General features: G+C 44.4%; 2 protein-coding genes across 10 annotated transcripts in view; both read right to left on the bottom strand.

Annotated features, from left to right (window-relative positions):
- The window catches only part of pym1 (PYM homolog 1, exon junction complex associated factor), an 11,685-nt gene extending 10,774 nt beyond the window's left edge, over positions 1-911 (bottom strand). Inside the window, exon 1 of one of the 3 annotated variants that reach the window (XM_038786494.1) lies at positions 673-911. In XM_038786494.1, coding sequence (XP_038642422.1) covers positions 673-700 — 28 coding nt within the window. In that variant the 5' untranslated portion in view covers positions 701-911. Of the gene's footprint in view, positions 1-279; positions 438-672 lie in introns of those variants that run through there. The other 2 variants (XM_038786495.1, XM_038786496.1) reach the window with 2 other exon arrangements.
- A 17,407-nt stretch (positions 912-18,318) lies between these two features.
- Positions 18,319-68,897, bottom strand: eif4ba (eukaryotic translation initiation factor 4Ba). Of its 7 annotated transcripts, none has more exons than XM_038786477.1 (16): positions 68,826-68,897; positions 47,807-47,944; positions 44,498-44,703; positions 44,192-44,308; positions 42,507-42,561; positions 40,491-40,625; positions 38,401-38,499; positions 34,450-34,635; positions 33,111-33,354; positions 30,665-30,759; positions 28,017-28,046; positions 27,159-27,408; positions 25,479-25,543; positions 24,510-24,633; positions 24,042-24,111; positions 18,319-21,610 (listed from the first exon to the last, which is right to left on the bottom strand). In XM_038786477.1, exons 1-16 carry the CDS (start codon positions 68,836-68,838, stop codon positions 21,539-21,541), a joined length of 1,899 nt encoding a protein of 632 aa, XP_038642405.1. In that variant the 5' UTR covers positions 68,839-68,897; the 3' UTR covers positions 18,319-21,538. The 7 variants fall into 7 exon arrangements, with proteins under 7 accessions (XP_038642405.1, XP_038642407.1, XP_038642411.1 ...); XM_038786479.1 differs by having other exon boundaries at positions 27,159-27,402; XM_038786483.1 differs by lacking the exon at positions 24,042-24,111.
- Positions 68,898-72,089: the final 3,192 nt, after the last annotated feature.

The raw sequence follows: 72,089 nt of genomic DNA, 5'->3' as shown, positions 1-72,089 counted from the left end.
CAATTGAAGATTTGACGAAAATAACTCAAGGTGACGATTGTATTTGGTTTTTGTACTAGGCCGCAAACACAGCCTCGGACTTTCCTGACTCTTTCCGCCGACTGTTGCTCCGGGGAAAGCTCAGACTGGATGCTGCCCGGGATTTTGCCGCTTGATTAGGAGGAGCTAGTGGTGAGCATTTCGGGGCGATTGTCTTCGGGAGGAGGCTGCCGCCTCCGGGGAGGAGGAGGGGGGGATGGTTTCGCTGCATTTGGCGCCCGGGGAAAGAAGCGCACTCACCGCTTTCGCCCCTCACATATTGCCGCCATGATGCACCCGCCGGAAATCGAGCTTCTCTCGCCTACCATGGCGGAGAGTGAATCGCCGCGTCGAGAAAAACCCGAGGACAAAGTGGCTCGAATTTCCTCGAGGTATGGAGTGCTGGAGATGGGGAGGGGGGTGAGGAAGTTGGGAATCCTCCATTTTGTCCCTTCCCTTCACCCGCTTGTCCTGTCCGTCGACTCCTTCCACAGGCCCGGGCCCCCCCCTCCGAGCCTCCCTCAATTTTAAAGCTCAGTCAAAGTGACCTGCTTCACTCCTCCAAATTAAACCCGCTCCCCGCCGTTAAATAACTCTTTTTCTTTTTGTATCACCTTCTTCTACAAAGAATGTGAGGAGAGAGAAAAATCCTACCAGAATCAGTAGCAGACGCAGCCTCCATAACAGCTCTGGAAAAGGACGATTTTAATTGCGCCACTAGGGTGAGACTGGGTGGGGCCCAGTGTCACTAGGACAAGAACCTACATTTAAGTGCTTCCTCAAGAGTCAAACACCTCTAATAAAACACATTAAACTGCAAGGTGCACGAACAGGAAGATATCCTTGCATCAGGATTTTCATTTCAATGCACATTATCAAAGAGCAGGACTGCAAGAGCCAGTCTGCCCAGCATCCAATGCATTTTCTTACAATGTACTGTGCAGCACATGCATATGACACATGGAGGATTCCAGAATGCCAACAGCAGTGCTTCATGGTGAACTCTGCTCCAGTGAGCAAAAATGAGGTGTGCTTCACAAACCAACTGAAAAAACAACCTCTGGGCTGTTGACAGAGACTGCTGCGCAAAACGACCAGAACCACCACCCACAAGCTCCAAACAAATTACAGTCCAACAGATTTGTTTCAAACACGAGCTTTCGGAGCGGTCCTGAGGAAGGAGCAGCGCTCCGAAAGCTCGTGTTTGAAACAAACCTGTTGGACTTTAACCTGGTGTTGTAAGACTTCTTACTGTGCTCGCCCCAGTCCAACGCCGGCATCTCCACATCCAAACAAATTGGCTGCTGAAGGAGGGTGCAGACAACCAGAACCCCTGCAAATCAGGAATTCCTGTGCCCACATGAATGGGTGGGAAATGGAGGGATACAGATCGTTTAGGCAATAGGTAGTAGGTCTAAATAAGGAATACGGATCGGCACAGGCTTGGTAGGCCAAAGGGCCTGTTCCTGTGCTGTAATGTTCTTTGTTCTAAATGCCTGCTAGTCCCACCCAACTGGATTACAGCATTTTGTTGGATGGGGGGCAGCAGGGTAGCAGGGGGCAGCAGGGTAGCATGGTGGTTAGCATAAATGCTTCACAGCTCCAGGGTCCCAGGTTCGATTCCTGGCTGGGTCACTGTCTGTGTGGAGTCTGCACGTCCTCCCCCTGTGTGCGTGGGTTTCCTCCGGGTACTCCGGTTTCCTCCCACAGTCCAAAGATGTGCGGGTTAGGTGGATTGGCCATGCTAAATTGCCCGTAGTGTCCTAATAAAAGTAAGGTTAAGGGGGGGGGGGTTGTTGGGTTACGGGTATAGGGTGGATACGTGGGTGTGAGTAGGGTGATCATGGCTCGGCACAACATTGAGGGCCGAAGGGCCTGTTCTGTGCTGTACTGTTCTATGTTCTATGTCTGGTCAAACAAGTCAAAGGCTGCATACAAGTTGCGAGGACAAGGAGGGATAGTTTATCTTTGTCACAGAGACATAGGATGAGTCAGGACATTTTTTACTTCGATTAAAGCCATATTTCAATACTATGGTAGGGCAGAAACCTGATTGTAGGGATTCCAGGAAAGATGGAATTGGCCTCTTCAGTCACCAACTACCATAGACAAAATTTCCCATGATCTTCACCTGTGAAGAATCTGCCATCATATTATTACATTAGTGGTTAGCACTGTTGCTTCACAGTGCCAGGGTCCCAGGTTTGATTCTCGGCTTGGGTCACTGTCTGTGTGGAGTCTGCACGTTCTCCCCGTGTCTGCGTGGGTTTCCTCCGGGTGCTCCGGTTTCCTCCCAGAAGTCCCGAAAGACGTGGTTGTTAGGTGAATTGGACATTCTGAATTCTCCCTCTGTGTAGCCGAACAGGCGCCGGAATGTGGAAACTAGGGGCTTTTCGCAGTAACTTCATTGCAGTGTTAATGTAAACCTACTTGTGACACTAATAAAGTTTGTTATAATTATTATTATTTAACGCAGCAAAACCTTACAAGGTGCTTCACGTTTTGCTTAAGCAGACTAAAACCTGACATCAAGTTAAAGGAGATAAGATAGGTGACTAATAGTTTGGTTGAAGAAGTAGGTTTCAAGGGTGTCTTAAAGATGGTGGAGAGGTTTATGGGGGGAATTCCAGAGCTTAGGGCCTGGACAGTTGTTTAAGGCACAGTCAGCAATGGTGGGGCGAAGGGAGTGAGGATGAGCAAGAGGCTAGCAAAAGAAAAACACAGATTTTTTGAGGGTTCTTGGGCTAGGGAATTCGCCATCTTCTGAGAGAGAAAAATCTTCCACATTGTCTTAAGTGAGTGACCTCTTATTTTTAAATAGTGTTCCCGTTCTAGATTCTGCCACAAGAGGAAGCACCCCTCAGGATCTTAAAGGGTTCAATCAAGTCGCTGCCTACTCTTAGTGGATACAAACGTAACCTCTCCAACCTTTCCTCATAAGACAACTCACTCATTCCTGACATTAGTCTAGTAAACCTTATCTTAACTGCTCTGACTGCATTTGCATCTTCACAGTAACTTCACTGCAGTGTTAACGTAAGCCTACCTGTGACACTAATAAAGATTATTATTAAATAAGACTAATAGTACACAATATTCCAGATATGATCTCACCAATGCCCTGTACAACTGAAGCATAACCTTGCTACTTTTGTAATTGATTCTCCTCACAATAAACTATAACATTCGATTAACTTTCCTAATCATTTGCTGTATCTGCAAACTAGCCTTTTGTGATTCATGCACTAGGACACCCTGTTAAGTAATGGGTTAAGAGACATTGCAATTAGTTGTCTCATTTATGTTAAGCGTTCAATGATTGTCTCATTTATGTTAAGTGTTCAATGATTGACACTGATATGTAAAGGGGCTTCAGGTGGACTCTGGAGCTGGTGATGATCTGTAGAGTTCTGTGCAGAGTGAGTTTGAACCATTAAAGGTGTGTTGGTGAAAAAGGAGCTGAACTCCTGCCTCTTCATACCACAGCATCTAGTACATGTCAACACACCAAGATCCCTCTGCACCTGAGAATTCTGTAATCTCTCACCATTTGGATAATATGCTTCTTTTATCTTCTTCCTGCCAAGATGGGCCATTTCACAACCCAAAAATGTGCAGAGTAGGTGGATTGGCCATGCTAAATTGCCCCTTAATTGGAAAAAAATAATTGGATAATCTAAATTTATAAAAAAAAAATCTTATCATATTCCTTTTGGAAATCTAAGTAGAGCACATGTGACTTCTTTAAAGAACTCCAATAAATTGGTTGAACATGATTTCCCTTTCACAAAACCATGTTGACTCTGCCTGATTGCTGTGAACTTTTTGAAGTGCCTTGCTATGACGTCTTTAATATTTCTAACATTTTCCCTATCACAGATGGTGGGCCAACTGAATTTGCTATTTTCCAATCTAATGGTACCTTCCCCGAATCTAGGGAATTTGGGAAAATGAAAACCAATGCGTTAACGGTCTCACTAGCCACTTCTTTTTAATATCCTACGATGAAGTCCATCTGGACCAGGGTATTTGTCAGCCCGCAGCTCCAACAATTTATTCAATCCCACTTCCCTGGTGATTGTAATTTTCCTGAGTTCCTCCCTGCCGTCCATTTCCTGATTTACAGCTGTTTCTGGGTGTGGTAATTTGAGACCTCAAAGTAGATAGACAAATGCGTTGTTTAAATGAAGCAACTTTGTTATATTAATACATTTTTTGAAGATAAATTTAGAGTACCCAATTCTTTTTTTTCCCCAATTACGGGGCAATTTAACATGATCAATCCACCTACCCTGCACATCTTTGGGTTGTGGGGGTGAGACCCACGCAGACATGTGAAGAATGTGCAAACTCCACACGGGCAGTGACCCAGAGCCGGGATCGAACCTGGGTCCTCGGCGCAGCGCGGCAGCAGTGCTAACCACTGCGCCACCATGCTGTCCCAGAGTACCCAATTATATTTTTGTTTCCAATTAAAGTGCAACTTAGTGTGGCCAATTTTATATAAATAAATGACATTTACAGTAACAGAGCAGAAAAATAATAACTATGAAAACAGGAGCACTAGTAAAAGTAGGCCTTGCTTCCAGATTGAAAAACCTGCCAAAGCCTCCACATGCTCAGAACGCTCAACAGATGCCAGTAATGCAATTACACAGGAGAAAGGCTTTTAAGAACACTCTGAATTCAAAATGACACTCTGTGATACTTCTCCCCCCCCCCCCCTAAATTGAAATCCCCCATCAGGACAGAAATGCAACTTAAGTAATGTCTTAACTATACAAGTGTCTGTCAGGAGCTTTGCAATTACATTGTGACCTATGCAATACCACTGGTGAATCTTGTAAAAGTTGATCTGGAATCGTAGGTGAAGAGATAGATTGAGAATCTAAACATGAATGTTCTGCTTCCACTCCCCCAGCAGAGTCAATTGGCAAACCTGGAAACACAGGAACCATTTCCTGGTGAATGCCCACATCAGCATTACCTTCTGCCATGTCATCTGTAACGGTTTCTGACTCTGAAACTGCCTGACTCGGAGTGATAACGGAAATAAATATCCTTTGTCAAACCCGATGGGTTTTTCGGACCCACCCACAATTTAATGAGAAAATGCCTCTCCCACAACGTAGGACGAGGCATCGAACCACAGGATAAGTTCCTTGCCTGTACACAAAATGACACTCTGTAACTCTGTAACACTGGGATGTTACTTGTATCCTCTATAGCGAAGACTGATGCAAAATACCTATTCGATTCATCTGCCATCTCTCTACTTTCCATGATCAATTTTCCAGATGCACTTTCTATCGGACCAATGCTCACTTTGTTAATTTTTCTTATTTAACTATCTATAGAAACCCTTATGATCCGTCTTTACATTTCTAGCTAGCTTTCTCTCATACTCTAACATTTCCCTCCTTATTAATCTTTCTGTCATTCTGTGCTGTTCTTTACATTCTGTCCAACTCTAATTTACAACCTGTCTTTGCAAAATTATATGTTTATTCTTTAATTTTGATACCGTCATAATTCTCCATTTGGGAGACTAAATGTTGCGTGCGGTTCAAATTCCCGTTTGGGCCGCTATTTGTGGAGCAATTTAGGACATGCTAATGGGCCAGCATTCTGCTGGTGCGAATTCTGAATCATTCCCGGCCCAGTGGGCGTGCTAACTGTTGGGGCCGGAGTTAGTGATAAAGAGGTGTTTTTAAACGCTCCATTTACCCCACACTCACTGCAGCCACCAAGATGGCTCACAGAAGATCTGCCCCTCCCAAGGTCAGGGGTCCGAGGTGGACCCACAGCTCCAGGCCAGTGAGGAGAGGAGGGACACCATCTTCCCCAGTGTGGGCCGCAGGCTGAAGCGGCCTGAACACGGCCTGGGAGGTTGTGGCAGAGGCAGGCTGTGTGCTTCTAGCCTCACCGCGAGAGGTGGGGATCACTGGTGAGGCCTCGGCCCTGAGAGGGGCAGAGAATCAGGGAGAGCTCCAAAGGCCATGGTGCAGGTGTCCTCTGGTTGGGGTGAGCTCTGCTGATCCCCTGCTTCCTCTGCAATAGGGCAGCAGTCAGCAGTGTGAGCAGCCAGGAGCCTGTCCACAGACTGCAGCAATGGGGTCTGAGCCAGGCCACCCCGATCCCGAGGGGGACACCCAGAGACCATGGACTTGGCACCAAGTTGTTCCCCACTACTCCCCCTGACCCGGGCAGCCATCCCACAGTAAGCCTGAGAGTTTTCAAAGGTTTTTCAGTCTTTATTTAGCTTCCCGCTCCCCCTCCGCAGCCATGGTGCCTTGTCCACATTTATCAATATTTCTAGTAATTCACACCCGAGAAACCTCCGCCTGAGAGGAGCATCACAGAAGGGCGGAGCTTACTGTGTCCAACCCGTTAATCACATTTAAACGCATGCAAATGTTGAGTTTGCATGCTGCCAGCGGGGGGCGTAAACCCAGTTATCGCCACCAGAGAGGGACCGGAGCATGGCACCCAAATTGGCATCAGGCGCGGACTTTGATTTTGGCTGGACGCCTGATTCTCCACCCGATTGAGGTTCACGTTTATGGCATTGTGAGACGGAGAATTTTGCACACTGTCTTTTAACATTTTAGTTCACCACGGATGATGGGCCCTCCCCTTGAAATTGTCTTTCTTATTTGAATTTTGTGCATTCTGAAATAGCCCTTTAAATGTAAAGAAATAGGAGGGGGGAGGTGTAAGCACATATCACTGGGGGACTGTAGAAGTAATGTTAGAGGGGTTGGAAGAGATGGAATTGCAGGAGAACTGCAATGTAGGGGGTCCCATCTTAGAATTCCACCTGCTTGAAAGCAGCTTTGCATCGATGGAGAATAATCCCCATTTGAACGACAGATTACTTGCCTTTGAAGAGGACTCCGCTGCTACCAAACTGCAGGCTCCCACCTCCCAGATATTCAAATGCTTAAAACTGCTCTAAACCCAAGGCACCCACCAGAAGCCTCTCCCATAACCAGGATAACCAATCAAGGACTAGCCAGTTCCAACTAAGATTGATTCCTGTGCGCAGACCACAGTGACTGTGGCCAACAATCCTGGCTACATTCAGCCCTTGCCCTGCCCTGCCCAATTCTGGAGTCTCTGACTCCTGCCCTGCCCAATTCTGGAATCTCTGACTCCTGCTCTGCCCTGCCCAATTTTGGAATCTGACTCAAGCTTGTGGTGCTATGCCTTTGGGCTACGTCATAGTTGGATGGTGTGTGACCTCCAACCAGCAGGTGGTGGTGCAGACACACCATGCAGTCTCCAGACCAAGGTCATGTGGCCATGACCTGTGGCTCAGATATAAGGGGAGACCCATCCGCCCATCTTCAGAAGAAGATTGGGAGGGTAATAAGACATACATGTGATTGGTCAGTGCGAGGTGTACGTTCCAGAGAGTAGTTTTAAAAAAAAAATTTAGATTACCCAATTATTTTTTCCAATTAAGGGGGCAATTTAGTGTGGCCAATCCACCTACCCTGCACATTTTTGGGTTGTGGGGGCGAAACCCACACAGACACAGGGAGAATGTGCAAACTCCTCACAGACAGCGACCCAGAGCCGGGATCGAACCTGGGACCTCAGCGCCGTGAGGCGGTTGTGCTAACCACTAGGCCACCGTGCTGCCCTTCCAGAGAGTAGTTAGCAGACTCCATGATAACATGCTCTGTATCTGATTGCTATCCTACCACACGAGACTCAATATGGTTTAGCTCACTGGGCTAAATCGCTGGCTTTGAAAGCAGACCAAGCAGGCCAGCAGCACGGTTCGATTCCCGTACCAGCCTCCCCGGATAGGCGCCGGAATGTGGCGACTAGGGGCTTTTCACAGTAACTTCATTGAAGCCTACTCGTGACAATAAGCAATTTTCATTTCATTTTCATTTCATATAAGATTCTGGTTTGGACAAGTTGCAGTGTTTGGCGAGTTCCTTCGTAAAGTACAAAGGACCAAACACAACAATGCTCTGCCCTGCCCAATCCTGGAGTCTCTGACTCCTGCTCTGCCCAATTCTGTTTTTTTAAATTTAAAGTACCCAATTCTTTTATTTTTACCAATTAAGGGGCAATGGCTAATTCACCTACCCTGCACATCTTTGGGTTGTGGGGGTGAGACCCACACAGACACGGGGAGAATGTGCAAACTCCACACAGACACGGACCCGGGGCTGGGATAGAACCTGGGACCTCGGCACCGTGAGGCAGCAGTGCTAACCACTGTGCCACCATGCCCTGCCCAATTTTGCACTCTGGCTTCTGTCATGCTGTGCATCCCACACTTTGCCACAGACAAAGCCAATTTTGTAAACTAATTGATTCATCATACAGAACAGAAATTGTATAAATCACACCATTACTATTGTGACTGAATAACTATTCAATGGTATAGTTTTAAAAAATATATTTTTATTGAACTTTTAACATTTTATGCATTTCAAAACAACAGTAACACAGGTGTCAAACATAGAAAAATAGTTCCTACAGACAGGGTGGATAGTCAGAGGTTTTATCCAATAGAAACTCCCTCCGAAAGAAAAAAGAACATAGCACCAACCCCCCCCCCCCCCCCCCCCCCCCCACCCACCGAACAGCTAACAGTGACCAGATCCTTAAAGTGCAATACGAATGGCCAGCATGTACGATAGAACCTGTCGACCCTCCCCCTCACAGTGAACCTGATCTTCTCCAGGTACAAAAACACCATCAAGTCACCGAGTGACGCTGTGGCACTGGGGGTATCGCCTGCCTTCATCTCAGCAGAATCCACCACCGCGGTGGCCGGCAACGAGATGAATGCCAGAGCATCCGCCCCCACACCCATCCTCCGCTTCGGCTGGTCCGCTAGTTACTAATGGACAGGGCTCCAAATCAATGTTCAGGATTGCCGATATGATGTTAGAACAAGGAAAGGTACAGCACAGGAACAGGCCCTTCGGCTCTCCCAGCCTGTGCCGATCATGATGCCCTAACTAAAAAATACCTTCTGCCCTCACTCGGTCCGTATCCCTCTATTTCCTCCCTATTCATGTATCCATCCAGATGCCTCTTAAATATTGCCAATGATCTGCTTCCACCACATCCTCTGGCAGTGCGTTCCAGGCACCCACCACTCTGTGTCTCCCCACATCTCCCTTAAACTTTTCCCCTCTCACCTTGAACCTGTGCCCCTGTGTAATTGACACTTCCACCCTTGGAAAAAGCCTCTGACTATCCACCCTGTCTATGCCTCTCATAATATTGTAGACCTCTTGTTAAAAAAAGACCCCCAATAACCCACCAACTTGGAACAGGACCAGAATATTTCGCTGGAGCAAATGGCAGAGACGCCGTCACCAGCGGCTCCAAACATGACTCCTGGCAAGACCCTGACTCCATCCGTCACCCATGTAACTGCCTGGTCCCCAAACCAACCCAAGACCTTCGCATTGGACGTCCAATAATAAAACATCAAATTCGGCAGCGCCAACCACCCCGCAGCCACTTCTCCCTCTGTAGGACCCCCCTCTGAACCCGAGGGGTTCTCCCCGCCCATATCAAACCCGATTTGAGCCGTTCAAACCCCCGAAAAAACACCTTGGGTAGAAAAACTGGGAGGCTTTGAAAAAAAACATAAATCACAACAAGATATTCATCTTAATAGATTGTATCCGGCCCACCAGCGACAATGGAAGGCTCTCGCATCTCTGTAGATCCGTCCTAATCCGACTCTCCAGGCCAGCGTAATTCAATTTGCAAAGCTGCACCCAATCCCAAGCCACCTGAACCCCCAGAGAGCGGAAACTTGTCTCAGACAGATGGAACGGCAGCCCCCCTAACCCAGCTCTTCGCCTCGAAGGGCCAACCACTAAAATACTCACTCTTCCCAATGTTTAGTTTGTACCCCGAAAAGGAACCGAACCTCTTCAATATCTCCCTAATACCCCCATCACTGGCCTGGATCCCTTACAGACAGGAAAAGAGCATCCATGTACAAAGACACCCTGTGCTCCATTCCACCCCTCAGAATCCCTCTCCACTTGTCCGTGGCCCTCAAGGCAATTGCCAATGGCTCGGTTGCCAACACAAACAACAAAAGGGGCATAGGACAAACCTGCCTCACCCCTGTACATCCTTAACGACCCCAGACTCGTAGTGTTAGTTCGGACATGGGCAGACTGTGCTTCGTATAACAGCCGAACCTACGACACAAGTCCAGGACCTATCATTCAACACTATCGAATACCTTTTTTACATCCAGAAACACAATTATCTCCGGCTCCAGCCCCACCGCTGGTGTAAGAACTACGTTAAGTTGCATGGATTCTCCTGTTTAAACCTTGTTTTCCCTGTGTATTCCCTTTATTTTTCGTTATTTTGGCTTTTATAATTTTTGCACCTGGACAATTAATAGGTCCTGCACCTTTCAGATGGAATTCACCTTTAATTTAAAAAAAGGGGGATCCAGTAGGATATGCTGATATTAGTGATGGCACTTCTTGATGGACTTGGCTGTCAGCCAATGGGCTACTTTAAATGCCCGGCTCTCAACTAACACTCAATTCTGATTGGTGCTGGTTGCTCCAGAATGTTTTGCAAAGGCAGGCTTCTCTGAGGAAGTTCTCTGAGGAAATTTTATTTTGGTCAGAAAAGCAACCAGTGGCTAGAGATTGGATGCATAAATACACAGATATATATATATACACACACACACAACATACACAAAATAATTATAACTGTAAATGGGTCACTGTCTGTGCGGAGCCTGCATGTTCGCCCCGTGTCTGCGTGGGTTTCCTCCGGGTGCTCCGGTTTCCTCCCACAAGTCCTGAAAGACGTGCCGTTAGGTGAATTGGACATTCTGAATTCTCCCTCTGTGACCCGAACAGGCGCCGGAATGTGGCGACTAGGGGGTTTTCACAGTAACTTCATTGCTGTGTTTATGTAAGCATACTTGTGACCCTAATAAAGATTGATTATTAAATGGGCAGCACTACTGCTTCACGGCGCCGAGGTCCCAGGTTCGATCCCAGCCCCGGGTCACTGTCCGTGTGGAGTTTGCACATTCTCCCCATGTCTGCGTGGGTTTCATCCCCACAACCCAAAAGATGTGCAGGTTAGGTGGATTGGCCACACTAAATTGCCCCTTAATTGGAAAAAACGAATTGGGTACACTAAATTTAAAAAGAAACATTTTAAAGGGGAAAAATACATAAAAAGATTAATTTAATATGCAGACAAGCCATTCAAGAGACTAGTAGCAACAGCAAAAATAATGTTTTTGAATCTGCTGGAACAAATTCTCAAACTAGTACCCCATCAAACACCCCTTGTACAACCCCGCCATTCAAGAAAAAAATAAGAGACTCAACACGCTATACTACAATATCTTCATCAAACCCATCCCACCGCTCGCAAAAAAAAAATCACGTTCTTCAGACCAGCCCCAGTCCTTTCTCTTTAATGAAAGCCTCTGCCAGGGCAGCACGGTGGCCTAGTGGTTAGCACAACCGCCTCACGGCGCTGAGGTCCCAGGTTCGATCCCGGCTCTGGGTCACTGTCCGTGTGGAGTTTGCACATTCTCCCCGTGTCTGCGTGGGTTTCGCCCCCACAACCCAAAAAAAATGTGCAGAGTAGGTGGATTGGCCACGCTAAATTGCCCCTTAATTGGAAAAAATAATTGGGCAATCTAAATTTAAAAAAAAATGAAAGCCTCTGCCTTCTCCAACATTTCAAAGTAATGGTCTTTTGAGTCAATTGTGACTCAATCTCACTGGATACACCACCTTGAATCGCACACTCCTTTGTTGTATAAAATCACCTTAGCCTTATTGAAGGCTACCTGCCTCTTTGCCGCACTGTGTGCCTGCCCCAGTCAATATTGTGGCCCACTCCAGGACTCGCTCCTTCCATCTGAAAGCGAATAATCACTGCCCACAGCGGCTCATTTGGACGTGGCTACTGCTGGAGTGCCCGATGAGGCCTATCCAACTCCAAATGGGCGAACGCTTCATTTCTCCCACCCACAGGCGAGAGAACATCTCTGAGAAGTACTCGATTGGCCTCGAGTCCTCCACTGTCTCTGGCAATCCCACTATCCTGAGGTTCAATTGTCTCAGCCTCTTCTCCAAGTCTTCAACTTTTTCCCTCAGGCCCATCTTCTATCTCTGCTTGCAGCAAGGCAAGCTTCCCCTCACCTCGCGGCACACCCACCTCCAGGCCCTTCAACGTCTCGCCTTGCTTCACAACCTTCAAAGTCTTACCCAGCTGCTCTCAGACCGGGCCCAATGCCTCCTCAATGCTGGCTTTAAGACTTCTTCATCTTTTTTCCTTGCCACTCAAACTGCCTGTCCATCTGCTTCCTGAACTTCTCTAGCTCCTGCAGCATCATCACAGTCTACCGTGATGGGCGCGACCGCCTCCGCCATCTTCTCGCCCTCAAATTCCCTCGCCGAGTTACCAGCCTGGGGTTTCATTCTAGTGGGCTTTCACAACGAGACTTTCAACATGGCTCCATTGACTAACCATTACCTAGGTCGGCCAGCTGGGTTTCAACACAAAAAACCCCCCAAAATGGGCAAAAGTGATCGAACAACAAGGATCATGGTGGGAGCCACCTTTCGTGTGACTTGCTCAAACATGTCGTCACTGGAAGTCCCCATCAGTTTTTCTTTTTCTTGCTGTAGCAGTTTGATACAACTGAGTAGTTTGTTAGACAATTTCAAAGGGCAGTTATGAGTTAACCACATTGCTGTGGGTCTGGAGTCACGTGTAGACCAGACCAGGTAAGGATGGCTGATTTCCTTCCCAAAAGGACATTCGTGAATGAAGGGAACTGGCTATTTCTGATAGGTAAAAGTGTAATTGATTTTAATGTAAATACTAAAGTCCAGTTTAAAATCCATTTTAAAATGGATTTCATCGTATAACTTCAAGCATAACTTAGATTACAAATACACACAGCTTGCAGAATTTGCAGTGGCAAAGCACAGAATTTGAAACATCTAAAAAGCGAGTTAAAGTTTATGCAACATTTTACTGAAAAGTCAAATTGATATTATAAACTGTCCATTGTTCTAATGAACAGAATTGCAAAAGTTATGCAGCCATACCACAATCTGATCCTCCAATAGGGGTAGCACGGTAGCATAGTGGTTAGCACAGTTGCTTCACAGCACCAGTGTCCCAGGTTCGATTCCTACTTGGGTCACTGTCTGTGCGGAGTCTGCACGTTCTCCCCGTGTCTGCGTGGGTTTCCTCCGGGTGCTCCGGTTTCCCCCCACAGTCCAAAGATGTGCAGGTTAGGTGGATTGGCCATGATAAATTGCCCTTAGTGCCCAAAATTGCTCTTAGTGTTGGGTGGGGTTGCTGGGTTACAGGGATAGGGTGGAGGTGTGGGCTTGGGTAGGGTGCTCTTTCCAAGATCCGGTGCAGACTCGATGGGCTGAATGGCCTCCTTCTGCACTGTAAATTCTATGATCTATGACCAAGGTCACCATGACTACATGAACCCAGCATTGTTCAGAATACAGATAATAGTGCAGTCAGCAGTGAAACCAGTAAAATCTAGAATTGATTAAAAGTGTAGATCACATTCCAACACGCACAAACATCTAAAAATGCAACATATCCAAATATATGTTGCACATTGATGATTGACAACTAACCATCCAACCAAATGCATTTGAAACCCATCCTACCCAATCAGCACATTGCAGGGGTAGGGACAGATAGAGTCAGACTGATAACATTCTCCTTAAAGATAGAGGTCCGGGCAGACATTTTCCATCCAGGATCACTCACTACCTTTTACTTAACTACTCGCTATCCTTATTTTGTATTTTCATATTTCCACTCTAATTCTTGAAGTTCACCCAAGCTGTTTTGCTTTGAGCAAAGAACTGTTACTGTATTTTGAAAGTTAAATTTGTTGTAAACCATTAAGCCAATTATTTCTCTTAAAGTCTTTTTGCTGGCAAGGGCTTTGTTGAGAACATTTGATTTGTAACCACAAGAAGATCTTAGTCTCTCAATTATAATCAATAGACACAATAAAAGATTTTTATTTCGCATCCGAGAAGTGTAACTTAAATTTTACTGAGTTTTGAAGTGTACACGGAACTACACTTAAACCGCACGGTAGATTCCTACGGTGAATCAGGTGGGTTTTAAGACAATCTGATAGTTTCATGGTCGCCATTACTCATTTAATTCCAGATCTGCTGCCTCACGGCACCAAGGACCCAGTTCGATCCCAAGCCCGGGTCACTGTCCTTGTGGAGTTTGCACATTTTTCCCGTGTCTGCGTGGGTTTCACCCCCACAACCCAAAGATGTGCAGGGTAGGTGGATTGGCCACGTTAAATTGCCCCTTAATTGGAAAAAACAAATTGGGTACACTTAAATTTATTTTTAAAAATTCAGATTTAGTGAACTGAAGTTCCCCAGCTGGCATGGCATGGTGGGACTTGCAGCCAGTAACATAATCACTGTGCTACTGTATATCTCAGGGCACCCAAAGATTTGGGGATGGGGGAGTCTATGTTTTGCACTAAACCGGACAGTGTACAACTGTGCACAAATCTATACAAGAAATCCAGGTAAGACATCCGCAAAGCCATCCAGGATGCCAAGAGAAAATATCAGGCCAAGCTAGAGTCACCGACTAGCGTTACAGACTCTCGGTGGTTGTGGCATGGCCTAAATAATATAACGGGCTACAAAGCGAAGCCGAGCAGTATCTCCGGCAGCAGCCGGATGAGCTCAGTTCGAGCAGGAAACCAACGATCCGCTGTAGAGTGCCCCTGCAGCCCAAAACACACCCATATCCACCATTACAGTTTCCAAAGTCAGATCGGCTTTCCTGAAAGTGAACTCTTGGAGGAAACAGGTCCAGACTGGTTCCCTGGTTGTTCACTCAGAGCCTGCGCGGACCAGCTGGCAGATGTGTTCGTGGACATCTTTAACCTGTCCCTAATGAAATGAAAATCGCTTATTGTCACGAGTAGGCTTCAATTAAGTTACTGTGAAAAGCCCCTAGTCACCACATTCCGGCACCTGTCCGGGGAGGTCGGTACGGGAATTGAACCGTGCTGCTGGCCTGCTTGGTCTGCTTTAAAAGCCAGCGATTTAGCCCAGTGTGCTAAACCAGCCCCATCACTCTGAGGTCCCCACCTGCTTCAAGACGACCATCATCATGCCGGTGCCAAAGAACCAGGCAATATGCCTCAATGACTACCATCCGGTGGTCCTGACATCAATCGTAATGAAGTGCTTCGAGAGGTTGGTCATGAAGCGCATCAACACCATACTCCCAGAATGCCTAGATCCACTGAAATTTGCATACCGCCGCAACCGGTCCACAGCAGATGCCATCTCCCTGGCCCTACACTCATCCCCAGAGCATCTCGACAAGGACTCCTACATCAGACAGTTATTTATTAACTACAGCTCCACCTTCAACACCATAATCCCAGCCAAGTTCATAGCAAAGCTCGAAAACCTAGGACTTGGCTCCTCACTCTGCAACTGGATCCTCTACTTTCTGACCCGCAAACCACAATCAGTAAGAATAAACAACACCTCCTCCACAATAGTCCTCAATACCAGTGCCCCGCAAGGCTGCGTACTTAGCCCCCTACTCTACTCCCTGTACACACACGACTGCGTGGTAAAACTTGGTTCCAACTCCATCTACAAGTTTGCTGACGACACGACCATAGTGGGCCAGATCTCATAGCGAGTCAGAACACAGGAGGGAGATAGAGAACCTAGTGGAGTGGTGCAGCGACAACAATCTATCCCTCAAAACTAAACAGCTGGTCATTGATTTCAGGAAGCAAAGTACTGTACCCACCCCTGTCTGCATCAATGGAGCCGTGGTGGAGATGGTGAACAGCTTCAAATTCCTAGGTAAACATCACCAAAAATCTGTCCTGGTCCACCCACATCGACGTCACCTCCTAAACGACCCTCTTAGGGACTGAACTGATTAATACAACACTCCTGTATGCTTTACCTGATGCCAGAGTCTATGTATTTACATTGTGGGCCTTGTGTTGCCCTTTTATGTATTTTCTTTTTATTTTCTTTTATTTTTATGTACTAAATGATCTGTTTGAGCTGCTCGCAGAAAAATACTTTTCACTGTACCTCGGTACATGTGACAATGAACAAATCCAATACAAATCAAAAAACTAACATATAAATTACACCAGTCTGGCTGGTACCAACTTTAATGCCATAAACTCTGATTCGGCCTTTTTCTGGCTCCGGAGCCCTATTGCTGCCTTCAAGTCACATACTGTTCATCATATGAAATGCAAAGTGTAATCTTGTTACACTGTGCGCACAGTAGCAAGCATTGTTGCTTTGCAGCGTCAGGGTCCCAGGTTCGATTCCCCGCTGGGTCACTGTCTGTGCGGAGTCTGCACGTTCTCACCGTGTCTGTGTAGGTTCCCTCCGGGTGCTCCGGTTTCCTCCCACAAGTCCCGAAAGACATGTTGTTAGGTGAATTGGACATTCTGAATTCTCCCTCTGTGACCCGAACAGGTGCCGGAATGTGGCAACTAGGGGCTTTTCACAGTAACTTCATTGCACTGTTAATGTAAGCCTACTTGTGACAATAATAAAGATTATTACTGGACACTTAAGATACAAGGGCATTTGACTATTAACCCTTAAGAGAAACAGCCTTTCCAGTATAAACAGGGTAGCTTTGAAGTGTCACGAGGAAATCATGACTTGTCTTGTTTTTAAGTGTCTGAGCGTTATAAGGACACAAGAAACAGGAACAGGAGTAGGCCACAAGGCATTGTACTGAAATGGGAGGAGCAGGCTCAATCATGGCTGCTCTTCTACCTTAACTCAATGTGTGGGTTAGGTTGATTGGCCACGCTAAATTGCCCTGTCGTGTCCAAAGTTCAGGTGGGGTTGCGGGGATGTGGACTTGAGTACGGTGCTCTTTCAGGGGCCGGTATAGACTAGATGGGCCGGATATCAATAAAGTTGTCCTGTCTATACACTGCCAAGTGTCTGGTGCTTTCTTGAAATCAGAGAAGGAGGTTAACAGTTGAATGTTAAGTGTTAAGGCAATACATATCAAGATGGCACACACTTGCAACATTGAGTGTTTGTAGCCACCTGGATACTGGTCAGTTAAGCATCAGTTCTATTCTGCACTTAATGCACGTGGGTTGTCTTCTCCACGCTGGCAACATGGCGGAGCCCTACAGGTGCTCGGCCCAGAGGAACATAGGCCCCCCTCCGGGATAAGCCCGCCCGCCAATTGCGGGCCTGACCACCGTGGACCACCCCCCTCCCCACCAGGATGGCCCCCGCAGCATGAACGGCGAGGTTCCGCCGGGTAGGACCACATGCGAACAAAGCCGACAGGACACGGCGGGCTCTCGGCCTGTTGAGCGCGGAGAATCGGCGTGGGGGGGGGGGGGCGGGTCGCACTGAGCGGCCCCCAACCAGCACCATTGCCACTGATTCGCCGGAGAATCGGCAGCCCCGGCATCACCCCCCCCCCCCGGACGATTCTCTGACCCCACGTGGGGGTCAGAGAATCCTGCCCCTGGTCGGTTTCACTGGAGAGAAACACACCAATTTTCAGTCAGAACCTGACACTTTGCCATTTTGTGATAAAATGCCAGCCAGTATGTAGGCCAAGGCAAAAGCACAACTGGTTCGTTTGGCAGCAAGACAAAATAAGTTACAGGCAAATTAGATGAGTAAATTGTATCGGTTTCATGAATGATTGTTATTCTATTTTCACTTTCTATCACTTGCAGTCCACACCCCAAGATGCTATTTCTCCTTTGCATCACCATTTCACATTATGCCAGTGGTTTGAAGATATTTGGCACAAAATTTCCAGATTGCTTTCTTGTTCCAATTTCGTTCCATCTATGGATATAATTCGACATATTTTATCAAGTTTGATAGTTTTACCCATTACCAAAAAAAGTGTCTGGTGTGGCCAACAACAGAGTGTTTGTGGGGGGGGGGGGGGGGGGGGGGGAAGGTAGTATACGGGTGAGTGTGCCACATATCACAGATTGTGGGTGCTACATGGATGTTGTGGTGTTAACAGGTTAATAAAGAACTTATGAAGCAAACTCAAATTGCAACAGTGCTCCACCCTGAAACCTTGCACCATCCAGTACCCGGTTCAAAATTCCAATATGAGTATAAGAGTCACAGAATGCTTGCACCAACCCTTCTTCACACTCACTGTGGGGAATTGAGAGTCACAGTAAACTATATAATATACACCACAGAAATGAAGCAGCAGCAATAGTGAAGGTATTCCAAAGATTAGTTTATTGGAAGGAAAACTGATGGGGCATTATACATGATAATAAAAGCCATCTCCTGGAAAGCAGACGATAGAGTACAAATCTTTTTTAATAGAAGGTATCATACAAATTTTACATAAGTCCTCTGAATTGTGATGTGTAAACTAATTCATTAAATTCTTTTATAATGGTGGGTTTGGGGGGGGGGGGGGCTCATTTATAAGTCTTACCAATAAATACCTGTGTCTAAAACTCAATTTCTTGCCACACAGTCTTTTTCTTTTGGCCTGTATAACCAAGAACTCCAGAGTTCTAAATTTGAGATTTCTTTCAGCCAATTTTAATGTATTATACACAAAGATTTCCAATTTTTTGCCCATCAAAATACTTCAGCCAATATTATGAACTCAGCAAACCTATTCCTACCAGATGAAACTGCTTTAATATCAGTACAAACCACTGCAGCCATAAAATGACACTATGTCTGGTAAAAGAGCAAAACACTGTCTGCTACTGGGGTGGGAGAGGGGGGTCAGATAAGCAGTGGGCGAGACATTAGGGAGGTTTTAATGAGCTTTTAAGAGAGTCCAGTTTGAAGTGATTGTGACCAGTAAGTCAATACTGTACAATAAACAGGATCAAAATGATCTCCAAACAAATTAATACAATATGCGGGTTTTGAATTGTTTTTCTTGCAATTATTTATCATTGTCACATTATGCACTTATCTTCATAGAGTCCCGATCGGAGCCACATACATTTCAATGTGACCGCAGTCATCTCATTGCTCCTTCACCAAACAAACCTTCAAATTAAATAGAATCATGCATTTATTTTTCTACGAGGAAAGCAAAAGACTCAGGACTGATGTTCCCAAATGCTTCCAGATGCAACGTGACCGAAAAAGAACTTGGGATCTAATTGCAGGACTGTGTCTCTTAACATTTTGTCAATTGTCCAAATAATTGATTATGGCCCAAATAAAGTTAGCAAATGGTTCAAGGCAGACAATTATTTCACTACAAATGATTTTTCCAAAACCTGAATTTGATCACCTAAAAATTCAGGAAATAAATGTAATTTTGTCAAAATGCTTGTGTTGCAAAACACACGAGCTGCATTGTAAGCTGTAAAACTTTAAGCCCTTTCAGCTCTGTCTGGATATGTTGTCAAGGACAGACAAAAAAGGTGATTACCTCCATGAATAGCATTGGCTACAAGTCAGATTGAGCTGAGTGGTATAAAATGGAACATCTAATTACATTTGAACTCTCAATGATTTGTAAGGTAAGCAAACTTTTTAAATGCAAGTAAACTAAAACAAAATAAAAAAGATTAACCACATGCTTGTTCTTTTTTGTACTGTGACGGGTTACTGATTTGCAGGAAACAGGTTCCATTCAGTACAGCAGTTTAGACACAGTGTTAAGCTATCCATACAATGTTCAATTTGGAACAGCACTCACAATTGTACCAGCTATTACAAGCCATGAAAAAATGGCTTCAGATGTACTAAAGTTAAGGGTAATGTCCTGTGAACTCAGGCTTGCTGGGAAAATAGTTTGAGATTTCCCCAAATTATTTGTATGAAAAGTGGAATTAGTTCATCAGAATTACTGATGGAGTTATGACTACAGAAACCATACCAGTACAATTAGCAGCCTTTTAGTGTTGGGCATTTGCAAGGCAAAACTATATATATTTTTTTAATAGCAGTCTTGCAAATATCTGACTTCAGCCAGAATGAGGGAATTTTATGCACTTAAAAAGTCCAGCGTGTGGAAACCGGAGAAACAAAATAAAAACTGATTGCAATATGTTCATCTTGTTTTCTTTAAAATTTAGAGTGCCCAATTCATTTTTTTTTTACACAATTAAGGGGAAATTTAGCGTGGCCAATCCACCTACCCTGCACATCTTTGGGTTGTGGGGGGGTGAGACCCACACAGACACGGGGAGAATGTGCAAACTCCACATGGACAGTGACCCAGAGCCAGGATCGAACCCGGGTCCTCAGCGCCATGAGGCAGCAGTGCTAACTACTGCGCCACCGTGCTGCCCTATGTTCATCTTGTTGACATGCGCTTGACTAGTTCACTTTCGTGTATAAAATTTAATTTTGATCAGCACAAAACTATTAGCTTGTACATATATGTGTAGCCAAAACAACGCCACAACGGAGTATGCCTAGAGTTTGCAGTTTTAAAATTTTGAAAGGGTTTCAAAAACTATAAACAGATCAGATCATAAAGAGGCACAGACTAAATATTGTGAAAATTAGGCTGCAAGCGATATCTGGCTTTAGTAACGATGTTATGTCAAGATCACAACCTGTACAAGGACATTTATCATTCTCTTGTGGCAGTGTAACATGCATATTGTTCAGAAGCTTGGAAGTGAGTATTCGTGCTTTCAGAAACAACAGATATCCTGAAACAAAACACCACTATTGGCCACTAATCCCAACGTACATTAGTTTATAGATGGAATCACAAGATGCATATTTGGCCCCAACAATAGTCTCACCTGAAGACACAAATACCAGCAATTTGATGGACAGCAGGGAAAGCATAACCCACCCAAATTTTTGGGAGAAGAGCAAAACAAATTGTCGGGAGGTTAGCAACGCCAACAAACAGTTGTAGAAATCCAAGATTAGTTCCAGTAACGGGTTGTTTAATTTGGAAGTGGTGGCAGAAAGCAGAAAAGAGAAGGAAGTAATAACATTTGGCTGACTGTGACCCAAATCTATTTTTTTTTCTTCAAAATTTTAAATTTTGTTTAAAAACACCACCTGAAGTTTTGGAAGGAGCACCAAAATTGTGAAAACTATTTGCACCAATCGCACTAGCCCATTTTATTTTTATCTTTAAAAAGTGTGCCAAGTTATAATTTCTCTCATTCCATGGCCCACTGCTTCCACTAATAATTTTTTTGCCAAACTCTACCTGCTTAGGTCAAAAAGAAAAGAGGGATATCCAAATGTAAAATACCATTCTAACTACTGCACACAATGTTTTCTCAAAAGCCTGAGGCCGACATGTTTTTAAATGGAAGATGAAATCTCCATATGTTTCATGTTCAATGGCTGCAGCAGCATGCAAGAAAAAGTTCCGGGAGATGTAAGCCATATGGGTTGTTAAACGGTCACATTTTAATTGAAGTTCATTCTTTCAATTCTCTGAAAAAGGGGAAAGTGACGTGTTTTCCTCAAATAGAACTTTAGTCTGTACTGTCGTCGTCTTCATCAGCATCGATCATCAAAGCAGCATATTTGCTGGCTGAGCTGAATTTCTATACAAAAGGCAGAACAAAATACATGAGGCAGGATAAAGAATTTACACAGCTATAACTCCTGATGGTGCCTAGTCTTCCTGGTACTGGGGATTTCTCTCAAGCACCTGCAGCATTTTGATTTACCCAACAGAACATGCTCCATACAAGCCTGGACAGAATTTGGTCACTGTTGTATTGTTCACAGCTATGCCATATCCTTTCCTCACATAGGTGTCCATAAATGAATTTGTAGTTAAGGGTCACCAGGCAATAGGAAGTCTGGCCCAGATATTTAGACAGTCAAATACTTTGGCTTGAATGGTTACTGATTTTGATGAACTGTTCCATATCATTGTTCATAACCACATCCTCTCCTGTGGACCTTCATTCTCCAATAACGCAAGTATTTTGTGACCTCAATTTGCCAACATGAATTTCAATTCTGTCCCTCACAACCTGTGAGAATTTTATACATTTGAAGGGCTTTTTACAAATTTGGCACAAAGTTTGTGTTCCCTGCCAATTTGAAATTTGTTCTCTAAACAGTTACCACAATTTAAACTATTTTGTAAGCAGTCAGATAAAGTCCCAGGATCTGCACCATGACGTCAGTTCATTTTGACTTGAAGCTAAACCTCATAGCAAACTGATAACCCCCAATCCTCTGCAGGGCCTGCGAGGTTGGATGGATCAGATTACAGGGTGTGTAAAAGGTGCCACAATAAAACCTACAAGACAGCAAGTGATCCACCATCTTTTCTCCCCCCCCCAATTAAGGGGCAATTTAGTGTGGCCAATCCACCTACCCTGCACATCTTTGGGTTGTGGGGGCGAAACCCACGCAGACACGGGGAGAATGTGCAAACTCCACATGGACAGTGACCCGGGGCCGGGATCGAACCTGGGACCGTGGCGCCATGAGGCAGCAGTGTTAACCACTGCGCCACTGTGTTGCCCTGTGATCCACATGCCATTGGAATAGTTTAAGCGGTGTAATTTTCAACGAGGGATCGCCTGTAGACCAGTTGTAATGGTTCCCAGCACCAATTGAACAGACTGTACGAGATGGAGGAGTTAAATATAAATGCATAGTGAACAAATTATGATTGTCCCATGTGACTTGCAAATAACAGCAATTGGAACCTGATGGAGACATCTCCAGGTAACACCCAGGAATGGGTGGAATGACCTGTCCCTGCGCAACGTCCCTAAAAGATGGCAGTGATGCAGAATGTCCTCTGACTGGATTGCTCTCCAGAGTCAAAATGGACTAGATGTGTCGTCATGCAGATTTGTTTCCCTCAAGTGTCCATCCAGTTGCCTTTTGAAATCATTTATCACCTCCGCTTCCACCACCTTCATAAGCAGCAAGTCTTTTTTTTTGTTAAATTCATTCTTGGGATATGGGTGTCACTGGCTGGGTCAGCATTTGTTGCCCATCCTTAATTGCCCTAGAACCAAGTGACTTGCTCAGCCATTTCAGTGGGGGGGGCAATTAAGAGTCAGCTGCATCGCTGTGTGGGTTTGGAGTCATATGTAGGCCAGATGGGTAAGGACAGCAGATTTCCTTCCCTGAAGGACATTGGTGAACCAGATGAGTTTTTACGATAATCGGCAATGGTTTCATGGTCGTTAGACTTTTAATTAAAGATTTTTATTGAATTCAAATTTGACCATCTGCCAGGGTGGGATTTGAATCCAGGTCGCTGTCAAAAAAAAAAGTCCTTCCTCACACTACATTGCACCCAAAACCTTAAATCTGTATCCCTTAAACCTCTCCAAGTGCCTGTTGTTTCCCTGATTACTGCTCCCAAAACCTTACCCATCACTGGTTTAAAACTGACTAGCCTGTTACTAGGAATGTCCTTATACCCTTTCTTTACTAAGGGTATCAACATTTGTCACTCTACAATCCTCCAGCACTTCCCCCGTATCGAGGGAATATGATGGCAAACTCTTCCACTATCTCCATCCCAATTTCCTTTAACACCCTGGGATGCAAGCCACCCGGACCAGGTGACGTCTCCACTCTTACACATGTCAGCATTCCTGGTACAGCCTATCAATTTTTACCTCGTGCATTACCTCTACTCCGTTTTGCTTTGACCAATATTTTGGCAGCAAAGCTGGCATGGATTGAGTGAGCTGGTATAGTCATTATGGCACAGATCGATTTACATATCTACCCCCATGGCCTTCAATGTTTGTAAACAACCGCATCTCAATCCTGTGAGCTTCCATTTAAGAGCTGAAAGGTGACGGACATTCCCTTTGACCATCTCTATCGATACTTATCTAGATTTTTGAAAAGTCGGACATGAATCATGCTCCTGGCTATTAGCAATTGAAAATATAACAATCCTCAACTTCTGTTAGTTCGAAGACAGCTTGTTTTTACATTGCAGACAGGCTAGTTTTTTGCAATTAAAACACCATCTCTACGACTTACAGGAGTGGGTGATTCTTCATATTTCTTTGGCTCAGTTACAGGTTTTGAATCACGGCCTTTTTTATCTTTCCTGTACAAGAAAAGCCATAATTTTTATTTAATGATCATATATTGGAAAAACATGCCAGGCACTCTGAAAGACTTCATCTTATGTGGAAAATATCAACTGACTTTTGCTGGTGCACAGCATGTAGTTATAATCTAGAGCAGAATTTGGCAGTGCTCTATTTCCAATGATAGATGTTACGATACCAGGGAACACGTGTGAGCAGTAACATTTCCCATGACATTATGCCATATAGTAAAACAAAGATACAATGCAAAATGTTTCAATATCAAATCCAAAATGTTACACATGAATCTAATTTCTACAATTGTTGGACACCATCATCAGGCACAATGAGTTTGAGCCAGAACTATCCTTGAGAGAGGAGAAATCAGGAAAGACGGCAGTTGTAAGAGACAGACCTGTCTGGTTCCTTCCTTCGGTCCTTGCTTATGCCATCATTCTGACCCCGGCTTACACCACTGTTTGCACCACCACGTTCATTGGGTGAAGTTTTGTCTTTTATTTCAGATTCTACTTTATCATCTAAAATTATATATGAAAATGCATATCAAATCTTGGTTACGTGCAGAGGGGTTCAGGTCAGATTTCTCTGTGGCTTGTCTGTTAGTGAAAATGCGATAATGTGGTTAGTTTCAACAGATGCATTAGTGCAAGATTTTCATTAGTGCAAGATTTTCTTCTGGAGCTCGCGACCACACCATGGCTGACAGATATTGAAAATACATTTCAAATTGCAGAAAGAGCCACTATTGGTGATTATTTAAAAATCATCTATTCAAAAGGGTTTGTGAGAATACCAAAAATTAATATGGGTGCAGTAATCACAATGAGAACTCCATATTACTCAGGATTCCTGTAAACCTGGATGACGGAGCAGACAGAATTTTAAGCGTCGTATAATGTGGCTTTCATTATCACAAAAGTATTGACTGATTTTCTTAGTTTTGCAGTTAAACCAGGAGTTCACTTCAGGTTGAAATTATTCTTCCAGAACGGAAAGAACGAGAGGTCATCTCCCCTCTTTCCCCTCAAATGTCAAAGCTAGCAAATTAGAATTTCGTCAAAAAGATAAAAATCCAAAATAAATTTCAATGCAGCTAACTGCTTTGAAAATACACCCCCAATTTCACAGTGTAATTATGTAATACAGAGAACAAAATTACTTGACAAGAGAAAGAAAACCAAAGCATTGACAACCCAATGTCATGTGAACCAACCAGTCATTTAGCGGTTTTGAAGAATTGATTGTTCATTACCTTTTGATTCTGAAAACTATTAATATTCATAATGATTAGGGGACAGATGATCAAGGACAGATGCCAGACATTTTAAATTTCAGGTCAATTTTGTACCATTTCTTGCCATACCCTTAAATGGTGTCTTCATATTCGTATGTGTAGGTGAAACTAGGCCAGCTTTACCACTTGGTGAACTGCATTAAAAGTGAAAAGACAACTTAGTACATTTTAAATTCACTATTGTTTGAAAAAACAAAAGACATTCTTCACCGTATATTACTTTTTTTTTTAAAAACTGCACATCCCTGGACACTAAAGGGTAATTGATCATGGCCAACCCACCTAATCTGCACATCTTTGGACTGTGGGAGGAAACTGGAACACCCGGAGGAAACCTACGCACACACGGGGAGAACATGCAGACGCCACACAGTCATCCAAGGTCTGAATTGAACCCTGGTCATTGGCGCTGTGAGGCAGCAGTGTTAACCTAACCACCGTGCCACCCATGCATTCCTCAAATTAAAGGTGGCTTATGACAGTCACAAAAGACCTAATACTGTAGAAAGCCTAGAGGAGTCTAGAAAAGTACAGGGGTGAAGTAAAAATGGAACTTAGGAAAGCAAAGAGAGGATATTAAAAAATATTAGCACGCAAAACCCTAAGCAAATCCTGAGATGTTTTACCAATATATTAAGAGTGAGAGAATAATGAAGGAAAGGGTTGGGTGAATTAGAGATGTACATGGTAACTTGTGGGTTGATTGAGGAGATTTGGACAGGACTCTCAATGTATACTTGTCTCTGTCTTCACTGAAGGAGAGGGATGATGCAGACATCCTAGTTAAAGAGGAGTGCGAAATATTTGACACAATAAGCACAGTGAGAGGGAAGTACTGGAGGGAAGACTTGTTTCCCCTAGCTGAGGAGTTACCGGGGGCACTGATTTTAAGGTGTTTGGTAGACGGATTAGAGGGGACATGAGGAAAAACAGTCCAGCCAGAGGGAACTCATGGCCTCTAAGATGGTGGCGGAGACCGAAACACTCAACTCATTTAAGAAGCACCTGGATCCGAAGTGCTGTAAGCTGCAAGGCTACAGACCAGCTGGAAAATAGGGATTAAAAGGAGTGGCTAGTTTCTTTTTTCTCTTTTTTGGCCAGCACAGACGCAATAGGCTGAATGACCTCTTTCTGCATGTAACCTTTCGACGGTTCAATAAAGGATATTACAGAAATAAGGAAATGTGCAGTGGTAGAATCCAGTTGATGCCCTTCACTGGTGCCACATTTATTCAAATAGCCCGAAAGTTTGGGGTAACATTTTAGTGTAGTACAACTGTTCAAGTTTCAGAAAAACAAAATTAGCATCCGTCCGTCCTCCTTCGATCCCTTCACAAAAAGGTATATACTGGAGGCGGTATCCTTGTGATATCAAATAACCACTGTTGCAGCTCTATTTGCTGTCAATTTATTTTGTTTCTGGTCCCTTTAACTATTTTTCCTTCTTCCAGGAGGCACAGACTTACATAGAGATGCAATTCCATAGCTTGGGAGCAGCTCTTGTACTTCTCCCAAGTGGGTATTCTTCATGCACAAACAATGACGGCAAAGCTATTTGCTCACAAACAATGGGCGGGATTTTCCGGGAAGATCCTGAAAGTTCGGGCCAATAGCTGAAGCCAATCCTATTCTAAGGTGACACATTGTGCCTTTAATTGGTGGGAAATCTTTAAGCTCTTTCCAATATTGCAAAAAGTTCTCAATTGCACTAGAATGTTTCAGATGTGTTCTGGAAATTACAACCTTTACCTGAGTGGTTTACTTGATAGTGTACTAGCAGGTGAAAGAGGTGCTGCAACGTCTGCTTCAGCGCTCTGGCTACTACTGGAGCCTCCACCTGTTCTCTTTGTCCAGGCATTTTCTTTAGGTGGTGGGGCAGGTACAACCTTGAGTGGAAGTTGGTCTGGTTTTGTTGATTTGGACACTGGTGACTGGGGTTCCTCTTCCTTGCTGAATATATCGTTATCCAATGACTTCTCACTCTCTCTCCTAACTGTAACTTGTTTAAATAGAAAAAACAATCAAAACAAATTTAATAACTTAACACTAACCTTTCTGAACTCGACAAATATGAATGTTCATTTTCCATATTCACTGCAATTTAATATTTCTCCAGCAACCTACAATTTTCCTAATCATTGACAATCAATATGCGTTGCACTATATTATTTTCTGTTTGACTGAAATAGCATGATGGTGGCAGAGAAAAAATAAGCAGCACATCATGTATAGAGGCAGAAACTGTGCTCTGCAGACTGCAAATTTACTGCATCGTAACCTCGGAATATGGAATGAACAAAGATTGTTATTTTTACTTCAAGAGGAATGAGACCATCTCCCTTTATTTCCTCTTGACCATTTAAGCATGGCCGTCTCATTATACACACTGCATATATTAGGAGGCATAGTTCTACCATTTTCCGCCAACATTATGGACAAGCAATTCTAAACTGTAGCGTCCTAGTGAAGGAACCTTCCAGGTATGGTCTTCGCACATCACTAAAATTGTCACATCTACATCTCTATCAAAGTAAAACACATGACAGTCATGACGTGTTATCGAGTGGGATTTCCATAACAGAACAGTCACAAAAGCCAAAGCTTTACCTATGTGGCTTTGCAATTGCATTCTTCTATCTTTGAAGTCCCAAAACAGTTAGGAAGCATGTACGAAGAAACAGCAGAGGATCAGTTTCAGCTTCAGATAACACAATATTAACATGAATTTACAGAAGTTTAGCAATTGCCCTGTTAATTATTGGAATGGCCAGTTTTGTTTTTCACTAGTCAATGTTATGGTGAAGTGTACAGTTCCGTCTGTTCAGGCAACACGAATCAAAAGTTGTAAAACATCAAACTTTTATAAATAGTAGTTCAGACACGTTTAGTGTGACCATTTTAACATTAGGTATGTTAATCCTTCATGACTTTATCAAGTTTGATATTGTGGCAACTGGCAGTGGAATAAGATTCCAACAAAAAAAATGTTACCTAAAAAGGTTTGATTCAAACGGAAACACAAAATGCGCAATGGTTGTATACTTTTTGTTTGCTGGTTAAATCGCAGCTGGGAAATGGAGAATTTTGTTACATCTGGCGACAAAGTTGTTACTTATTAAAACGACCACCTACAAATGTGTCACTTTTCTGCTCCCCATTTAGGCCCTTCTCGAAGGCCATTTCTTTCAGCTGAGAGAAGATTACATCAGATCCCAAATCTAATTGATGTCAAAAGTGACTGGAACACAAATCTGTTATATTGTTAACTGTAGCATATTATGTTTGACACAACAGAAATTTCCCCAATTATAATATGTTCAAACTTTATTCTGTCTGTTACAAATTATACAAACTAGGGCAAAGGTGCCCAAATTAGGGAGTGGGAAGAGGTCATTGGGGTGTCATGAGGACAATGTGAGTTAGGTGCATTACTAGCCAACTGCACCCACATCCAAAAATATGTCTGCAATTCTGAGAATCTTGTTGCTGTTTTCCTGCAGCTGGAGCCACGAGTGGTCATTAGGATCTGTAATCCAAAAGGTGACAAACACCAGGGAATAGTCGGAGCTCAAGCTTTTGGGTGCAGATCTGCTTGGCAAGCACCTGAGCAGCTGAACCTCCTCCCTTAGGACTGAATAACAGCAACAATAGCTGGGAGAGCAATCACAAACTGAGGCACCACAAAGGAGAGACCAGGTTGGTGATGAAGTGCCAGAAGCAGCAGCGCTCCTGCACGTCTACCTGCCGTTGCTGCTTTGCAGAACAGTGGGTGGGTATCCACTCACAACTGGGATGCTTCCAAAATGCACAAAGATCCAGTAATAAATCAACATCAGCATATATCTCAGGAGTGAGTTAGATTTCAGGATAAGTCATGGTTATTTTTAATTGCATAATCATAGAATTTACAGTGAAGGTGGCCCCTCGAGTCTGCGCCAGCCCTCGGAACGAGCACCCTACTTAAGCCCATGCCTCCACCCTATCCCCGTAACCCCACCTAACGTTTTGGACACTCGGGGGCAATTTATCATGGCCAATCCACCTAACCTGCACATCTTTGGACTGTGGGAGGAAACCGGAGCACCCGGAGGGAACCCACGCAGACACGGGGAGAACGTGCAAACTCCGCAGTCACCCGAAACTGGGGTTGAACCCAGGACCCTGGAGCTGTCAGGCAGCAGTGCTAACCACTGTGCCGCCCCTTAGGACTGAATGAGACTATTATAATTAATACATATAATGTCCATTTTATTACGCTATAATCATCTTTTCATAGATTAAGCCTTGCCTGGCCTTGTACTTAATAGACAAAGGCAAGAAAAATATAGGGTCAAGTATCCCTTATCCAAAACCCTTGGGACAATTACCTACTGGATTTTTGATCATTTTGGTTTGCAGATAGCCCGTATAGGCCTAGATCTACTTACATTACAATAGCCTAAGCCTAGCTACAACTAAAATGTACCGCAAATAATAAATAGAGGGTATCTGTTCACCACAAAAACCACAAGGTAAACCATTCAAACTAGACGTCCTGTGCTAAACGTTGATGAGGTTCAAAAGTGCAGTTTTTGAATTTACAAGTAAAGGATACTCGACCTGTAGTTAATAAAGGTCAAGTTAAACACAACAAAACCAGGGAAAAGGAAAATTCATGCTCCAGGTTCCCAAAAGGTAGGTAGGTCTCAGGGAGCAAAACCTATTCGATGGCTTTTCAGCAGCATATGCACAATTGTTTGGATGAATTTAGGAACTTTCACGCATTATTTAAGCTTTCATGAACTGGTGGAAAGATTATTATGGTATTCTGCTGGCTACAAGCACTTAAGAAAGTCAATAGTTACTTCACTGCTTTCCCACTTTCTTTCCTGTTTTATAGGTAAATGCTCTTCTTAAATTGATAGTTTGTTGCACTTGTTCATTGTTACAACCAAGCATAGAATATACAAGTCAACTAGGTGAAACTGTGACACATGCACATTGAATAATTGACAAAATTACATGGAATAATGTAGTCAAGATTGAAAAATGCACATTAAACATAAGCCTTATATGTGGAGCTATTGTTCAAGTTTACACACTAATGGCAGATTTTCAATTACCCAAAGCAGCAAATTTCCAAAATCAATATATTAGCTGTGCATTCATTTAGAACTATCAATTGTCTCTAACAACTTCAAGGTAGAAAACTCAAAGTATTCATTCACTCAATCCACATCAACTTTTACATTAGATATTTAAAAAGCAAGTCTTACCGCGACCTGCAGGAGTAGTGGTCTCGGTTGGCTGTGAAGAATCACTTGCAGTCCTTGGACGTTCCAGCTGATCCTCACTGCGCCAGCTTGGATGCCTACATTGAACCAAGGACATCACAAAATGGCACCAACAACCAGGATTTACAGGTTGATCGAGAGAAACATTAGCTAGTTATTACTCAAAAGTCAACAGAAATGTTTCCAAATAATTCAGGGTGTCAACTTGGAAACAAGTGTACAGAGGAATGTAGCAAAGTAAACTGGGCATTTCTTTTATACAGCTTTGAAATTAACTTTGGGTCAAAAGTTTGCAAATTTCTGCTGATGTTAAATGTGCAAAATTAATATTTTGCACCCTGCCAAAACAGAAGGTGGGAGAATTGGAATCTTTTATATACACTACTTTCTTAGTCTTAGGCCACATCACCAGTTACATGTAGACTCAAAAGTATTTAAGCAATACGAGGAATAAAAACATTACAAAATGTTCTGTTCACCACAATGTTTTTTAAGAAAGAATTTTAAAAGCATCCAGTTGAATGGAAGAGTAACTTACAACCAAGTTAATTTAGGAATAGGGTTCTCAATTATTGTTTCTGCTCTCAATGCCTTTGAATCACAAAAAGTTAGTAAGTAATTAAGAAGGCAAATGGGATTTTGGCCTTCTTTGCAAGGGGAATCCAGTTTAAAAGCAAGGAAGTCTTGCAACAACTGCACAAGGCTTTGTTGAGACTGCACAACAGTACTGCATACAGTTTTGGACTTAATTTGAGGGATATATTTGCACTGGGAGGAGTTCAGAGAAGGTTCATTCAACGGATTCCTGGGATGATGGGTTTGTATTGGAAGGGAAGGTGTGAGCAGGTTGGGCCTGTACTCACTGGAGTTCAGAAGAATAAGAGGGGACTTTACCGAAACATATCAGATCCTAAAGGCGTTTGACAGAGTCGATGCCGAGAGCATGTTTCATGGGGATATCTAGAACTACAGGGCAATTTAAAAATAAGAGGTTTCCCATTTAAGACGAGAGATGACATTTCTTTGGATCATTAGTCTTTGGAATTCTCTTCCACAGACAGCAGTGGACAATGGATCATTGAATATATTCAAGGGTGATTCTTTTTTGCTGCTGGGGCGACTTCTGCAGAGATAGGGGATCAATCCTTTACAGTCAATTGATAAGGAACAGAGACTATAGGCACATGAAAGTAACATATTTCACTAGTTAGGGCACTGTGTTAATTGAAGGTACAGAGATTGGTCAAGTGAAATAATGATCATGGACAACTGAATCACCATTATCGCTTTTGGCCAGACACAACACATTGAAATAGCCCCGTTTCATGCAAATGCTAGTATCCCCCCGCCTCCACAGCATATTATTGAGCTCAACTATATATTACCTAAACAAATTTCCATGTGTCCTGAATCAACACAGCTTTTGTACTGCCGTGACCCACTTGCAAACTATGTCAATTTAATCTTAAAACAGTATTAATGTATTTCTTTTAGCCTTAATATTCACATTTGTTGGATTTTTTGAATGCCACATCTATTTATCTGCACAAGATTAGAATGGTGGAGGTATTACAATTTAAACCTTTTGAAGACTTGAAAAGCCACGGTTGTGAGAAAATTAGTGTTGTCAATTCAACCTCCGGCATTAAATAGCCACATAGCCTCAAAAATATGTGCAAGTATCATTATCAAGAGCTTGTAAAACTGTAGGCTGTGTCTGAATAAACTACAAATGCGGAAAAATTAATACTTTCAGATAGAAACACGCAAGGTAAAACACTGCCTTAAAGTGGCAGAAAGTGCTTCTGACTATATACTTCGATATTGAGCTTCCAGAGGTTTTCAAGGTAAACAGCTATATCAGCGGTTAGGATAACATTACACATCTCTGCAGACTGAGGCCTTCAGGGCAGGTTCAATTCCTGTACCGGCTGAGGTCATTCATGAAGGCCCCGCCTTCTCAACCGTACCCCTCGCCTAGGGCAGTACAGTAGCGCAGTGGTTAGCATTGCTGCCTACAGCACTGAGGACCCGGGTTTGATCCTGGCCCCGGGTCACTGTCCGTGGAGTTTGCACATTCTCCCCGTGTCTGCGTGGGTTTCACCCCCACAACCCAAAGATGTGCAGGGTAGCTGGATTGGCCACACTAAATTGCCCCTTAATTGGGGAAAAAAAAAACCCTCGCCTGAGGTGTGGTGATCCTCAGGTTAAATCACCACCAGTCAGCTCTCCCCCTCAAAGGGGGAAGCAGCCGATGGTCACCTGGGACTATGGTGACAAACAGCTCTGCCGCTTTTCAGTGCAATAACCAAACATATCACTAGCTCTTCCTGGGTCTTGGCATTGCTAGTAAAATACATGCACGTAGCATTTTTGACCAGTTTAATTTACCCTGAAAAGAGCTTGGGCCCAATTTAAACTGACTCACCTTTCCCGTGGCTGCTTAACCCCTTTAATCCCCCTTTCTTGATCTTCTATTTGCCGCTGATACTTTTCTTGCTCTTTTTTCAATCGCTCCTCAACCTCTCGTTCTTTAGCTGTTGTATCTACTGGCTTGGCAGCCCCGAATATGGATGCAGATCTTCCAGATGACTGTGCAGGAGGAGCTCGGACAACCTCTTCCTTTGGAATGCTGCGAGGTTTGAGGTTCAGTTTAGGTCTCTGCAGAGAACCTATTGATACCGTTACATAACACAAACGTGGTTAAAACACTGCACAATTTCAAATTCACTCAGGCAATTAGGAAACAAAGCAATGTTGAGGGGAGATGTTTTTCAGCTGATTTGCCTAGCAACATCAAACTGCTAATGCATACAAAATCAGCAGTTAGAGTGGAAAGTCACAGTATGACGTGACTTTCAGCATGGGTGATAAAAGACAATGCAGCTGGGACAGGAATCACAGGATGAAGTTCAATACTGAATAACAACTTTGTGCACAAGTTTGTAGGCCATCATTCTGACTTTGGCCAGAGAAGCAGAGAGCAGTATATTACAAGTTTAGAATCATAGAATTTACAGTGCAGAAGGAGGCCATTCAGCCCATCAAGTCTGCATTGGCCCTTGGAAAGAGCGCCCTACTTAAGCCCACGCCTCCACCCCAACCCCGTAACCCCACCTAACCTTTTGGACACAAAGGGACAATTTAGCATAGCCAATCCACCTAACCTGCACATCTTTGGACTGTGGGAGGAAACCGGAGCACCCGGAGGAAACCCACGCAGATACGGGGAGAATGTGCAATTCAGACAGTCACCCAAGGCTGGAATCGAACCCTGGATCTGTGAGGCAGCAGTGCTAACCGCTGTGCTGCCCAGTTTCTACAGGATAGCACTAACAATCGAGGAGTTAGCATTCATCATGGCAGAGGTGAACGGGAAAAGTTAATGGTCTGATGTAAGATGACATGTGCAGGCAAGTTCATTCACCGTTACTGGGAAATGACTCAATAAAACTATGCGAGCCATTCCATGGGTATTTCAAACTTTTGTTTTTGATGAAAACATTTCCTTTCGGTGGTACAGTGGTTAGCATTGCTGCCTCACGGCGCCGAGGTCCCAGGTTCAATCCCGGCTCCAGATCACTGTCTGTGTGGAATTTGCACATTCTCCCAGTGTCTGCGTGGGTCTCACCCCCACAACCCAAAGATGTGCAGGGTAGCTGGATTGGCCACACTAAATTGCCCGTTAATTGCACAAAGATAATTGGGTACTTTAATTTAATTTAATTAAATTAAAAACAAATTTCCTTTGGTAAGAAGTCCGCTACCTCTATCTTCATGCCTCACTTCATCTCTTGAGCCATAGTCACTTCTCCTTTCATCTCTTCGATCAAAGCGGTCAAATCCATCACTGAACCGGTCACTGTAACGATCACCACCACCTCGGAAATCATCACTCCGCTTGTCATCATAATTATCTCTTCTGAAGCCACTACCAAATACACGTCGGGAGCCTGGAAAACAATTCACTTTGCTGAGATTTCTCAATCGCCAGTGAACAAGTTATCACTTGTAGAAATGCATTTCCACAAACTCACCTATTTAACCAATATACCTAATTCACTCAGTCCTCGGTGGAAACTACAGTACTTTTTTTCATGTTTTATTAACCTTAGTAGACAGAATGCCTTTGCTGAAAAATTTGGTTCATATTTTCACAATCTGTTTCACTTATAGAATAAGACCATAAAATATAGGAGCAGAATTAGGTCACTCGGCCCATTGAGTCCGCTCCGCCATTCGATCATGGCTGATATGTTTCTCATCCCCATTCTCCTGTCTTCGCCCCATAACCCCTGATCCTCTTATTAATCAAGAACCCACCTCTGTTTTAAATGCACTCTCGAGTGACTAGGCCTCCACAGCCTTCTGCGGAATGAGTTCCACAGAATAACCACCCTCTGGTTGAAGAAATTCCTCCTCATCTCGGTTTTAAAGGATCGTCCCTTTACTCTGAGATTGTGTCCTCTACTTCTAGTTTTTCCTACAAGTGGAAACATCCTCTCCACGTCCACTCTATCCAGGCCTCTCAGTATCCTGCAAGTTTCAATAAGATCCCCCCATATCTTTCTAAACTCTGAGTACAGACCCAGAGTCCTCAACCGCTCCTCATAATGACAAGTCCTTCATTTCAGGGATCATTCGTGAACCTCCTCTGGACCCTTTCCAAGACCAGCACATCCTTCCTTCGATACGGGGCCGAAAACTGCTCACAATACTCCAAATGGGGTCTGACCAGAGCCTTATACAGCCTCAGAAGTACATCCCTGGTCTTGTATTCCAGCCCTCTCAATATGAATGCTAACATTGCATTTGCCTTCCTAACTGCCGACTGAACCTGCACGTTAACCTTAAGAGAATCTTTGTGCTTCTGATTTCCTAAGCCTTTTCCCATTTAGAAAATAGTCTATGCCTCCATTCTTCCTACCAAAGTGCATAGCCTCACACTTTTCCACATTGTATTCCATCTGCCACTTCTTTGCCCACTTTCCTAGCCTGTCCGAATCCTTCTGCAGCAGCCCCCTGCATATCATTGTATCATTTGCAAAGTTAGCAACAGTGCCTTCAGTACCTTCTTCCAGATCATTAATGTATATTGTGAAAAGTTGTGGTCCCAGCACAGACCCCTAAGGCACACCACTAGTCACCGGCTGCCATCTTGAAAAAGACCCATTTATCCCCACTCTCTGCCTTCTGCCAGTCAGCCAATCCTCTATCCATGACAGGATCTTACCCTTAACACCATGGGCTCTCAATTACACCCATTATTTCAAAATTATTGCAGGAATTTATTAAAAGGCCATGGTTCCAAGAAACACAAAATAGAGCCAGATGCTTTTATGCTGCGGCTCGGTTTTGAACAATTATAGTGAAAGGTACCAGCTCAGAGAGCATACCGATAGATCACTTTAACCAAAAGGAGCTTTTAACAAACAAAAACATATCTATAACAGTAGTGTTCTCAGAACAATAGAGTGGTATCCCACAGCAGCCAGTCAGCAATAGGATACAATTAGTTACAATTGGCTCAGTCTGCAAAAAAGTCTACTTCTGGTGGATATTTAAAACGAAAAAAGCAGAATGGACTTCGGTCAGATCACCAATTTTACACAGCATAGAATGACTGAAAAGTAACTCTCACATCCAACCACGGAGGTTGGCCGGACACAGGAACACTTTTCTTTTGACTTAGGCTATCACATACACTATTTACCAGGCCTGAACAAAGACTTCCGTTACAGCTATTTTGCTGAAAAATATTTTTGGCACAGTAACTGGGAGGACCCAGAAGGTGCATCCAAGTTTCCTGCTCTCATTAAATCACACCCTTCTACTAGAGTCTGAAGACTAAGCACAAAGAAGAACAGATAAAAATATAACGAAAGACAAGCTAAAAACAGTACTTGTCTCTCCCAAAGCTCACTTGGAACTGCAAGGCCTGGATCTGAAAGTTAAGTAAAAGGCCAAATGCCTGGAGGTCCTTCTCAACATGAAAGGGGGGGGGGGGGGGGGGGGAAGAGAGAAAGAGTGATACATGGCAATCATTTTGAGCCTTTAAAGGAAGGGAGCATGGTTACAGTCCCAACAGAGTAAAATAGGAATGTGATTCCCCAGATCTAATCAAAACAAACTTTAAAAACATTTTTTTGCAATCTGTGGGGTGTCTGAAAGGGGTCTTAAAATACACAACCGATCCAACTAACAGAGGCAGATGATTGCAGAGGATATATCCTTGGGATGTACTCTGCAAGTGAATAAAATTGAAAGTCTAATAGGGAAAAAATGTTACTGAGCGTCTCTCACCGTTCAAATTTGAAAATTAAATCTGCGTTCTGGTCTGTACCCATTTGATTTTGCTCATAGAATTTACAGTGCAGAAGGAGGCCATTCGGCCCATCGAGTCTGCACCGGCTCCTGGAAAGAGCACCCTACCCAAGGTTAACACCTCCACCCTATCCCCATAACCCAGTAACCCCACCCAACACTAAGGGCAATTTTGGACACTAAGGGCAATTTATCATGGCCAATCCACCTAACTTGCACATCTTTGGACTGTGGGAGGAAACCGGAGCACCCGGAGGAAACCCACGCACACACGGGGAGGATGTGCAGACTCCGCACAGACAGTGACCCAAGCCAGAATCGAACCTGGGACCCTGGAGCTGTGAAGCGATTGTGCTATCCACAATGCTACCGTACTTGTTTTATAAGTTTTGAAAGGTACAACACACGGCAAACTGCACTCACGTGCAGCACCTTTGGCCTAAACTGCAGCCAATTACTGGCTCAAATTTAACTTTCTGATGCACTTGCAATCCATCTTTCTCCAAGTATCCCAAAACATATGTTGTGGTTTGCTTTGCTCCAGTCCTCGGCCTTACCAGAATGCACTCTTTGAGCACATGAGGAAATGACTATGTAGCAGCACTGTGCTGTGAACGCATCTCTAGAACATCCATGTTTGTTTTTTTTATTTTAGAGTACCCAATTCATTTTTTCCAATTAAGGGGCAATTTAGCTTGGCCAATCCACCTGCCCTGCACATCTTTTGGGGTGTGGGGGCGAAACCCACGCAAACATGGGGAGGATGTGCAAACTCCACACGGACAGTGACCCAGAGCCAGGATCGAACCAGGGACCTCGGCGCCGTGAGGCAACAGGGCTAACCCACTGCACCACCGTGAAAATCCATGTTCTTAAAGCAGTACAATAGCATGATGGACATAGTTTAAACTAAATGGCAAATTTATACAGACTGCATCAAAGAATTAAGTTCACTTTTAAGTGTATTTCTCCTTTAGAATACCGTTGCAATATTCTAGTCAGAAGGCAGTACGAGTTAGACTGCCTCTTCCCTTCCAGTGTACATGATGGAGCTGGCCACACACAGCAATACCCAATTCAGAGCATTTATAGAAGAACTAACAAAAAACCCAAATTTTATCCTTTCAAATAATTTGCTGTACAATGTTTGTTTATCTGGGATGTTTATATTTTCAGTGATATTAATATGCTGCCAAAGTGCATGGACATAATCTTAATTTAGATGGAGCACATTTACTAGTTTTATTTTAGCGTTCAAATTAGTATATCCAACATCCTGAGTGATTGTTTTTAAATATTAATTCAATGCTGCAAACCCAGCAGTGGCTCACAATGCACTGGGAGGGCAGTTGTTTCATTGGTCATCTCGCAGCTGTAAACATTAGTGAACTCACCTCTGTCATACCCACGATCCCTGAAACTGTCATCCCTGAATCTATCTCCATCCCGACGAAGACCATCCCGATCACGGGACTCGTAACGGTCCCTGGTTCCTGCAAAACCAGGAGCCGGAAATGTTAAGCATTTCATAAAACTGTATAATAAGAATGCTCATCTCTAAAATCTGAATCAATGGAGACGAATGATCTCACATGAGAAAAGTAATAGCTATACATAATGTCTCAACCAACTTAGGGCTTCTACATTGCACGTGTAAGACACGCTTGAAGGTGATGACACGGAATAGTGAAGTAAGTGATTAGCTGTCATAGTACACCAGATATCTGTCCTGAACTCAACTAATAAGGAGCAGCTATGCATTGAATATTGGCAAACATTGCCAGTACTAAGTAGCCGAGTCCTAATTTGGAGCATGTGCAATTCTTTTTGCTGCCCAAGTGAAGGTACTTTCCAAATTGAGTGCGGTGGTGGTGGGTGCGGTAAATGCAAGAAAGAATACACAGGATAATCTAAATGAAGCTACTGATGGAGATGTGCTGTGTTTGAGCAGTTAAAAGAACTGTGCAGAGGCAGTTCCATGGAGCTGAACAACAGAGTGGAGGTGGTGGAGGACAGTGTAATCAACCATGCTAACAGCTATGTGAAGAGGTCGAAGACAGATAAGAGTGCCTTAATTGCAGTCCTAGGAGGTTGTTCTTCTTGACTTTAGTCAATGTGATTTCAATGCTGTTAACAGGCCTGAAACTCAATTAGACAGCTTCAAACAATGGGTGAAGCAAAGAGCAAAATAATTCAAATGCAGACTTTTCAGTCAGCTCGGTGAAGGCAAAGAAGTTAGAGTTAAGACAATAAAGAGAGGGCAGAAGGGTCACGGGTGTCCAAAGGAAAAAAAGAGCCATTAACTGTCATCTAAGATTGAGTAGTCAAAAACTTAGGAAGGAAAAGCTGCAGGGCGATGGGACAGGAAGGGAAGACAAGAAAGCTTCTGCACCAGAAATTAAGAAGCCAAGATCTCACGAAGCTCTATCCCATTGTAAAGGAAAAGGTGTGTTGGCACCCTATGTTTTGCATTACTCATTTCACAGATTGAATGTACCTGCAGCTGTCTTCTGCTGATCCACACTCAGCAGCATGCCTCAAATCTGTGGGACTTTTGGACCTCGAGTACAAAGCCTTTTTCACCGGTTTAATAAACTGCTTTCAGAGATCCATGTCATCTTGACATTTTGTTTGAACGTTTCAGGTATTGGAAACCATATAGCATCAGCATTTTCTAAACTAATTCTTCAGATAAGAATCTCATTGCCTGAGGAACGCAGAATGAGGCTGGGCACTACCACACCAAGCTATCACATTACCAATGTTGAAATTTGCTGCATGTTTGTAAATTCTGCACTGTTCTGACATTTTGATGACCTTGTATGTAGTTCCTGCTATTGAAAATGGCAGCACTGTACCATGGCTTCAATGTATCATTAGCCCCTAACTTATTCCTCTGTCACTAATGCCATGGGTACTCCACTCAACTGTCATCAATAAAAATGTCACTTTCTCACATATATGTAATACAAGAGATGCATCAATCTCATTTCTGCCACGCAATGTCTTGACTTAACATTTAAAATGATGACATATGAAGAAAAAATTCAATGCATTGAAGTGAGTGAACAAAAAAAACCTCAAGCAGATTCTAAGTAACAGAACCAGATTCCGAAACGACCCTCTCATCTACTGAGTAGCACTATACTTCTATATGCTTCACCCGATGCCTGTGTTTATGTATTTTACATTGTGAACACACACACTTCTGGCGCCTGGTGTCACTATTAAATGCTCCCAGGTCATACTCCTATGCCCCAGTTCTAACCTACAGAGTGTTTCCATTGCAGAATTTTGATTTTCCACATCAGATTATTTTGAATTGTGTGCAGGGGTAGGAGCTTACCTGGAATTTCACACAAGAACCTGACAGCAGTCAGAGTAAAGAGGGGGAGGTCTTTCTACAATCCAATGCACAGCAGCGGTGGTGTGGGGGGGGGGAGCATGCTAACCTATTACCTCAGTCTGTAAAAATTTGACTCACTGTCCCCAAATGAATCTTCCACCCTTCTTGACGGATAATCATCGCTGCTGTTAGTCGTTGGCCTAGCTCTCCAATCAGTCTCCATCTCCGCGTCACGAATTCTGTCCCGATCTCCTCCCCTGCCCGATTCTCTTTCTGAGTTCAAAGCGGAGATAGAAACCATTTGTTAAAATCAAGTCCATCAAAACTTCTCAGAATTGTACTTTTATTTACAATCTACATTCAGCGGTCCAGTGAGCCATGAAGTACAAACATTTCTAGGTCAGTCCTTTGTTCACCGGCCAAGTTCAAAGTAAAAGTACACAATACAATAAATTAGTTATCGATAAGAGTATTTGATTCAAGGATGTTCAAAACTTCATAGAATGCTTACTTCAAAATAACTATTTCAAAAGACCATAATGTGAAATTTCCATCTTGTGATCTGCTCTGAAGAAATATTGGTAAAAACACAAGTCACATGATAAAAGCAAAAAAGAGAGAGATGACAGTAGTTTGCTGGGCAATTAAAATATATTTACTCGCAACAGAAATAAAACTAGTGTTATAAAGGAGAATATATCACAGTTAGCAAATAAATAAAACCGTGGACTGGATTCTCCGCTTCACGACACTGGAAACACAAATCGAGCAGAGAATTGCGTGTATTCAAAAATCAAGGTTTGCGCCAGCGCCGATAGACACGACGCTCCGGTACCTCGCTAGCAGCGATATCGATGTTTGCGCCCCACGCCGGGAGATCCATGCAAAGCAGTCATTTGTATGGATTTCAATATCATTAGCAATTTGGGCACTTTCTGCTTCACCCTTTCACGATGCACCATCCCTCCTAGGTGGAGGTCTCGCGGGTGCGCATTAGTGCAAGTATTGACAAGTGTGGCCTGGGTGCCATGGGGGAGCTGGAGGCTACAAAAACCCCACTGAAATACCCTCAGAAACTTGTACTTGCTGGGCCGGGGGTAGTAGCAGGTAAGTACTTGGTGTCAGGTCTGTATACTCAAGGTGTCCCCACCGGGATTGTGGTGGCCTGGCTCAGACTGCCAGCACTGCAGGCGGTCTTTTAAACGTACCCCTTTGGCGCTGGTGCTCCTTACAAGCCCCTGGCTGTTCACTCTTTTGAATGGCGCCTGTGCTCAGAAGGCCTCTGGTCATCTGGGACCCCACCCAGCCCGCCACTCTAGACAGTCTCATACCCAACTCTATCAAGGGGATAGGAGTTCAATCAGGGATCCACCAGGTTTTGACGGAAGCGCTGCCCCATTGCAAAGGAAGCAGACGATTAGCAGAGCTCACCCCAACCAGAGGACGCCTGCACCGTGGCCGTTGGTGCTCTCCCTGGTTCTCTGCCCCTCTCCAGACAGATGCCTCACCAGTGCCCCCCCCCCCCCCCCCCCCCACCAGCTGTCTCCTTCTGGTGAGGCTGGCAGCGCTGACTGCCTCTGCCACCACTTCCCAGGCAGTGTTCAGGAGGGCAGGCTCGAGTCTGTGGCCCACCCTGGGGAAGAGGTGTACCCCTGCTCCTCACTTGCATGGAGCTATATGTCCAGCTCGGACTCCCGACCTTGGGGGGGGGGGGGGGGGGGCAACCGCAAGTCTTCTGTGAGCCATCTTTGTTGCTTCAGTGTGTGCGCTAAGTGGACCGCTTAAAAATAACTTCCGCTGCCAGGCTCTTTAGCGCTAACTCTGGCCCCAGTGATTACAACGCCGAGAATTTTTCTGAATTCGCGTCAGTGGAGTGCCGGCCCATTTTCATGTCCTGACTCGCTTACCGAATAGCGCCCCCAACAGCAAGTGCGAATCGCACGCTATTCAGTCCTGGCGGCAACACTCGAGTCTTCCAAACGGAGAATTCCAGCCCATATATCTCACCATACGTAGGCTGCTCAATCTAAATGCAAGTTGCTCAAACCAACTCCTGTGGGTACTTGTAATCTCAATGCTGGTTCTGACATACCCTCTCATGGAAGATAGAAAACATTTCAATGTCAGGTACCAGTTAGAACATAGAAACCACACCTTTTTCCTGAGCTTGATCAGCAATATCCACCCTTATTCTTCGGTTCTGCAACATCTAGGTGTAAGAATGAACAGATCATAAGAAATAGAAAGGTTGTTAACATGGTGATTAAGGCATACATATAGGACTATTGCAAAGTATATTGACTGGAAGTTCCTTATTAAGCAATTTTGCAAAATTTGAGAAACCATTCAGTCATTTTGTGCAAACCTCGATCAACCATGTCTCAAGAGATTACACAGAGTGACTCAAATCAAGCTCTCATGTCTAAAACAAAATCAAGACTCTAAAAATTAACCAAATGCTGAAAGACAATGAGGTGTGGTGCTGGAGACAGAAAAGGTGTGTGTTAAGACCAGGTTAAGTGAAAATTAGTTCTAATTCATTCAGGCTCGAGCAACACAGAAGCTAGCAGCTGACCAATAGTGAAATTTGGAGGGTGGGGGAACGGAGAGTGTGATAAAGAGGAGACAGGAGGAATCTTGTGCAGGAAAATCCTGGAGTTCTGGACTTGCTCATAGTCTCAATACATATGATAAGAACAAGGAATCAAGAGCACCAAGATATTAATAAAAAACCATCTCAGGATTATTCTGATTGGAGCTGGGCATTGAGAAACATGGTTCAGGAGGATTTCGGAGTTCTACAATAACGCGAAAAGTCCTGGGGCACAAAGCTATACAGGTCAGGCATCATCCTCAGGAAATGGTAGGTGAAAGCTACAGTAAAACAAGCCATGAGACCTAGCTGAACTTCATACAATAAAAACAGCCAGCAAAAGCTGTCTTTCCATGCCATTATCTTTAGGTAATCATAAGAATTGCAAGTGCTGACAAGGATGATCAATTTTTAAAATGAGGCGTAGATGACAACCCAAGAACGTACAGCTCAAGTCAGTCTAACAATGGCTGTGGGTCTCTCAGAAGGTATCCTGAAATACCAATATAAAAATGGTATATATGAAGAGGGAGTCAGCATGGGTCGCTTTTTGAACTCTTCAAAATGATGGATCTTGCCATCAGTTGGCATTCTGATTTCAGCAACATTGTTACATAAGAACTTAGTCCACCAACCAAATCTGAGCAAAGGGCAATTGTGAATGGAGTCAAGCTGACATGGTGGGGGAGGGGTGGTTGTACCAGTTCTGGCATGGTATGTATTGCTCTACTCATGTCCCTTGGCTCATTGTCTGCTGATGCTTCTTCCTGAGCCATCTTGCTTGGCAGTTTCCGTCAATGATGGTTTGCCATTGCCTTCCACGTTCAGGGGCAGGGTGAGGAGGCAGGTCCCAAAGTCTATCTCAGAACAGGAATCAAACCTATGCTGTTAGCATTATTTTGAACCACACGTTAACTATCTAGCCATCGGACCTAACTGGCTTCCACGCCACTGTTTATACACGACAGTAAACAATGACTGGGGCTGGTGCACCAAAGAAATCAATTTACCGATGACAACATTTCTCTGCATGACAAGCTGGTAAAAGACATTTGGTAATTGAAAGCTTCAATACAAAAAATAGTGCGTGAAGACATTTGGGAGGTAATTTCTCGAGAACTAAAAGTTAGAACTTGTTGATACCATCCCCCAGATTTAATGAAACAATTGATCTTTAAAATACTACAATGTGATATTTCATGCAAGAGAAATTCATATGCAAAAAGGCAGAAAACGTTTACTCTACCTCTTCATTGAGACTCAAAGCATTCATCAGTGATTCCACATCGTCAAACTCAGCATAGCCAAATCCCTTCAATCTATCCTGGTTGGTGGACTCTCTTGGCAAACGCACTGCACTGATCTTTGGGAGGTTAAAAAAAAACAGCAAGTTATACAGCTGGCATACTACACAAGTTGTAGTTCACCTTGGACTGAATTACACGCAGCAGAAAAACAAGTCTATTGCTTCCTCTTTTTCCCCCTGAAGGTATAGACTCTTTGCTAGAATTGGTTCTAAAGTATAAATGGTCTACTGCTCTCATTTACTTACATTCATTCCATGGAAGAATTTTCTGATAGATTCCTCAGACACATCATAAGGCAAATTGCCCAGAAAAGCTGTGTAGGGTGGCTGCTTTGGAATACGGTTCATATCAACATCTGGTGCCCGAGCAGCACGAGGTGCTGTTGGTAGCAATGCCCGGTTAATGGCAGGCTTATAAGTATCCTCTTCCATACCAGGCCAGGCAGTGGAAACTATCAAAAAGACAGGATGAAAGGTTATTTGAAAAACAATTTTTGGCCTGCACATTATATCAAAGAAAGAAGATACTCAAGTGCCCTATTAAGCAAGAATAGGATCAGGTTTTTCCATACAACCCACTGGGGGAGGGGTTTCCTGTGACCATACTGAATTTTTAATTTATAATATTTATGGCTACGATGTGCTGGCTATCAAAAGGCAAAGCCACAAGCTCGGAGGTTAGAAAGGCCGGTTTTGGTAATCTTCACAAGACGCAAATCTTTAGACACCCCATTTTGTTTTCCCTAATAATGTGGAGTTAAATGGCTGCAGTTTTCTCACTGCATGGCTGGTACCATCAGCTTTTGTTAAAGATTAACTCCAAAACTAATATTGACAAGGCAGAGGTAGCCTCGGGTTTTAAAATAGCATTAAAAGGATTATGAATGATACAAGTTCGACTCTACACAAATGGCAAGTCTCCTCAGTAGTCTGCAGGTCATTCAGAAAGCTTTGCTTGGGGAACAGCATCGCATCTTACAGTGCTTCCAGACTCATCACAGTTTAGGCTGTAACCCCATTTTTGTTTGTTACTTGTTTTCTACCCACCCCTCTGCTGCTCTCAATTTTCCTTTTTTTTGGCTCTTGGGCAGCAGTTGTTCATGAATCTGCCATTCAGATCCTCAAGACACCTTCTGTTTCTTTACTTATCCTATTATCAGCCCCTTTGGCCTTGCACCATAAACCTGAAAATCACTTGTTTTCCATCATATCACAGATCTTCCTTTGTTTCTTCCCCCCACCCTCTCCCCTTGCATAAAGTCTATTACACCTCTAATTTTTCCCAGTTCTAACAAGGGTTACCAACCTGAAAACATGAACAGTTTCTCTCTCTACAGGTCACGTAGGACCAGAGTATTTGCAGCATTTTCTGTTCAGATTCCAGAGAAGTTCTGCATCTTGCTAACCAGCGAAGAACCTAGGCCAGTTCGATGCCACATATTTCACAGTATCAAAAAATGAGCTTGTGTTCAAATGTTTGCTCAGAGAGCAAGTAGCATCTATATTATTTGATACAACGGGAAGAACAGTCGTGGCATGAGGTTTATCATTTTATACTACATACTGTTCATTCACCTATTTTGTTTCAATAAACCATCTATTGGTTCAGAGCCTAAATCGTGGCCTGATAGCATGCACAGTCACCTTTCAAAGAGAGGTGAATCACATGGCGTACGTGAAACTTTGCAGTTACTAGTGTAAAGATTATGGGGCAAATTCTCCGCCAGCGGTATTTGCCGTTCCGCTGGAAGTGCACGCCCACCTGCGGGTTTCCCAGCGGTGTGAGGTGGCTACAATGGGAAACCCCATTGGCCAGTGGTGGGAATGGAGAATCCCCCGCTGCCATCGACAACGCGCCATGGAGAAACACGTACCTGGGGAGCCGGAGAATTCACTCCCATGGGTTCTCTGGCAGCATCACTGGCAAGAAAAGGAAGGTTGTACAGATGCAAGATCTGATTATGAGAGTGGCCAGTAATATTGAGGCAGAAGGTGGCACATGGCACAGTGGTTAGCATTGCTGCCTAACGCACTGAGGACCCGGGTTCGAATCCCGGCTCTGGGTCACTTTCCGTGTGGAGTTTGCACATTCTCCCCGTGTCTGCGCGGATTTCACCCCCCACAACCCAAAGATGTGCAGGGTAGGTGGATTGGCCACACTAAATTGCCCCTCAATTGGGAAAAAAAATAGTTGGGTACTCTAAATTTATATTAAAAAAGTAATACTGAAGCAGATAAACCATTTAATATAAATACACGACCCTCGCATTAAATAAGGCCATTTTGGTGGCATACAGCAGAGCTGCTAGGGAATGTGCAGCAGGATCCGGCAAACAGAGGGGAGAAATAGTGTCCGAGGCCAAATCATCTTCAGCTTTCGGATGACTGCACAGTGATCACAAAGCTCAAGACACTGAAGCAGTCAGTACCTGTATGTAGCAAGACCTAGATAACATTGAGGTTTGGACTGATTAGTGGCAAGTCAAGTTTGCATCTCAAAAGTACTAGTGAATGACCATTAATTACAAGGGGTCACGATTTCAAGGTGAGAGGGGGAAAGTTTAAGGGAGATGTGCATGGAAAGTTTTTTTACGCAGAGGGTGGCGGGTGCCTGGAACGCTTTGCCAGCGAAGGTGGTAGAGGCGGGCACGATAGCATCATTTAAGATGCATCCAGACAGATATATGAACGGGTGGGGAACAGAGGGAAGTAGATCCTTGGAAAATAGGCGACAGGTTTAGATAAAGGATCTGGATCGGCGCAGGCTGGGAGGGCCGAAGGGCCTGTTCCTGTGCTGTAATTTTTTTTGTTCTATCTCCAACATGATAGAATCTAACCATCGACGTTTAGTGGCATTACCATCACTGAATCACCCATCAACATCCCATGGGGTTAACCATGGACCAGCCACATAACTACTGTGGCTCTGAGAGAGGTCCGAGAGAGGTCAGAGACTGGGAATTCTGCAGCAAGTAAATCATCTCCTAACTCTCCAAAGCCTGTCCATCACCGACAAGGCACAAATCAGGAGTGTGCTGGAATACTCTCCCTTGTCTAGATGAGTGCAGCTCCAACAATTCTCAAAACAACAGCCAGAATAAAGCAGTCTGCTTCATTGGCACCCGTAAACATTGACTCCCTCTGGTGCAATGTACAACATCTGCAAGATGCATTACAGCGACTCACCAAGGCTCCTTCCAAGCCTGCAACCTCCACCACCTAAAAGGACAAGGAAAGCAAATGCAAGAAAATACCACCACCTGCAAGTTCCCTTCCAAGTCACCCTGACTTGGAACTAGATCACTGTTCCTTTCACCATCGGTGGGTCAAAAATCCCTCCTTAACAATGCTGTGGGGTCTATCTACACGAAATGGACTGCAGGGATTCAAGGTGGCTGCTCACCGACACCTTCTGAAGAACAATTAGAAATGGGCAACAAACGTTGGGTCTTGCGGCTGCTCACATTCCATTAAAGTTGCCACTACATGTATTTTCCACTCAGCTGTTGAATCTCATATAATATAGGTTATAAATAACATTTGTTGATTGCTTACCTTCGCTATCCAAGTCATCGGTCTCATCTGCCCAGCTGACAGGCTTTGAGGGAATGTAGAGTTGGGTAGAACCGCCACTATCCTCTGCCAGAAAGTCAGTCAGGGTAAAAGTCTTTCCCTTTTTCTGCTTCTTCTTCCCTGTACATTAGGAGTTAGAATTGTTAATGTCTTTAAAACTCAGTTGCAACACTAATGACACTATATCAAGGATGTTCATTGCTTATTCATTAAAACAGGCTCTGGGTTAGCATCCCGATTGCTCCTTCTCTCCTCATGTTGAACCCATTTCACCACCAATTAAATGCGTGCATATGACCTCCCTACAGCTCTTAATGTCAGGACAAAAAATAAAAACTCAACCCCAAAGTACTGCCTCCTAGATTGTAGACTAAACTGAAACTCCCTTGAAAATTGTTTTCCTCTGACAATTACCTTTTTAACCAAGTATGTATGACAAGATTGAATTGCCTCAAATTGCAATGAGCAGAAAAATAGAAACATTACAGTGCAGAAAGAGGCCATTCAGCCCATCATATCTGTGCCTGCCAGCCAAGAGAAAAGAGAAACTAGCCCCTCATTTTAATCCCACTTTCCAGCACCTAGTGCTTGCAGGTTAAAACACTTCAGATGCAGATCCAGGGACTTCTTAAAGGAGTTGAGCATTTTAGCCTCAATCACCACCTTAGGCCGCAAATACCAGATGCCCACTACCCTCTGGGTGAAATGTTTTTTTCCCCCTCATGTCCCTTTCTACCAATCACCTTAAATCTATGCCCCCTTAATAACTGACCCCTCATCTCAGGGAAACAGGTCTTCCCCATCTATCCTAACTAGGCCCCATCATTTTGTCCACCTCGGTATGGTAGCATTGTGGATAGCACAAATGCTTCACAGCTCCAGGGTCCCAGGTTCGATTCCCGGCTTGGGTCACTGTCTGTGCGGTGTCTGCACATCCTCCCCGTGTGTGCGTGGGTTTCCTCCGGTTTCCTCCCACAGTCCAAAGATGTGCAGGTTAGGTGGATTGGCCATGATAAATTGCCTTAGTGACCAAAATTGCCCTTAGTGTTGGGTGGTGTTACTGGGTTATGGGGATAGGGTGGAGGTGCTGACCTCGGGTAGGGTGCTCATTCCAAGAGCCGGTGCAGTCTCGATGGGCCGAATGGCCTCCTTCTGCACTGTAAATTCTATGATAATGCCAATTAGGTCACCCCCTTGGCTGCCTCGAGACAACAACCCGAGCCTACGCTATCTCTCTTCATAGCTGCAATTTTCCAGCCCTGGCCACATCTTTGTAAATCCCCCCCTGCACTCGCTCCAGAACAATAATATCCTTCCTGTAATGTAGTGACCAGAACTCTACACAGAACTCCAGCTGTGGCCTAACCAGTGTTTTATACAGTTCCAGCGTTACATCCCTGCTTTTGTATTCAATACCTCACCCAATAAAGGGAAGCATTCCATCGGCTTTCTTGACCACCTTGCACACCTGTCCTGCCATCTTGAAGGACCCATGGGTATACACGCCAAGGTCCCTCACTTCCCCAACCTCTCTCAATATCCTCCCATTTATTGAGTATTCCCATGCTTTGTTTGCCCTCCCCCCAGATTTACTACCTCACACTTTTCTGGCTAATTCCATTTGCCACATCTCAGCCCTCTTAACCAAACCATTAATATGATTCTGGAGTTGAGACCATAAGAAATAGGAATAGAAGTCGGCCATTTGATTCCTCTCGCCTGCTCCGCCATTCAATAGGACCATGGCTGATCCAACATTCCTCACATCCACTTTCCTGCCCTTTCCCCGTAACCCTGGATTCCCTTACTGATCAAGAATCTATCTGTCTCAACCTTAAATATACACAGCTCTCAATGGCAAGGAGTTCCAAAGACTTCACAACAATCAGAGAGAAGAAATTCCTCCTCATCTCAGTCTTAAATTGGCACCCCTTTTTTCTGGGACTATGCCTTCTGGCCCTAAAGTTTCCCCATCCTCTTAAGTATTTACCCTGTCAGGCCCCTTAAGAATCCTATGTGTTTTAATGAGATCACCGCTCATTCTTCCAAATGTGGAGTCCCAGCCTGTTTAGCCTTTGCTCACAAGACAATCCCTCCATACCGGGATCATCCTAGTGAACCTTCTCTGAACCACCTACAATGAAATATTTTTCCTGAAATAAGGGGACCAAACTGCTCACAGTATGCCAGATATGGTCTCACCAGTACCGTGTACAGATGCAGCAAGATGTTCTTACTGTTATACTCCAACCCCTAGGAAATAAGGACTGCACTGATGCGCTAGCTTTCTGGGCTTCATGCACAGGTCGTGTGCCCCCCCCCCCCCCCCCCCCCACTCTCGCAAAGTCCCTTTGCATTGCAGCTGTCTGCAGTTTTTCTCCATTTAAATAATACTGTCCTTTTGTTCTCCCTTCCAAAATGAACTTCCCATTTTCCCACATTATACTCCATTTGTCAACTTTATATCACTTTGCAAACTATTTGTATCTCTCTCGCAACTTGCCTTTCTACCTACTTTTGTATCATCAGCATATTTGGCTACAGTACATTTGCTTCCTTCCTCCAAATCATTAATATATATTGTGAACAGTTGTGGTCCCAGCACTGATCCCTGTGGAACCCCACTGTCCACAGGTCACCAACCTGAAAAAGAACCCCTTATCCCCACTGGCTGTTCCTTCCAATTAGCCAAATCTCTATCCTCTTCACGATCAATTTTTGTGCCATCTGCAAATTTCCCAATCATGCCCCCCACATTTAAATCTAAATTATTAATATAAACAACAAACAGCAAGGGCCTTTTACTGAGGCCTGTGGAACACCACTGGAAACCGTTTTCCATTCACAAAAAACATCCATTGACCATTAAGGCAGCACGGTAGCATTGTGGATAGCACAATCGCTTCACAGCTCCAGGGTCCCAGGTTCGATTCCGGCTTGGGTCACTGTCTGTGCGGAGTCTGCACATCCTCCCCGTGTGTGCGTGGGTTTCCTCCCACAGTCCAAAGATGTGCAAGTTAGGTGGATTGGACATGATAAATTGCCCTTAGTGACCAAAATTGCCCTTAGTGTTGGGTGGGGTTACTGGGTTATGGGGATAGGGTGGAGGTGTTAACCTTGGGTAGGGTGCTCTTTCCAGGAGCCGGTGCAGACTCGATGGGCCGAATGGCCTCCTTCTGCACTGTAAATTCTATGAAACTACGCTTCGTTTCCTGTCACTGAGCCAATTTTGGATCCGACCTGCCACCTTCCCCTGGATCATCCTATCACATCTCACTTTTCTGATCAGTCTGCCAGGCGGGGCCGTGTCAAGTGCCTGACTGAAGTCCATGTAGATAATATCCACTGCACTACCGTCAACAATCCTCCTTGCTACTTCCGAAAAACAATTCTATTAAATTAGTGAGATACTATCTTCCCCAAACAAAACCATGCTGACTATCCCTGATCAGTCCATGCCCAAATGACAGTAAGGCACAAAAGGGGAATAGCCACAAATCTAGCAGTAAGTTTAAACAGTCTCATGACAAAAAGTGCTTAATCGTGAATAATTATAAAGACAGACCAACAGAGTTGTAGAATTGCAAGAACCTTTAGAATCAAGTTCTATCTTGATTCTGTCTATCTCACTTGAACAAATGCAAGCCCTGGAGATAGCAAACCAGTCATTTTTAACCTACAGGAATTACCCCAGCATATTGCTGAGATTAGTATCCAAATGACCAAAGCTTGTTACATCAACTAGACTGTAAATCATTAAAAGAGATAGGTGCAACACAATACATACCCTCTCCATATAAAAACAGCATATTCTATGAAATACACTGGAAACCAATGTGAAATTTTGCACACATAATATGTACTTGACCAAGTGTTCTCAATGGTTTGCACTGCATATTCCTGGTCATCATTTTATCTTTCCCAAAAATACATGTTATATCACCACTATTTATTTTATTTCTTTATAATGGGCGCCACGGTGGCACAGTGGTTAGCACTGCTGCCTACAGTGCTCAGGACCTGGGTTCGAATCCCAGCCCCAGGTCACTGTTCATGTGGAGTTTGCACATTCCTTCCTCCCCCCCCCCCCCCCCCCCCCCCCCCCCCCGTGTTTCACCCCCACAACCCAAAGATGTGCAGGTTAGGTGATTGGCCACGCTGAATTGCCCCTTAATTTGATACTCTAATAAATTTATATTTTAAAAAATTATTTCTTTATAGGAACAGTCAGGGATTTATGAAAATCTTGCAAGTAACAGAAATTTGACATGGAAAGCAAGTCTGTAGCAATGGAAAATTCCAAGAAAATGCACAAGTGAACAGAGATACGGGTATTATTATGCCCTTCCTCTCATGTGCAGAAGAAACCAGAATCACCACCCCACCCACTATACTTTTCTGAGAAAATATGATGTGTTTCTAACGAACCACAGGTTTAAACCAAGCTTCTAAAGTTGCAATAGCGACTTCAGAAAGAAAAATCCCCAGTCAGACAGATTAAAGTGTAAACTAGGCATTGTATGTAGCAAATCCACAGGGTACATGAGTATAGCTGTTCTAGTTTGGCTTCCCTTCCTGGGAAACTCTTATACCAATGCTTGTTTTCCTCGTGCAGATCCATTCTGGAAGAGTACATTATTACACTCCTACAGTTCGACATGTAGCTGCAAACCGCCAGCAGTAACTTGCTTAAGCAGCGTGATTTGGTCACAAACTTGGCAGTGAGTACCACCAGCCTGACTGTGCGACAGGTCTGGCTTCTTGACTGGAGGCTGTCACACTCCTGTTGTCGTGTGGAACACTCTTCCAAATATCACATTAGACAGCAGGAGAGATCGCAGGGCAAAGACTCTGAAAAAATCACTTTCATTATCCTTCATCAAGTCAAGTCACTTTCAGCTCACACATGCAGACTTCAGAGGAAGCAAGGGTGGACATGTAGGATAATTTAGTACAGATCACAAAATAAGGATGCAAGAATTCAATAAGATTTTTTGTTTCAAAATGGAGGGGCACAATCTAAAAGTGCCAAAGATTCACAACGGTCACAATATTGGAAAGTGGTTGCTGGTGCAATTGAAATTAATGAAATCCAAGACACACACCCAAATCGCCCAGTTGAAGCAAGTGGGGAGACATGTGCTTGCAGTGGCTCAGAAAAAAGAAAGGTTTGGGAACCTTGAGCAAGATTGCAACACACTTTCCGAGTTCTGCAAAATCTTGAAACCAGTCACAGAAAATCTTTATTGCATTAGCCACTTACTTTCCCTTAACTTGTGCAACATACCTTCAAATTCCAATCATCAACAATTTGGGAATATCTTTAAAAATAATTACTGCATAATTGTTGAGCCAAGAGACAGCAGTGGAACATGAATTTTGCTATTAGGTGAGACAATCGAAGTCACATAAGTAGTCAAAGTGTTAAATTATAGTTAATTATCACAGTTTTACACAAGCATTCTAGTATACACACATCTGGTCACAATCTAAAGAAATATTTGTTATTACCTGTTTGCTTGCCATAATCAGATGCAGAGGTTCACGAACTGTGGGCATAGAATTTGAGTGTGGCAAGCTTTCTCTCCTTCGAGGCAGCAGTGGCAACTGTGGAGAGATTACCCAGTCTCCGGAGGCTCAGTCCTGGGCCCACTGGATTGACACCACCAAATAGCATGGGGCAAATGGGGAGACCAAAGCACTCTTCAACCTTGGAAAACATGTTCGGTGGCCAGTGCCAAACAGACCCAGGATGTTTGTGCACCAACTTGCTGCAGGAAGAGGCCGGCAAGTGTAACTTATTGACTGACTGCCATGCCCGGGGGTGCAGGAACAACCAGGAGGTCTGCAGAGCTATGCTGAAACTTCAGTGATCAGTAACTGTCACACGCTATGCTCCATATTGGTTCAGAAACACTCCACTTACCCTGGGTTGGGAGGAGCATGACTCCATATTCAGTTGTCACTTACCCTGTGAATTTAATTCATTTTATTTCGAAGCTGCATTGCATGTAGCAGAATCCACACTGAAACTGCAGTTTCTCTGGTGTATTAATAATATTTTGTGACATTTGAAATCCTCAGTGGAAAAGTAAAGTTTATTTGACTGGTCTGTAATGTCAGGGAGTACGCAAATAACATTTCTGTTAAGTACTTGTAAAAATTCAGAAGTTGATCTATAATACACAAACTTCAATAATTCTATAAGAATTGTTACTGTGCTGTTTTATTACAGGTTTGTTTTTGCTGGAGTCACACTAATTAACATGGGGTCACATTAGAAAATATTTTGGGAACCAGAGCTACACTATGATACATTATATATTAGAGCCATTTTTTACTAATGCATCAGTGTAGATAAGATGTTGCAAATGTTTAGCATTCTAATTTTGCTGTTTTCTAACTTTGAAGTGTCCCTGCAGAAGGAGCCTGCGCTGACAGCTCCCCAGTTTTTGCACCTCTCTAGTGACTCTTCTGTTGCTTGGAACCAGAGAAAGCCAATTAGAAGCAGCACAATCACACGATTTCTACAACCTCCGAAATGGAGCACTCAAGATTTAAAACAGGTCTGTTAAAATGGGTTACAATTGGAAATGCGTTTAGTGTACATGTACAACGAAAAGCTTTACAAGTTGGAAAATTGAAAACCGTGAGTTTAGATTTGTTTAACGTTAACAGTATTCCAGAAATAAAACAGACACCTTTGATATGCAGCCTGTTCCCAATTGTCAAAGCAGATCAGCGAAGTCATATACATATTAGTAATCAGAAATAAAACTAATTTCCACCAGTCCTGAACCTGACAGCATAAGCACAACCAACCAAAATAGCCCATTAAAAAATATTCAATTCATTTGAACTTGGAATCAACTTAACTGATCGTACTTTAGTCAGCTCAAGGTATCCTAATTCAACACAATGCTCACTAAAACATTAACTATTAATAGCAATGTGTGTAGCGTTCAAACGTTTTATTTGTTGGAATGCAGGCTTTCAATATACAATGAGCGTACTAGGTCAACAGAATCATCTGGATTTAGTCGTTTATTCAATGGTTTTCCCTTGTTTTCACTGATTCTCTGCAAGATGCAAGTTTTTCTCAAATTCTATAGATATTTCAGTTATGTCAAATATAATAGTGAACCAGAAACATAAATCAACTCATTTTATAAACCAGTTATAGCTCAATTTACACTTCTTCAGAAATTATCCGGAACGGCTAAAACAGATGTAATGCTTTCTGTAGACCATATTGCATGATTTACAAAATAAAACATGAAAATAACAACACAACAAACGTATTTTAGAGATAGGATCTTTCCCTTATCCCCTCCCAAATTTGATAACAATCTGCCCAAAATAATGGAATTTGGCCCTGCACTGTTAATTTTTTTTTTTTAAATGTCCAGGAATGCTTAAAAAATGAACACAGTAGGGCCCCAGAAATGTTGCATGCTTTTAACACTTACCATTTGAAGACTGTATATGCTTTAGTGGAATTGAAGACAGTCGCAACTAAAACATTTAAGCATGCAAAACTTTCTTTATCTTTATAATCTTTATCATTGTCACAAGTAGGCTTACATTAACACTGCAATGAAGTTACTGTGAAAATCCCCTAGTCGCCACATTCCGGCGCCTGTTCGGGTCACAGAGGGAGAATTCAGAATGTCCAATTCACCTAACAGCACGTCTTTCGGGACTTGTGGGAGGAAACTAAAGCACCCGGAGGAAACCCACGCAGACACGGGGAGAACGTGCAGACTCCACACAGAGTGACCCAGCGGGGAATCGAACCTGGGACCCTGGCGCTGTGAAGCAAGTGCTGGTTAACTATACAACTGACCCCCCTACTGCACCAATTCCCCACTAACGCCAATCCCCCCCCCCCCCCCACCTCACCACCCTACCATCCACTAAAGCACTGAAAAGTCCCAAAGCGGTTTAGTGTGTTGCTGAACGAAGACTCACACTAGTGCCATGTAAAGTGGGTGTGGTTTGGCTTTCCCTCGATGGTCCTGCACTATGGGAAAGGATGCTGGAGCAGCTCACCCTTTTAAGCAGGTGCACTAACTGTTAGAAGCAGACAATAAATCTGGCTGCGAAGCTAGATAGATATTCCATCCCCTTATTCTCAAAATAGAGGATCTATATACCAAGTTGGAGATGAGCCATGCTTACCAACAGTTCAAGAGGACATGACACCATACCAATATTCAGCTCAATATACACAAACACTGTTTGGGGTTTCACCATCTTGCGCCGTCTTCCAGCAAACTACAGTGAGTTTGCTGCACGATTTACCCACGGTTGTTTATTTGGATAACGTTTTGAAAAGATTTCAAGAGTTGGGAGTACGCTTAAAAAGAAAAAGTGTACCTTCCAAGCTAACAGGGTGGTTTACCTTGGATATCGGGTGGATGCTCAGGGGTTACACCCCATGGATGACAAAGTTAGAGCAATTAAGGAGGCACTGGCCCCTCAAACCACCTCCGGACTTCCTGGGGATGGTCAATTATTGTGGGCAGTTCCTCCTGAATCTATTGACATTGCTAGCACCGCTGCATGTGCTGTTAAAGCGCCAGAGATGGGGTTGGAAGGCACCCCAGAAAGAGGCTTTTAACCAAGTTAAGCAGGTACTTCAGTCTTCATGCTTATTGGTACATTGACTGCTCAAAGAAGGTAGTATTTGCATGTGATGCATCACTATATGGGTAGCGGCTGTGCAATCCCATAAAATGGAGGATGCATCAAGAACCCCAACAGATGCGGAAAGAGGATACACCCAAATAGAAAAGGTGGCCAGGCTATTATCTATGGCATCAAGAAGTTTTCTCAATACATATACGGGAGGCATTTTACTATCGTCACAGACCACAAGCAACTTTTAGTGCTCAAGGAAGACAAAACAATTCCACCAATTGCTTCCGCTAGGATACACTAGGGTGTATCCCTAGGGTGTAGAACGCTAGGGTGCTGTTCTTAACAGCTTATGAATATATCTTGAACATTAACCAGGGGCTCACATAGCTAATGAAGACACTTTAAGTCATCTTCCGTTTTTAGAAAGCACGCCACTCTTTCTAGTACTGCAAAAGATTGTAATGGCCTTAAACATTCTGGACTCCTTACCTGTGACAGCACAGCAAATTAAGTACTGAACTAATAGAGACCCATTGTCATTGAAGGTTAAACAGATGATACTGCATGAATGGCAAAATGAGAACGCTTTAGAGGAAATGAAACCATATCAGCCCAGGAAAGAGGAGCTTAGTTGCAAGGATGGTGTCATCCTTTGGGGAATGAGTGGTCGTTCCGATACCAGGAAGAGAATTACTGCTTGAAGAATTGCATAACGCCCATTTGGGCGTGTCAAAGATGAAAATGTGAGTGAGAACCTATGTATGGTGGCCTGGCACCAATGCTGATATAGAAAGGATGAAACCATGTGACCAATGCCAGTTACACCAGGAGTTTCTTGCCGCAGCTCCCTGGCACCCTTGGAATGACCAGGTCGACCATGGGTGAGAGTTCACGTCGATAATATTTGATATGTTCCTTTTGCTAGTAGACACCCATTTGAAACAGATGAGGTTATTTGAAATTAAGCCCACAGCTCCATACGCCACAGCTAAAAAACTGCGCCAAAGGTTTCCCCAATCACAACGTACCAGAAGTACTGGTCTCAGACAATAGAATGGCATTCACAAGTGCGGACATTCATCCTAAAATGTAATAAAGCATATTCGGACTACACCATATTCCGTGTAGCAGTGAAGCAGGTCCGACCGAAGCTATCTCTACATTGGAACCTCAATCAATTGAGCTACATTGTCAGGGGACTTTTTCTTTCTCTGGAATCAGACTGAGTTTCTGATACTGTGTTAAAAATTGTTCATTATTGCTAATGCTTTGAAAGATGTACAAGTTATCAATGTACTATGTAATCAATGTAATATGTAATCAGGGACTTAAAGGGGCTAGCTACTACATCCCTCCCCCTTTAAGAGGCTGTGCATCGTAAGGGTCATGTAATCAGATTAGGGAATGGGGAACGAGCACAGGGATCCACGTGCAGAGCATGGGCTTTTGCAGCCAGTTTCCCCCCCCAAAACATATCACAGTGCTGAGAATGAAGACATCGATTGTAGTGCTCTGTATATAGTTAGGTTGATCATAAACCTGCTATTGTTAGTTAGCTAATTAGTGGTCGCCAATTATTGCATTCACTACATACTCAAGGGAAATTTGAAGTGAACCGGTTCAGGAGTCTGGTCAGAAATGAGAGATCTGGTATTGGGTAAGAAATTAGGAGCAGCCTGATGGTGACTGCCATCCCTCAGATGATCCAGGCCATTAAATTGTAGGCACTAGTGGATTAACAGCCAATGCAGATCAGCGAAGACAGTGGTGATGGAGTGAGCAGGACCTAGTGTGGGATAAGATATGAGCAGAACTTGGGATGAACTAAAGTTATCGGTGGATGGAGGGTCACAGATCAGCCAGGCGAGCATTGGAACAATCGAGTCTGAATGTGCCAAATGCACGGATGAGGGTTGCAGCAGATGAGGTAGGCATGGGGGTGGGCGATATTACAGAGTAGTCTTTGTGATGGAGGATAGAATCGAAAACTCAGCTCAAGGTCAAGAACAGTCTGGTTCAGACAGACAGCAAGCAGGGAGGGAGATGAATCGATGGCAAATGTTTGTGGTGAAAACTGCAATACAGTTTACCAGTGTTTTAACAGAAATGAATATGGCTCACCCAAGACTGGATGTTGGGCAAGCGGGGAAAATGAACCACGGTTGTCACATGACTTCGATTACAGCCTTTACAGTGCTGTATCAGAGTGGAATACTGCAAGATATCACTAAATTTGCATTGTTGTATTAACTTATTATGCACTAACTATACGACAGGCCATCAGCTCCAATAAATGTATATATTTTTTTTAAATTTAGAGTACCCAATTATTTTTCTTTTCCAATTGCCCCAATTTAGCGGGGCCAATCCACCTAACCTGCACATCTTTGGGTTGTGGGGGTGAAACCCACGCAAACACGGGGAGAATGTGCAAACTCCACACGTACAGTGACCCAGGGCCGGGATCGAACCTGGGACCTCGGCGCCGCAGTCCCAGTGCTAAACACTGCGCCACGTGCCGCCTCCAGCTCCAATAAATTTAATGAAAAAAGGAAGAGCATACTCTGCTGCATTGCTGAAGAAATCCTACTATTGGGCTGAAACTTGACTTTAACTCTCAGTCAAACTTCAGTTGCAGGAATCCATGGAACATATTTGATAATGGGAGTGCTTAAAACAAGGCTTACTGTTGCTTTATTCATGGAGGACAATGCTAAGTTTGGGTAGAAGTTACATTTAAGTTTAAGCCTGTAATTATAAAGTATAATCTATTGATGTCACAAAAATCTAAACTGTTACCAAGAGATACGACAAACATCAGTGTTTTATGCTTTTATAACTGCTAACTATGAGCATTCTTAGGAGCAGACATTTTGTATAGAACTCCCCCTGACCTGTTGTCATTGAGTTCTACTCCAGCGATCTGATAAATGGGCAGTGCTCACTCACGTCAGTAAGGCAGAACGTTTGTGAGATAATGCTAGAGAACTACAAAATGTCTGCTCCTAGATTAGACCCCCAACGACCAGCAGGTTAACAGGAGAAAATTAACAGGCATTAATACAGCATTTAATATTCCCACAAGTAGATCCTGCTTCCCCATTTATCTTTTTAGGTAAGCAATATAAATGAAGGCAGATCAAAGTCCAATATACAAGTTCCAAATGTTACACGTCCAAACTCCCCATAAGATTCAAAAATGGAGCTCTATGTGGCAGAATTCCATGGATGTGACAGTTTAGAGGCCCAGAATCTGGTAAAACAACTGTTTTCAACAGACATCAATAGAATGCATTGTGTGTTTGTGGGAATGCAGTGGGATTGTGTGTGTAGTGTTCTGAGAAACCAATCGCATTCACCCACATACTCTTTACTGGAGTACCTAGGAAGGAAGAGCAAATGAGTGTTGGCACCGCACCCCACGTACCACATCACTAGCTTCCAATTCCAGTCTTACATCAGAATTACACCACGAAAACAGGCTAGCCCATCCACCGATTCGGCATCCACATTTAAGTTCGAGGAAAACAGTTCTGTAAATCACATTTACCCACCATTTCCACAACTCTTCAACTCCTTTTCCTTCATTGACCTATTCAATCCCATCTCAAATGTTGACAACATCTGCATGAACCATGAATCCTGAAAGTGAACTCCCCTCTTAATTTCCTGCCTTCGATTCACGACTGAACATCTACTTCTATCCTATTGCATTTTCATCATTTTAAACACTTAATTATATTGCTCTATAACTCTGATTAGATTCCACTCCCCCACAAGTGTGTGTCTAGAAAATGAAGCTTCACAGATGTTTGAGAGTTATATTAACATTTTGAAATTTCTGTATGTTTGATCAGTAATACTCAGATGAAATGCCCACTGAAGGATTATCCAAAGCTTTTAATTTTGAACCTATTGGAGTTATACATGTCATAAGCAATGGCTTTAAAGGAGATTCTTAAAATAGGAGAGGGTAGAGGCAGAGAGATTTCGGGAGGGAATTTCAGAGCTTTGGGCCTAGGTGAGCAAAGGCACGAATGTCAATGGTGGGACAAAGTGAGTAGGGAATGTACAAGAAGCCACAATTGAGGCCACAAAAGAGAAAGCAGTTCTCTTGAAGGGCACTGTGGCTAGCACTGCTGCCTCAAAGCGCCAGGGACCCAGGTTCAATTCTGATCTTGGGCGACTGTCTGTGTGGTGTTTGTACATTCTCCCAGTGTCTGCCTGGGTTTCCTTTCACAGTCCAATGATGTGCAGGTTAGGTGGACTGGCCATGACGCGAGTGAGCACTACCCATTAGTGTCCAACGGTTAGGTGGGGTTACGGTGGGAGATTGGGCGTTGGTGGAGCCCTTTTTCAGAGGCTCGATTGGCCGAATGGCCCCCTTCTAAGGATTCTGTAAGGATTCCATAATTCTATGAGATACAGTAAAAAGGTTAAAATGATAAGGAGATGGCAGCATGGTGGTTAGCACTGTTGCCTCACGGCGCCGATCCCGGCCCACTATGTGTGTTGAGTTTGCATATTTTCCCCGTGTTTGTGTTGGTCTCACCCCGCAACCCAAAGATGTGCAGGATAGGTGAATTGGGCACACTAAATTGCTCCTTAATTGGAAAAAAAAAGAATTGGTTACTATGAACTTAAAATAAAATAAAATGATAGGGAGATGCAGGTTAGGATACAAGCACCAGAGCCTTGATCAGTTCAAGTTTGTGGCGAGCAGAATATGCGACGATGACTTGGAGAGTATTGAAATAGAAGAGTCTGGAGGTAACAAGGGCATGATCAGCAGGAGATAAGCTGATGTAATAGATGAGATGGGTGATGTTGTGGAGGTGGATGTTAACTGGTGTTTGACAGTGAAGATGAATCCAAAACTCAACTCGGGCCAAATAGGACGTACAGATTGCAAAGTCGGGTTCAGCTGGAGACAGGCAGGTATGTGTGAATCAACTGTGAAAAGATGGAGATTATGGCAGGAGCTAAGATAATATCTTAGATCTTCCAAAATGAGGAAATTGTGATTCAACCAGAACTGCATGTCAGACAAGTAATCCAAGACAATGGAGAGACAGTGGGTAGAACTGGGTGTTGTCAGTGCAAGTGTGGAACTCGACATCCCGATGTTTCTAAGGGACAGCATGATTTGAAATAGGAGAGGTGCCCCAAGGACAGAGCCTCAGGAGACCCCAGAGGTGATAATGTGGTAGCAGGAAGAGAAGCCAATTCAGGAGATTCAATGGCTACAATTGGATAGGCAAGAGGGACAACGGGAACAGCAATCAGTCCCAAAAACGCACCCTGCCAGTTACTCCATATACCCACCGTGGTTCTATAACTCTTAATACCCTTACCTAACAAAAATCTGCCTTTTTAAAAAATATATAAATTTTTTGTAAATAAATTTAGAGTGCCCAATTATTTTTTTCCCAAGTAAGGGGTAATTTAGCGTGGCCATTCCACCAACCCAGCACATCTTCGGGCTATGGGGGTGAGACCCACGCAGACACGGGGAGAATATGCAAACTCCACACGGACAGTGAACCAGAGCCGGGATCAATCCTGGGAACTCGGCGCCATGAGGCAGCAGTGCTAACCATTGTGCCACCATGCTGGCCACAAAAAGCAGTCAATCATAGTTTTCACATTTTTCCCCCTATAAATTTAGAGTACCCAATTATTTTTTTTCCCAATTAAGGGGCAATTTAGCATGGCCAATCTACCTACCCTGCACATCTTTTGGGTTGTGGGGGTGAAACCCACGCAGACACAGGGAGAATGCACAAACTCCACACTGACAGTGACCCAGGGCCTGGATTCGAACCCGGGTCCTCAGCGCCCTAGTCCCAGTGCTAACCACTGTGCTGTGCTGCCCGCTAGTTTTCACATTTTTAATTGACCCATGGTATCCAAAAACTGTTTTTGAGGGAGTGTATTTTACATTTCCTCCACCCTTTGTGTGAAGACGTCACTCCTAAACAACCCAGCCCTCATTTTGGACTCTCCCATTAGATTAAATAGTTTCTCGCAATCTACCTAATTAAGTCCTTTAGTTATAAACAAATCAATTAGATCATCTTGATCTTCTAAACTCAAGGGAATATAAGTCTTGCCTGTGCAACCTGTCCTTATAATTGATCCCTTTATAGCCTGAATATCATTCAAATTTGAGTACATATCCATTATCCCAACTCTTGTCTCCTTGTTCCTATCCAAGTCCATCAAATTCTAGAGATGTTATGTTGTGTACAGTTTTGGTTCCCTTACTCGAGGAGGGATGTAGTTGCATTGGAGCAGTTCAGTGGAGGTTCACTAGATTGATTCCAGAGATGAGGGACGGGGTTCTCTCAGCCCGGGACCAGGCCAGAGAATAGCGCCAGGCCGCCCCGACGCGATTGGTGCCATTGGCGCTGGCCGGGGTCCGTTCCACGTGTCCCCACCGGCGATTCTCCGCCCAGGATGGGCCGAGCGGCCAGACCAAAACCCACCCACCCCCCCGATACAATTCTAACCTGGTCTTACCCGGCGGGACCTTGGCTTGCAAGGGTCCGGGGGTGGCCTGGGGGGGGGGGGTCTGACCCCGGGGTGCACTCCGCTGTCACCTGGCCCACTGCTCGGCGGGCAAGCCTCTCGGACTGGGGGCCTCCTTTCTTCCACTCCGTCCCCTGTAGCCCTACGCCATGTTGCGTCAGGGTCAGCGCAGAGAAGGGAGCCACTGCGCATGCGTGCGTTGGCGCCGGTGCTACTGCGCATGTGTGGACCCCGCGGCGCCCAGTTGACGCCGGGATCAGCAGCTGGAGCGGCGTAGGTCACTCCAGTGCCGTGCCGGCCACCTGTAGGGGCCAGAATTGCTGATCCTGAGGCCACGTTGACAGCGTTTACAACGGTGTCAACACTTGGCCTCAGGATCAGAGAATCCCGCCCGAGGGGTCTGACTTGAGAGCTTGAGCAGTTTCGGTCTATACTCTCTGGAGTTTAGAAGAATGAGATATCTAATTGAGGTATATATGATAAAGGAAATTGACAAAAGTAGACCTAAAGTGGATGCTTCCTCTTGTGTGGTAATCTAGAACGAGAGGTCATAGTCTCAGAATAAGGGGTAGCAAATTTAAAACTGAGATGAGGAGAAATTGTTTCTCAAAGGGTTGTGAATCTGTGGAATTCTCTACCCCAGAGTGAGGTGGATGGTAGGTGATTGAGTAAATTTGAGGAGATAGACAGATTTTTAATAAATAATAGGTTGAAGGGATCATGATGCCCCCAGAAAGTAGGGAGGTGGAGGTAGTGATCGCAATGGATGCAGAAAAGGCTTTTGATCGGGTAGAATGGGACTATGTGGGAGATACTGGGACGGTTTGGATTTGGGCGGGGCGTTATTGACTGGGTCAGGTTACTATATCAGGCTCCTGTGGCAAGTATACGGACGAATAGGACAACATCGGACTATTTTAGACTGCACCGGGGGACAAGACAGGGATGCCCCCTCTCCCCACTGTTGTTTGCGCTAGCTATAGAGCCTCGAGCGGCTGGAGTGGACTGGTCCGGGGGGGTGGAGCACAGGGTTTTATTCTATGTGAATGACCTGCTTCTGTACGTTTCAGACCCAACAGAGGGGATGGAAGAAATCATGAGGACTCTGGGGGAATTTGGCCGGTTTTCGGGGTATAAGCTTAACATGGGAAAGAGCGAGATGTTTGTGGTCCAGGCGAGGGGACAGGAGAGGCGACTGGGAGTGCTACCGTTTAGGTTAGTATAGCGAAGCTTTAGGTACTTAGGCATCCAAGTGGCGCGGGAATAGGACCGGCTGCATAAATTGAATCTGGCCCGGCTGGTGGACCAAATGAAGGACGATTTTCAGAGATGGAACACGCTTCCGTTGTCTCTGGCTGGGCGGGTGCAAACGGTGAAGATGACGGTCCTCCCGAGATTCCTATTTGTATACGAGTGTCTCCCCATCTTTATTCCGCGGTCCTTTTTTAAAGCGGGTCAACAGAGTGATCACGGGCTTCGTCAGGACGGGCAAGACCCCGCGAGTAAGGAAGGTAATGCTTGAGCGGAGTCGGGGAGAGGGCGGGCTGGCGCTCCAAATTTTAGCAACTATTACTGGGCGGCGAATATAGCCATGATCAGGAAGTGGGTTCTGGGGGAGGGGTCAGCATGGGTGCGTATGGAGACGGCTTCATGTTAGGGCACCAGTTTGGGGGCGTTGGTAACTGCGCCTCTTGCTGTTCCCGCCGGCACAGTACTCCACCAGTCCAGTGGTTGTGACGCCTCTGAGAGTTTGGGGTCAGTGGAGGCGGCATGTGGGAGCATCACTCTGGGCCCCAATCTGTGATAATCACCGGTTTGCCCCGGGCAGTATGGACCCGGGAGGGGGGGGGGGGGGGGGGGGGGGGGAAGGGGGGCTCCAGTTATGGCGGAGAGCAGGGATTGAGAGGATGGGGGATATGTTCATAGAGGGGAGCTTTCCGAGTAGGAGGGCATTGGAGGAAAAGTTTGGGTTGGCGAGGGGAAACAAATTCAGGTATCTGCAGGTGCGGGACTTCCTTCGTAAACAGGTGTCACCTTCCCGCTCCTTCCACTGAGGGAGATTCAGGACAGGGTAGTTTCTAAAGGGTGGGTAGGAGAAGGGAGCGTCTTGGACATTTATAAAGGAGCTTATGGGGTCAGAGGAGACGCAGACCAAGGAGCTGAAGCGCAAGTGGGAGGTGGAGCTGGGAGGTGAGATAGAGGATGGTCTATGGGCAGACACGTTGAGTAGAGTCAACACATCTGCAACATGCGCCAGGCTCAGCCGGATACAATTTAAGGTTGTTCACCGGGCTCACATGACAGTGGCCCAGATGAGCAGATTCTTTGGTGTGGAGGACAGGTGTGCAAAATGTGCGGGAGGACCGGTGAACCATGCCCACGTGTTTTGGACATGTCCAAAGCTTAGGGGATTTTGGCAGGGGCTTGCGGACGTTATGCCCACGGTGTTAAAAACAAGGGTGGCGCTGAATCCAGAGGTGGCGATTTTTAAGGTGTCAGAAGACCCAGGAATCCAGGAAAAAGAGGCAGATGTTCTGGCCTTTGCTTCCCTGGGCCCGGAGACGGATACTATTAGCCTGGAGGGACTCAAAGCCCCCAAGTCGGAGGCCGGGCTATCGGACATTAGATTAGAGTAGGGGGTCAATAAGGGTGGGACCTGTACTTTTGCACTATGTTTATGGTTTCATGTATATTGTTTATTTTGTTGTTGTCACTATACCAAAAATACCTCAATAAAATGTTTATTAAAAAAATAAATAGATTGAAGGGTAATGGAGAACGGGCGCGAAATGGAGTTGAGGCCGAGATCAGCAAGGATCATACCGATTGGCATCTAACCAAAGTGGATAACCTCACATTTATTCACATTGTACCGCATGTTCCATGCATATACCCACTCACTCAGCCTATCCAAATCACAATGAAGCATCTCTGCATCCTCCTCACAGCTCACCCAACTTTGTATCAACTGCAAATTTGGCAACAATACATTTAGTTGGAGCGGCACAGTGGTTAGCACTGCTGCCTCACGGTGCCGAGGACCCAGGTTCGACCCCGGCCCTGGGTTACTGTCCGTGTGGAGTTTGCACATTCTCCCCGTGTCTGTGTGGGTCTCACCCCCACAACACAAAGATGTGCAGGGGAAGTGGATTGGCCACGCTAAATTATCCCCCAATTCAAAAAAAAAGAATTGGGTACTCTAAAATTTTAAAAATTAAGAATACATTTAGTTCCCTCGTCGAAATCGTTAATATATAATGTGAACAGTTGGGGTCCTCGCATAGATTCCTGCAGTATCCCACTTGTCACTGCCAGCTAATCAGAAAAAGACCCATTTATTCCAAATCTTTGCTTTCCGTCTGCTAACCAGCTTTCTGTCCATCTACCCTCAATCTCATGTGTGCTTTACTTTACATAGTAATCTGCTAAGTGAGACCTGGTAGGAGGTGTGATCATGGCAGATTTGGAGGGGACAGAGATAGTATACAAGTAAAGAAAATCCTTTACGATATCAGACAACATGGAAACCAAAAGAAAGTTATAGTCATAAGCAATTTAGCAGAAAAAGGGTCCAAGGAGCTGTTGGATCTCAAGGATAAGAGCTCAGAGAGGAACAGGAGAATAGAACAGAAACTACTGAAAAATGCAGATTCATGGTTAGGGCAGAGGGAACATCTTGTCCTCGCAGGCAAAAATGCCAGATAGCTGCATAAATGGTCACAATCTTTGTGATTACGTGGTCCTCGCAACTGTTGTAAGGGCAATGGGAAGGGCAGTGGAGGAGGATGAAGGAGGCATTTAGATTATCATAGAATTTACAGTGCAGAAGGAGGCCATTCGGCCCATCGAGTCTGCACCGGCTCTTGGAAAGAGCACCCTACCCAAGGTCAACACCTCCACCCTATCCCCATAATCCAGTAACCCCACCCAACACTAAGGGCAATTTTTTTTTTTTAATTTTAGAGTACCCATTTATTTTTTCCAATTAAGGGGTAATTTAGCATGATCAATCCACCTACTCTGCACATTTTTTGGTTGTGGGGGCGAAACCCACGCAGACACGGGGAGAATGTGCAAACTCCACACGGACAGTGACCCAGAGCCGGGATCGAACCTGGGACCTCAGCGCCGTGAATCAGCTGTGCTAACCACTAGGCCGCACTAAGGGCAATTTTGGACACGAAGGGCAATTTATCATGGCCAATCTACTTAACCTGCAGATCTTTGGACTGTGGGAGGAAACCGGAGCACCCGGAGGAAACCCACACACACAGGATGTGCAGACTCCGCACAGACAGTGACCCAAGCCGGAATCAAACCTGGGACCCTGGAGCTGTGAAGCATTTGTGCTATCCACAATGCTACCGTGCTGCCCACTTTAGTAGTGAAGAGACGCCAGGGGTGATCATGGAATAACAAACATGTTTTGAAAGAAGGGAGTAGTCCAATAGTGCTCTATATTGCCCAGTCAGAGCTGGCAATAAATGGCCAAAAGCAAATTACTGCAGATGCTGAAATCTGAAACAAATACAGAAAATATTGGACAATCTCAGCAGGTCTGACAGCTTCTGTGGAGTCATCCAGACTCAAAACATTAGCCCCCTTTTCTCTCAATAAATGACTAACCCAGTTGTGCACCACGTACTATTTCAGCTCAGATGGCCATCCAGCTGCAGCTTCACGGTTCCGAAGGCCATTCAGCCCCACTATTTAATTAGGTTATGGCTGATCTGTACATCAACTTTTTACTTGTGTTAACCAATTAAAATTGATTCAGATTTTGAAAGCTCCACTTGTCCCAGCATTCAGTCTTTTAGATGGAAGGATTCCAGATTTCCAGTACCATGTGAGAAAAGGTGATTTCCCTTTGGCTTCGCTCTAATTTTAAGACTATGATCCCTCAAATAAAACTGTAACCCTGTATTTATTTTACTGAATCCCTTTTAATATTTTAACTATGTCAATCAGATCATCCTTCAATTTTCTACACTCAAGGCAATACAAGCTAATAATTCAATCATTTAAACCCCACTGAAGTCTGTGATCCTGGGGGGGGGGGGGGGGAAGAGAGAGAGAGAGAGAGAAAGAGATATGCCAGGGAACAACCAAGGTGGCAGCGTTTTCCTGGGGATAAGAACCGTTGTAGTTGTCGATGAGGGCGTGATTAAGCAGATCAGTAGCTGGAGAAACATCGTGGCAGAGGAGGGCCACAAAGTGGTGTTGATTGTGATGGAGGCGATGAGTAGAGACGCTGCGCAAGATGGTGGCGATGAACATTGAGGGTGGGAGGAGAGCTCATCGGGAGTCGCAACCACCACACCACACACAGGTTTTGCAAAGCGGTGTAACTTTCGGGCCTCCAGGAGAATTTGGAATGTGCAGATGTGCCATGTTCATGCAATGGGGGCGATTACAAATAATGCCGGCGGGATTCGCAGAAGTTCCAGCACACGCGTCCGCAGCGTGACAGTTAGGTCCGCAGGGTAAAACACCGGCCCAAAAGGGAGGAGGAGGAGGAGGGTTGGAAGCATTTTTTGAGAAGCTGATTGCATATGGCCAGGCCCGCGCATGCGCGCCCAGGCTGCAGCCCAGGCCGCAGCCCCGGGTTACCGCTCCGCTCTCGCCCCGCACACGCACCACAACGTCCCGCGACCCCCTGGGCGGCCGCCCGCCCCGCTCCATTCCCACCGCCACCCGCACACAACGCGACATCCGTTCGCCCTGCTTTCCGAGGCGGTCGAGTGGCGGGCGGGGCGGGAAAGCCGCAAGTTGGATGCATTTTTGTCTCTTTATTTTCCGGCCCCGCGCGACACCCGCAGCTACTCACCTGAAGACGCCATGTTGGAGAATGACCACTGACAGAACCCGGATGTCGGCGTCACGTGACGCTCAAACTTCTTGGCAGTTGGGAGGTAAATCTTGTGGTTCGCGCGCCACTCTTTCGTTTAAATAAAGTGCGGGCGGTCATTGTTATTTTTTTTCTCATTGTTTTTTGAAAAAAATATGCTAAATTACCGTTTTCATACAAGATTAGAATTGATTCAGGCCAGAAAATGGGAAGACTATAAGACATAGGAGCAGAATTAGGCCACTCGGCCCATTGAGTCTGCTCCACCATTCAATCATAGCTGATATTTTCTCATCCCCATTCTCCTGCCTTCTCCCCATAACCCCTGACCCCCTTATTAATCAAGAACCTATCTATCTCTGTCTTAAAGACACTCAGTGATTTGGCCTCCACAGCCTTCTGCGGCAAAGAGTTCCACAGATTCACCAGCCTCTGGCTGAAGAAATTCCTCCTCATCTCTGTTTTAAAGGATCGTCCCTTTAGTCTGAGATTGTGTCCTCTGGTTCTAGTTTTTCCTACAAGCGGAAACATCCTCTCCACGTCCACTCTATCCAGGCCTCGCAGTATTCTGTAAGTTTCAATAAGATCCCCCCTCATCCTTCTAAATTCCAACGAGTACAGACCCAGAGTCCTCAACCGTTCCTCAAACGACAAGTTCTTCATTCCAGGGATCATTCTTGTGAACCTCCCTCTGGACCATTTCCAAGGCCAGTACATCCTTCCTTCGATACGGGGCCCAAAACTGCTCACAATACTCCAAATGGGGTTTGACCAGAGCCTTATACAGCCTCAGAAGTACATCAACCCTTCCTGTGAAGAAACAGAAATCAGTCTAGTGTTTCCAGGGTCTTTTCTTTTTTGTAGCACTGACAGAAAGTTCCTTTTTTTTTGGTTAGATTTGTGTGTCAGTCTGCATCTCAGAAATAATCTTGTCAATCTACAAATTAATACCTGTTTTTCCTCAAGTTACAACTGTCTAGGGCTCTTACTTTATCGACAGGCTGCTCTTTAATTGGTACCACCAGCCCTTCCCACCCCTCCGCTGTGTGGTGTTGAACGGCCTTGTAGGTTCATATAATATAGAAGCAGACTTAGGCCATTTGGCCCATCGAGTCTGCTCCGCCATTCGATCATAGCTGATCCCATCCTGGCCTCAACTCCATTGTCCTGCCCGCTCTCCATAACCCTTCGACCCATTACCAGTCAAAAATCTGTCGAACTCTTCCTTAAATTTAATCACTGTCCCAGCATCCACCACACTCTGGGGTAGCGAATTCCACAGATTCACAACCCTTTGGGAGAAGTAGTTTCTCCTCATCTCTGTTTTAAATTTGCTACCCCTTATCCTAAGACTGTCGTTCTAGAATGTCCCACAAGAGGAAGCATCCGCTCCACATCTATTTTATCCATACGTTTTAGCATCTTGTACACACCAATTTGATCTCCCCTCATTCTCCTAAACTCTAGCTGGTATAGGCCTAAACTGTTCAATCTCTCTTCATACGATAAACCCCTCATCTCTGGAAACAACCAAGTGAACCTCCTCTGAACTGCCTCCAATGCCATTACATCTTTCCTCAAATAAGGAGACCAACATGCAAAATTTCCTTCAATTAAGCATTTCTTGTTTGCCTGCTGCTAGGCAGCAGAGCCAGGCCATTCAAAAGGGAAGCCTGGAAACATTTATCCGTACAACGGCTAGGTATAAATGTGGAATTTCCTCCACATAAAGCAGTCGATGCTATCTTAATTAATAATTTAAAATCTGAGACCAATCGATTTTTGCCAGCCACTGAAGACAGCAAGCTAACATCATAGCCACTTTCACTTTCTTCCATAAGTACCCTGGGGGCCAACACATTGTTCACCCTCTAAAATGAAGAGGTGCACAAGTCACCCTTCAAACTGCACTGTGGTTAAGGAGGGTCACTAATTCAGAATTTTGCAGGATGTATGACCATCTCCCAAATCAGCAATTACCTCCACACAACCTTAAATCCCTTCCTTCACTGTAAAGAGTTGCAACCAACAGATCTGCTACATCTGCCGTCTTTACCTGGTCTGGGCCTACAAGTGATTCTAGTCCCACACCAATGTGGTTGATTTTTAACTGCCCTCTGAACTGGCCTAACAAGCCCTACAGTTGCAGCAAACTGCTGCAAAGCATAACACTTAATAGGTCAACTTGGAGTGGGCAATAAATGCCAGCAATGCTCCCATCCCAAGCATACAAAACCTATTCTAAACTCATGTTCTCCTTTCCTGAAGATCTGTAAAGTAAACTGGGGGAGCAGCAGGGGTCAGAGCATCATCAATTTCCTTCCAGAGATACTTTTCTGCAACAAGTTGCATGTACAAAGCACCTTTAATGGAGACAAGCAGCTCACTTGATCAGTGCCCCTGACATTGGACTCCATATCCATCCCTCTATCACTGGTACCTTGGCTGAAGTATGTATGATCTACAAGATTAACTGCAGCAACTGGACGACTCACTCCGTAGTACCACACTCTGTATGCTCACCCGATGTGCCGCTGTATTTACATTGTGTATTTATGTATGCCCTATGTTTTTTTTCATGTATGGAACGATCTGTCTGGACTGTACGCAGGACAATGCTTTTAACTGTACCTCAATACACATGACAAATCAAATCAAATCCACTCGGTTAGTAATCCAGGACCCCAAGATAATGCTCCGGGAACATGGATTTAAATCCCACCACAGCAGCTGGTGGAATTTTAATTCAATTCATTAATAAAATCTGGAATTAAATGCTAGTCTCAGTAATGATGACCAGGAAACCATTGTCGATTGTTGTAAAAAACCACCCGGTTCATTAGTCACAGTAACTTCATTGCAGTGTTAATGTAAGCCTACTTGTGACAATAATAAAGATTATTATTATAGTGTCTGATCGGGAGGGAAATCTGCCCCTGGTCTGGCCTCCATGTGACTCCAGATGCACAGCAATGTGATTGTCTCTTAACTGTCCTCTAAAATGGCCGAGCGAGCTTTGCTGTTCAAGGGCAATTGCAGATGGGGAACAAATATTAGCATTGCTAGCGATCCTATTAAAGAAAAAAAAAATCAAAGGTGACCCCCACACCAGTTCCTTTCTATGACCTCTACCACAAGGACAATAACAGCAGTATTATGGGCACACCATCCTAGTTTTGATTTTGATTAAAGGAAGAAAGACTTGAATTTATATAATTCCTTTCACGACTTCTGGACCGCCCA

The sequence above is a fragment of the Scyliorhinus canicula genome, chromosome 28, assembly GCF_902713615.1.
Source record: "Scyliorhinus canicula chromosome 28, sScyCan1.1, whole genome shotgun sequence".
NCBI classification, from domain to species: Eukaryota; Metazoa; Chordata; class Chondrichthyes; order Carcharhiniformes; family Scyliorhinidae; genus Scyliorhinus; species Scyliorhinus canicula.
The sequence above is the reverse complement of the archived record's forward strand: the minus strand, read 5'-3'. Positions and strand labels throughout refer to the sequence as shown.

Coding starts and splice junctions, on each gene's coding strand:
- eif4ba (XM_038786477.1), bottom strand. Junction 24,634..25,478: donor TATGAAGACACCATTTAAGG/GTATGGCAAGAA, acceptor ATATAATTTTAG/ATGATAAAGTAGAATCTGAA. Junction 21,611..24,041: donor ATGAAGAATCACCCACTCCT/GTAAGTCGTAGA, acceptor CCTTTTGTATAG/AAATTCAGCTCAGCCAGCAA.